We start from the raw sequence: 72,089 nt of genomic DNA, 5'->3' as shown, positions 1-72,089 counted from the left end.
ATCACAATATACTCATAGTGACCATACCTCGATGTAAAAGTTGTCTTCGGTACGTCCTCCTCCCGAATCTTCACCTGATGGTAACCCCACCTCAAATCGAACTTAGAAAAGACCGTTGCACCGTTCAACTGATCAAATAAATCATCTATCATCGGCAAAGGATACTTGTTCTTCATTGTAACTCTGTTCAACTCTCTATAATCAATGCATAACCTCAAACTCATATCTTTCTTTTTCACAAACAACACTGGTGCTCCCCACGGTGATACACTAGGTCTAATATATCCCTTCTCAATCAGATCATCCAGCTATTTCTTCAGCTCCTTCAACTCCTTAGGACCCATGCGGTACGGTGCCTTAGAGATTGGCCCCGTCCCCGGTTTCAACTCAACACTGAAATCTATCTCCCTCTTCGGTGGCAAACCTGGTATCTCATCTGGAAAGACATCGGGAAACTCTCCCACCACTGGTATCTGCTCAACTATCGGACTCTCCATACTATGGTCTCTCATATGGCATAGGACCAACGGAAACCCCTTCCTTAGATAAGACTTCAAGGTCACTGCTGCAATCAACTTAACTTTGGGTTTGACAACAAACCCACGATAAGACACACTAATCCCCTTAGGACCTCTCAAAGAAACCCTCGTTTGATCACAATCTATCTTAGCCTTGTACTTACCCAACCAGTCCATGCCAACTATCATCTCAAAACCCTCCAAAGGAAACTCTAACAAGTCCACTGGTAAGTCAACCTGCCCAACTATTATAGACACACCTCTATACAACCGCCCACAAGATACAGACTCACCCGACGGTATAAAAACTTCCTCTTTTACAGACTCATACTCACTCAAACCCAAAAGCTTAGCATGACTCGATGATACAAATGACTGTGACGCCCCCGAATCAAACAAAATAAAGGTAAAGACTTCATTAACAAGAAAAGTACCCATGATAACGTGAGCATCATCCTCAGCTGCTTTCTTCTCCATCATAAAAATGACTTACCACCGGTCTTCTCGTCCACCGCCTAGACAAGATTAGTTTGAAGTAGACGGCTTAGCAGCCGACCCCTGGTTGTTGTTGTTCTTCATCGGTCTCAAATATGAATTACCGCCATTGCGGTTAACCCCACCATTGTTGTTACTCTGACCACCCCGGTTATTCCACGACCCAGCCGGCCTATTACTAGCATAACTCTGAGATGGACTCTGAGAGAAACTCCCCTGTGCTGGTCTCTGAAAACCCCCAATCACAGCATTAGTACACTCATGCCTCTTGTGGCCCATACCGCCACAGTTGAAGCAAGACAAACCCCAACTGCTACCATCGCCTCCACGGCCACGCCCATAAGAAGATCCACCACTGAACCCCGACCCCGAAGAGTAAGCTCTCACCTGGTTATGGCCACCCCTCTTGTAACTAGACTGACCACCACCCTCACTCTCAGCCTTCCTCTTCTCAGAAGCTCTCTCTCGGTTCTCCTTAGTCATCTCAACTAACATCTCAGCTCTCCCGGAACGCTCATATATATCTCCTTAACATCTGTAAGGACCCCTACCGGCAACTTCTCCATGATCTTGGGTGTCAACCCCTTCTCAAATCTCAATGCCAAGTTCTCTTGGTTCAGCCCCATGTCCTCTGCGTACCTAGATTTCTCGTTGAACTTATGGTAGTACTCAGCAAGTGTCATGTCAGAAGTCATCTTAAAGTCATCAAACTCCTCTCTCAGCTTACTACGCACATGCTCCGGTACAAACTCTCGCCTCATAGCCCTCTTAAACTCATTCCATGGTATAGCAGGTAGCCCCAGTTCCACATATAAGTCCTTAGCACTCACCTTATCCTTATCCCACCACTCACCAGCTGCTTCCCTCAAGTAGAACGCAGCTTGTTCCACTCGAAGTTCCTCTAGGTAATGCACCAGATTAAGTATGTTCTCCATCTCTCTATGCCAATTATCCAGCAGAATTGGCGCTCCAGTCCCCATGTACTCTTTAGGATTAAACCTAGCTATATGTATACTTATTTTGGAGTGATCTGGCCCCGCCTCTTTATCTTTCCCAACTTTCTTCAAAGCCTCAGTAAGAGCATCTTGGTGCTCCAACATCTTAACAATCTCATCTATACTCATGTTCTCTGCCCTAGCATACAACCCGGTTCTCTTTGATGGCATTTTTAAACAATATAAGAAAAGGTAAACATGAACACGCATCCCATATCTCAAAACATGAAAACGACCCGTACAACACCTACTCGTTCGAGTGCCACAACCCACTCGATCGAGTCGAGGCCACTCGATCGAGTTTCCCACTTACTCGATCGAGTGCCTCGACTCCAGAACCTGACCAGAAAGCACCCAAAAACGTACTCGTTTGAGCCACCTCCTTACTCGATCGAGTTGCCCCCACTCGATCGAGTGCCCATCCTACTCGATCGAGTGACCAAAAACAGACTACTGCCCAGAAACGAAAAACTACATACTGGATCGAGTTACCCCCACTCGATAGAGTCACTCACCTACTCGATCGAGTACCCCCCACTTGATCGAGTCATGCTGACTCGTATACTACCCCCATGCTTATCTCCACACTTTCCAACCAACTATACTTTATGTAAAACGATAAACAAACATACATATATATATATATATATATACACACACACACACACGATATCTCCTTATATACACAAACAACAATAACTTCCTTTTCATGTTTCTAATAAGCCATGTTATAAATCAACTATCATGTAATTCATGTATTCAATCAACGGCATATGTAATCATATACCATCACCATCTTTCACCACACATCTCTATCCTCCACATTCATGCATCCACCAATTCACACAACACCTTACTCTATGGATACACAACACACAAGGTAAACACATAGCGATCCCGACACACCCCATAGTGACTGGTTCAAAGTTGTAGGGCGAGATCGCGACTTTAGGACGTCTCCCAAGTCTTTGCATTAGCTCCTAACAACTCCTACCCAGGTTCATTTTAAGTTGACTCTCTATGTTCATTAGGTTCATTGGTTACAGATTTCAATATCGTCGCTCTGATACAACTTTGTAACACCCACATACTACAAGTGCCTTACCAGGACCACTTAAGGTATGAGAATGCTACCATCTCGGTTACCCGAGGCAATGATAATCAAATGGACAATAATGAAACGTACTTAAATAATAGTAAAGTATAAGTGATACAAATCAAATCCAAAACTGATAAAAAGAAATACAGATGTTCTCAAAATCCAAACGACTAAAAGTAACTAGTTCATGACACAGCGGAAGACTCTACGACATGCGATGACTCCATCCCAGCTATCCCTCGCGCAAGCCATCATACCTGCTCAACAACTGCTCGCCACCCCCGAATGGATCACCATAGTTTTTAAAACAATTAAACGGGGTCAGTACAGATTACATAAAACAACAGCTGTAAGGAAACAGTATTACAAACAACTCAATCAACACAACTCAATCTCCACAACTCAAATTCATCTCCACACACCTGACTACACATTGAAGTGTGTAGCCCTGCCAGGGTACCCATTGCAACAAGTACTCCTCACCGCCAGTGGGGGACCGCAGCCGTTCCCACCAAAGCCCCCCTCATCTCATCCGAGCGATAAACCCATGTTCAATAATGTGCACATCCCTCCTGTGGCGGGTTCCATAGAAGGCGAATCAAGGGCGTGAAGTCACTTCCGCAAGTGACTCCACTCAGCCAGGGACGCACTCCGAAGATCACAGACAGATATACAACAATCACCTTACACAATCAACAATTACTAAAACCAATTCTAATACGATAAACAATCAACAACAACAACAATCACTAACAATACTATGTAACCAATACTGGGTTGGGAAACCCTACCTGAGATAGCAATCACCATGGACGATCTACCAGCTAATCAGAAAGTCTCCTCTACGAATCCTCCTCCTATAACATGCATACATACAATTACCACCACAACCATACAAATCACCCAAAACCCCCAACCATACCCAATTAGGGTTTTAAAGAAACTCAACGAAACACAACATAAATTATACAAGGGACTTACCCCTGAAACGACGATCACAACGGTGTAAAGAACAAGATGATCCGACGAACTTAGCTTAGGGATTTGCCAATAATGCGAGGGAAGCAAAGCACATAACCTCTAATCGTCTCTTGAAATGTTTAGGATGTTGAAAATATGTTTAAGAAATAATGACAAACCCTTTTATATTAATCTCGCATTATTAACAAAACTCGTCAAACTCAGCCCGTAAAACACACTTACTCGATCGAGTAAGTGACTTACTCGATCAAGTGCCCCTTACTCAATCGAGTCCCCAACTTACTCGATCAAGCACCCTACAGGTAGTCTACTGTTTTGCATCAAAAACTACTTAATCGACAGAGTAAGCCCCACTCGATAGAGTACCCATAGACACATAAAACCGTAGTATTACACCGTTAGGAATGATGATATTTTGAGCACTAACGGTTTGTTACATAGTCTTAAGCTTGTTGCTTCATCTCTTGCTGACGAGTGGAGTAGTTCGGTGGTTCTCTTTGAAGTCTCTTGTGCGCGCCTTGATAAGATATCATATTTCTTACCTTTGATCTTTCATGTATTTATCTTAATAATTTCTTACATTTGCTTTTGTATTGCTCATGCACAGGTATATAATCGACTTCTATGGGCTTTGACATGCTTTTTAAAGACCAAGGATGATCATTTTCAAGGATAACAAGAGTCTAGCAAGACTTTAAACTTGCGCTTCTTAGGAGGCAACCCGTATTTATTTATGATTTTGAGACAATTTACATTCTTGTTGGGTCAATTTATCGATTTTTGGACAATTTCATTTGGTTTTGTTGTAATAGCTAAGACAATAAGACAATTAGTTTGGTTTCGTATGTAGTAGCTTGTCTTTGGTAGGTACTTTGCTACTTGGATTGGACTTTGTCCCCATTTTCAAGCTAGCTTGGGGGAGCTTCTACACGGTTGTATGCTTTGTTTCCCTTCCTTTATTTCCGCATGTGTCATCCCCATCTCCCATGGTTGGGTGTCCTTCTTTGTTTTACACATTGAGGACAATGTGTTGTTCTAGCTTGGGGGAGGGATTTAGTTGGTCTAGTTTATTGCTTTCTCATATTTGAAAAACCCATAAAATTTGAAAATTTTGAAAATTTCATAAAAAGTTTCATGTTGTGTCCACCCATATGTCCTTTGCATTATGTCATTCCTCCTTGCATTTCCCTTATTGTAGTTTTTTAAGCTAATGAATCACGCTTTATTGACGGGTTTTGCATACTTGCGTATGTCTTGACATAGTGGGTGAGGGACGGATTTTGGACAAATTAGACTTAATCTTGACATTGGTAAGGTATATACTTAGTAAGGTAGAGCCTCCAAATGGCCGGTGCATCTATACCTGGTCTCATCTAGGTGTGTGTAGTTTCTCCTCTTGGTGTGCGTTACATCTTTATGCACAAGTATGGTCTTTTTTCCATTTTGTGTGAGCATGCTATCATGATTTGCATTTTAAGCCCTTCACCTTTCTTGCTTACACATTTTGCCCAAATCTTACCCCTTTCCTAGCTACATATAACATTGCCTACCTTTGTTGAGCAAGTGACTTCCTACTTGTGTTGGGGTGCTCTTGTGTATTTGGGATTTGCTAGATTTTGTCACAATTGTAAGCATTTTTGTTACGGGATTGTTGATTCTCGTATCTTGGTGAAGCTTGATTAGAAAGTGAAAAAAAAGATTTGAAAAAGAGAAAAAAAAGATGCAAAATGAATGAAAAAGAAAGAAGCTTGTGAAAAAAATTGATGAAAAAGAAGAAGAAATGTGAGTTGCTTCCATTTGTGAAATGAGTTGTTTTGGGGAGTAGTCTCCTTATATTGTAATGTAAAATAAGTCAATATGCTCCTTTTGGCTCTAGTTATTGTAGCTTGGGAAATGTTAAGGTTCAGAATAAGCGTCCTTGCATATGTTGGTTTGTTGTTAGCTTGACATTAGCTCCACATGACCAAATTCATTTGTCCACCTTCTTACCCATTTGTCCTAGCCTTCTTCTTTATCTTCTTGGCTTCTTTTCTTGTGCATTTGATCATGTTTAGCATTAACTTGAGGGATTGGGAATTTCTACCATACTAGATTGCGGGCGCATTCTCTTGAGTCGTAGATCGGAGAGTGTAATATTCACATAAATTTGACATGTTCATTTTATGAGTATGAGTGTTTTCCCGTGAGGAGTCCGATGTCAAGAAGATCATGCATGTAATACCCGTCCTTTTAGGGACCCGTTGACCGACCTTGGGGTCGTGTGATAGTCTTTAGGAATTCGTACAAGAGATGCCTTATGTCATTATAGACTTTGGGGATGAGTGGTACTCGATCGAATAGAGGTTACTCGATCGAGTAGCTTGGGTACTCGATCGAGTAGGGGCCACTCGATCGAGTAGGTTGGTCACTCGATCGAGTAACGTCTTTACAGCTAGGGTTTATAATCGTGTTTTGATAGAACCGCAAATCATTTCCGCCTTTTTTCTTCAAACCTAGATGTCGCCTCCCTCTTTCCTTTCACCTTAATTCCTTCCATGGGAGCCTTTGAGGATACTTGTGCCTTGGGGATAGGTTGCTTGAGTCGGGTAGCGGTCTTGACGCCGATATACGATGTGTAGGTATGTCATCATCATCATCTTTGTCGTTGTTATTCTTGGTAGGATTGTGGTAGTAGTAATAGGTGTTTATGCTGTTTGTATAGGGGTTTTGCTTGCTTGGTTGATGTCATGTGGTTGAACAAGGAATCGCTGCGATTGGCTAAAGGTAGGTTCGCATACTCAGTTTCTGTTGGTTGTTGAGGGTGTCGTTGTTGTTGTTGTTGTTGTTGTTGATGTTGTTGTTGTTGTTGTTGTTGTCGTTGTTGTTGTTGTTGTTGTTTTTGTTGTTGTTGTTGTTGTTATTGTTGTTGTCGTTGTGGTGATGCAGCTGGTTGTGACTGATTGTCTGTGGTTCTCGAGGTGCGTCCTCGGCTGAGTGAAGTCACTTGCGGGAGTGGCTTCACGCCCTAGTTTCGCCCTCTGTGGAACCCACCACGGGAGGGGATGTGCACATTAATGGGTGTGAATAGAACTGTGAAAATTTATAGTTGAGTAGTAACGGAAGTGGTGATGTGTTTGCAATGCGAGATAGTGTGCATGATGTGGTGTTGGTAATGCTTGTTCAAAATGGATGGTATTGGTAATCTACCTAGTATAAAAGACATGTTTTTCTTAGGCTTTCTATTGGTCCCTAAAATTTAGGGAGTAGAAAATATTTTATTTGATTAGGTAGCCACGTTTTTTCTCACACAATTAATTACCCTCTCTCCTCTTTTCAATATTAATTTTCCCCTTATTATTACTTCATTAACATGAGCATTATATTATATGATATCATATGATGATATCACATGATAGGATGATATAATATATCTATAAAACACGGGTGCCAAATTCCAGGAGTGTTAATTAAGAATTAACTAACCTCTCTCCTGGTTTCGTTTCATTCATGAACACGATTATAAATTTTATGATCTGAAGATCCAAAAATTATAAATTTTGAAACATACAAATATTACAGTCCACAAATTAAAAATTAAAAATTACAGTACAAATACATGAATCAAAAAATAATCTCTGGAATTAAAAATTACAAAACTATGAAAAAAAATGAAATGCTTAGATTTTCATAAAAATTTAAAACAATAATAATAATAATGACATATCTACTTTGCAAGGAAAAAAAATGATAATAATAATTAGAATAATTTTTTTTAAAAAAAAAAAATTGACGCAAGATGACCAGCTTAGATTTTCGTAATAAAATAAAAATAAAAATAATATTATTAAAAAACAAAAAAATGTTAGATCTAATTTGCATGTAAAAATGATAAGGGTTAATATTGATTACAAGTGTTAAAGGACGAGGTAGTACGAGGTTTATCACTAGAAAAATCAAAACCGGGAATAGAAATGGTGGTGGTGGTGGTTGTGGATTCCCTGTGACGTGTTGACTAAATCGACGGCTAAAAAGTTGACACATGACTATACCGTGATGAGTAATATGAATGGAGACGGTGATAAGAGTAGTGAGTTCACTCGAATGAAAGCCCAGGTTTAGAAGCGACGAGTGAAGGTAAATCAGATTTGAGGGAGGGTGATAGAGATGAGTAAAGGGTGATTTGTTCTTTTTTTTTAACGGAAAATGGAGGAATGAGAGTGGGAGACTGAGAGGTGCGGACTGCGGAGTGATACAAAAATTAATAGGGTTTGCTTTGTGGGTGGGCTGGTGAGATGGGTTTTATTTGGGTTTTTAGTTTGGTGTTGAATCATTGTTTATTGGTAGGGTGTTCATCGGTCCGGGATTGGATCGGACCGGACAAAATTTTGTGGACCGAAGACTAAACAAGGGTAAAATATTGGACCTTGGACAGGACCATACTCTTATTGGTTCGATCCGGTCAGTATCAAATAAATGTATGGATCGAACCGGACCGGACCATATAGACCAAACAATGGATTTGGCTGTTTGCTTTATTATTTCCACGATGAATTTAATATATTAGGGAGTTAGAGTTTAGTTTGTTAATCTGTATGATAGTAGAATATGTTTAAAAAATACATATCAAAATACTATTGTCATATTAAGAGAAATATTTGTTAATTATACATTTTTAATGATTTTCGTTACATAAGTTTGGTCCACGGTCCGGTCCGCGGTCCATTCGGTTTGGTCCAGAACCGGACCAAAAACCAAACTAACGTAAAAAGGTGGACCGGACCAAATAAAATATGGTTCGGTCTGGTCCAGACCAAAATACACGGTCCGATCCGGTCTTTGGTCCGGACCGTCGAATGAAAACCCCATTTTATTGGGTTGTTTTAAGACATAATTATGCAATAATTAAGTTTTCAATAATTAAGTTTTGACGAGGTTATAAAAGATGATATAATTATAGGCGAGCGTACCTTGTAATGTATAGAATGTTTTAGATTACGTATGCATTTTCTAACATGATTTGCACCGAATTATAGAGATTAAAAATAACTTCCTCCGTCCTACTCATTAGTTATAAATTGAATTCCGCACAAAGACCAGCAAGATGTCAGAGTAAGGATTTTAATAATAATATTGTATCATAAATCTATCACTTACACACGGACAATTTAAAAGACAATATTACTGTAAATGGAAATGATAGGTATTGATTGATACACCTAAAGATTAAAAATGATAACTATTGACCAGGGCCGAGTGAATATATTATATGTATGTAGAATCTATAATTCTAGACTATTTATATTGTCATGACAATGGACATTTAGTCACGTTCATTTATATGTTTATTTATCTTATTATAGCGATAATCAAATTTCTCATAGCATTTAATAGTAGATAACATATTTAAGCACTAGATACGTGCATTATTTTGCACGGGTTTAAAACTAGTTGATATGAAAGCTTACGAGCCTTGTATGTGGTAATAATGATAATTGGTAAGTTTTGAGTTGTCGTAATGCGAATCAAAATAGTATTTGAACTGGATGTGATAGGTGTATGAATTAACGCTTCCGCAATGTGACGATTGATTCGAGTGAGTATTTGTTAACTGCTAAGACAAGATTAGAATATTATGAAGCTGGGGTGATAAATAATGGTATGATGTTGGATGAATGTTTCGAGTAGTATAGTTGTTAGATCTGTTATTGAAATTATAATTGCATAATTGGAAGTGAGATAGTATGTTGCATGCATGTATGAAAAGGGGCTGATAGTATAGTTAATTAGTTGCGTAATGATTGTCATGGAATGAAGTAATATGGTTGCTAAAGTGATACGTTGTAATTGTGTAGTAGTAATACGTCGTGAATGAATATGCTAATCTGTGACGATATCCGAATTTATTTTTGGAATCGACATGAGTTGTTGTTTTGCAGGAACCATTACTTAAACCCGTAACTTCTGACCTCATTCTTAACCTTGTCCGACCGAGTAGGAGTTTTTACTCCATCGAGTAGACTCCACTCGATCTAGTTCGGAAGTTATAACGTCGAAAAAGTTGGATCTGCCAACGGAAACTCGACCGAGTAGCTTCAACTTGATCGAGTAACGGCCACTCGATCGAGTAACCTACTAACTCGATCGAGTAAGTGAACAGTAACTGGGAATTCGCGTGATTCATAACTCTTATTTTCTACTCTTCCTTCCTTATTCTTTCATTCATCAACCCTAATTCCTAAAACTCTCTCTAGTACTCTCAAACTTGTGATCTTGGGTGCTTAGATTTTGTGTTTACTTGCTTAGTTCATTCCCTTTTGGCTTGCTAATCCATCAAGGTGAGTTGGTTTATCCTTTTTCTTATGGTTTTATCGAATTAGAAGCATGTGGGAGGGTAGTAATTGCTGAAAAATCGATTTTAATGTGCCAAATCTTGTTTGTAAATGTTGTCACATGATCTAGTTGCTTCAATTTGTTGATTATTGACGTTAGTTGTGCCAAAAATCGAATCAAAAGGGGGTTTATATGACCCGAAATTTTTAGGGTTTGAGATTTTAAATTGGATTTTGGTTGTCTTTTGTATATAAAAGGGGGAAAATTGAGTAATATATGTTGTATATATCATGTATGGAGTCAATTTTTGTGATTTTCACCCCAAAAATTTGTCTTAAAACTCCGTTTTAAAAGTGCCCCAAACTGAAATTCTTCTCATATAATTGCAAATTTGGGTTGTATATGAATATGTTTTGAAGGTTTGAGTCCTAAAAGTAGTAGTGGTTAAGTGAATTCATGATAAATATGTAAAAAATTTCACAGCTGTAGAGACCGTCTGAGCTATAAGAATTGGAAATTTTACTTGTAATTCTTGGAAATTGTTGGTGATAGTGTGTACTTAGATGATTCTTTTGTGATCAAATGTGTATGCTTTGTACGTTTTGGTGTATATGTAGTGCGTGGTATATTTAAATTATATGCTGAAACAGATGCCGAGACTGAACATAGGGACCAGACAGAGTAAGAGGGGTAGGGCTTCCGCGCCCGAAATTAGGGAGGGGAATGGACCGGTTGTTCCAGCCGTACCCGAATATCTGTCTGTGGTATTCGTAGATTTCACCCAAAGGAAGAAGTTTGTGGCCTTACAAACTCGTAAGATGAGACCGACCCGCTGCATTGACACGACCCTTTTGGATGATCTGGGCATTGAGACTGATGTCCGACACATATTTGAGACCTTGGGGTTCACCGGACTTTTTTCGCTTACGAAAGCATTCGTATGCCTTTCTGACTCTCGAGTTCATGAGCTCGTTTAAATAAGAGCCGGTGGAACAAATTGTGCAGTTCTGCCTCATGAACACCAGCTTTGTCTTGACCATGGACATGTTTGCTTCCCACCTTGACTTGGCTAAGCCTGTCGAGGGAGCCCTTCGTGACATACCGACTGAGTGTGGGGTTTGCCACCTTATACCTTGTATCACCGGGAAATCAGCTCCCACTTCTAGTAACATGTTGATCAATGATGTGCAACATGTTACCTTAAGGATCTTTCTTCGAGCTGTGTCGTGTCTCCTCTACGAGAGATCTGATATGAGTAAGTTGAACTCGCATGAGTTGATGCTTCTGATGGCATACCTTAACCCCGAGCGGACTGAGAGAGTTACCTTCAGTGCTCCCGCTATGGTGTGTGCCAACCTTGACCTTATGGCCTCGTCTATCACTAGGATCCTGAGCTGTGATGCTATTGCCACCCGTTTAGCTGAGAAGCTAACTTCCTTTGAGGCTTCCTCGGAGTACACCCCTCTAGCTACCCCTGTACCTACCATGGATAGAGCTTACTTCCTTGACCTGAAATGGTTGAGAACTTTGGAGGACGGTAGTTTAGCATGGAGAGTGTGGGGTATGAGTTGGATGAAGATACCCGATCCTATGCATCTCCCACCGACGGAGCCTTTATCCGTGGCAGTGGTAGCTGCCGATTCTAATGAGGAGGAGGAGGATGAGGATGCACGTCCTGTGAGGCAGACGTACTTCATCGACCCGGAGGATCTCCGAGTCATGCCTGAGCCGAGGAAGGGGGAGAATGTGAGAGTGGAGGAGGATCGACCTAGGATAGGGAGAAGGCCACGCCGAGTGCGGGAGAGGGTGGCTGAGACACAGCCACAGCCAGCAGCACCACCACAATACCCGTTTCCTAGTTACCCTTTTCTTGATACCCCGGAGACGCGTGAGAGCTACTTGGCCGAGAGAGTGTCCTCCACCTTGACGCTCCGGAACATGCATGAAATGGCGTATACTCAGGGCATTGGGACCTCGGGACCGCATCCGGTTTGGTGGAGGGAAGTCGCGGATTACAGCGTGGTTTTTCACTCCTACGGGGTGGATATGTCCACATGGGGAGCACCTCATTCATACCCCTACGACGGCTTGACCCCTTGGTACGTGAGACTAGATGCTGGAGTCGGTGGTGATGCAGGTCTGGGTACATCAGGAGCAGGCACCTCGGGTGGTGGTGGTGGAGATGAGGATGATGTCATGGATGAGCAGCAGCAGGAGGAGTGATACTCCTTTTTCCTTTTTGTATGATTGTCGGTCGTGTTGGATATTAGATTATTTTGGTTCGTACCTGTCATGTTTGGTTTGTATTGGTGGCCATAAGGCCATACTTGCTTTTTCTAGACTTGTTTTGCAGGATTTGCGGTTGGGTTACTATCCCGACTAGTGAATATGTGATCATATATATTGTGTTAGGGAAGTTTTGAGTAGCTTTTGACCTGAAGCCACTCGATCGAGTGCCCCTAACTCGGTCGAGTAGCTGCAGGTGTGTCAATTTGGGATCATTTTGATTTCGGGCTACTCGATCGAGTAGCTAAGTTACTCGATCGAGTAGGGCCAACTTGATCGAGTGCCTAACCCACTCGATCGAGTAGCACTGTTACAGGCACTTTTCGAAAATTAAATTGTTTGAATGCTTTTATTTTCGCATATTTCTATATTTATCATGGTTATTGAAGGTGAGTAACATGTTTGGGTCGACTTATTAAATATGCTTGGGTTCGTGCTTGACTTATAAATGACCTTTTGTGAGAAATAGATGTGACGGGACAATAACACATATTGTTGCGGGAATTTGGCATGCAAGTAATGTTATAAAAGTTCATATTTTTGTATGTATACATATCTTTACCTTGCGAGTATTGGTTACGTGGCGTCAGGTGTCACAAAGTGAAAAATACTAATTGGTTCTTAATGCATTCATTTTACTTCCTCAACGTCTACAAGCAAGCCTCACTTATTTATTACCGAAAAGACTTGTTACTTACTTCATGGACTTTCCGTAATTCCATTATACACAGGTTGTTACACACTTGAAAAAAAAATACTAGTAAGGTTTGCATGTCCTTCATGGCTGTTGTTAATCATTCTCAGAAAGTAGCAGGTGTATATAAGTTAATGTTAGTCGTGGTTAGTGAATAATGTCGACAAGATTCGATAAGTGTCGGGTTAAGGAACTGGGAAATCGTTTAATGGTGAACTTCGGGGACGAAGTTCCTTTTTACAGAGGAAGAGTAATGTCACAGGAAAAAAAACAGTATGTTTGCGATGTTTATAGTATTTCTGTTAGTTATAATTGTTTTAATAGTTTTATTGTGGGAACTGTATAATTGCGTGAGAGTGAATAATTGTCGATAATTGTCGAACAAGATGACACGTCGTTATACCTTATTTTAGTAATCATTCGTCATGATATAATGAGAATGTGATGTCATAAGCAGTAGTGGGGTCGTCATCAGTGGTTTTGCGTTATGCGGCTATGAATCATACATTGTTGTGAATCTATGATAGGACCGTTGTGTTGTATGTTTTGTGTTGGTAATTCTTGGCTAGTGATAGCATAGTCTGGTAATTGCATATTCGGTATAGTTGTATAAGCGATAGTCAAATTGGTGCGTTTGGTGTGTTCGGTAATTCAATTAGTGGTTCTTCGGGACTTGAATATGTGGTGTGTGTTGGACAAGTGATGATGATGATGTTTGATGGACATACATAGTGGGATAATACTTCTAGAGAGTTGTGGACCTGTGTTGGGTAAACGGTGGTGTCGACCTTGGTTCCTTGTCGTATGGTTTGGGGGAGGATGAGTCGAACTTTGGGAACGAAGTTCTTTTTAAAGGGGGGAAGACTGTAATACCCGTTCTTTTAGGGACCCGTTGACCAACGTTGATCGACCTTGGGGGCGTGTGATAGTCTTTAGGAATTCGTACAAGAGATGCCTTATGTCATGATAGACTTTTGGGATGAGTGGTACTCGATCGAATAGAGGTTAATCAATCGAGTAGCTTGGGTACTCGATCGAGTAGGGGCCACTCGATCGAGTAGGTTGGTCACTCGATCGAGTAGCGTCTTTACAGCGAGGGTTTATAATCGTGTTTTGATAGAACCGCAAATCATTTCCGCCTCTTTTCTTCAGACCTAGATGTCGCCTTCCTCTTTCCTTTCACCTTAATTCCTTTCATGAGAGCCTTTGAGGATGCTTGTGCCTTGGGGATAGGTTTCTTGAGTCGGGTAGCGGTCTTGACGCCGATATACGATGCATAGGTATGTCAACATCATCATCATCTTTGTCGTTGTTGTTCCTGGTAGGATTGTGGTAGTAGTAATAGGTGTTTATGCTGTTTGTATAGGATTTTTGCTTGCTTTTTTGATGTCATGTGGTTGAACAAGGAATCGCTGCGATTGGCTAAAGGTAGGTTCGCCTACTCAGTTTCTGTTGGTTGTTTAAGGTGTCGTTGTTGTTGTTGTTGATGTTGTTATTGTCGTTGTTGTTGTTGTTTTTTTTGTTGTTGTTGTTGTTGTTGTTGTTGTTGTTGTTGTTGTTATTGTTGTTGTTGTTGTCGTTGTGGTGATGCAGTTGGTTGTGACTGATTGTCTGTGGTTCTCGAGGTGCGTCCTCGGCTGAGTGAAGTCACTTGCGGGAGTGGCTTCATGCCCTAGTTTCGCCCTCTGTGGAACCCGCCATGGGAGGGGATGTGCACATTAATGGGACAGGGTTTATCGCTCGATTTGATGAGCGAGGATTTGGTGGGTACGGCTGCGGTCTCCCACTGGCAGGGCTGGTCCGTTGGACAGTCGGTGACGGTGATTGATTGGAGTGTTGTGGCTTGTGTGTACATTCTGTTGTGTCTGTAGTGAGTCTGTTGTTGTTGCTATATTGTCTTCTGTACTGACTGTAATACTACGGTTTTATGAGTCTCTGGGTACTCTATCGAGTGGGCCTTACTCTGTCGAGTAAGTGTGTTTTTTCATTTTAAAATAGTTTCTGATCTGTTGGGTACTCGATCGAGTAGCCTTGGTACTCGATCGAGTAGCCGGTTTACGGGGGGGTGATTTGTCGGGTTTTGTTAATAATGCGAATTAATATATAAATACTCCAGTCACTTTCTTTAAACACTTTTACAAAGCTAATTACTTTCAAAGAGAAAACAATCTACGTTCTTCGCATCAATCGCATTATTGGCAAATCCCGGAGCTTGAAAGGTCGGATTTCACCTTTATTTATACCGTTGTAATCCTTGCGTCGAGGGTAAGATCTACGTACTGTTTTTATAAGATTTCGTTAAAGTTAGTTAAACCCTAATTTGGGGATTTGGGGGTTTTGTTGTATTTCTTGATTGGTAGTAATTGTATGATCATATGTTAGGAGGAGGATTCGTAGAAAAGGCCTTTTGGTAACATCTGTTGAGATCGTTTGACTGTATTGCATTCCAGGTTGGGTTTTTCCTACTCAGTATTAGTCCCATAATGTGTTGGTGGTGATTTGTGTTTGTTGATTGTTATCATACGAGTATTGTGACGGTTGTTGGTTTTGATTGCTTTTTAGTAGTTGTGATTGTTTGTATCTATCTGTGTTCTTCGGGGCGCATCCCTGGCCGAGTGGAGTCACTTGCGGGAGTGGCTTCACGCCCATTATTCACCTTCTGTGGAACCCGCCACCGAAGGGATGTGCACATTAAGGAATTTGGGTTTATCGCTCGACGGAGATGAGCGGGGATTAGGTGGGAACGGCTGCGGTCCCCCACTAGCGGCGTGGAGTGACCTGTTGTGATGGGCACTCTGGCAGGACTACACACTTTAGTGTGTAGTCAGTATTGTGGAGTTGGTGAGGGAGTTCGGAGTATATCTGTGACGATTGAGCTATGTTGTTTGCTGTGTTGTTGGATTATTTTAAATTGTGTTATTAGTACTGACCCCGTTTAAATGTTTTAAAAACTGTGGTGATCCATTCGGGGGTGGTGAGCAGATATTGAGCAGGTATGATTGATGCGCATGGGATAGTTGGGATAAGTCATCACGTGGCAGTTAGAAGTCTTCTGCTGTGTCAGACGATGTCTAGTAGCTTTGATAGTTTTATCAGTGGACCGTTTGAGTACTTTGTAATTCATTTAACAGTTTTGTTTGAGACATGTAATCAATTAAATTATATTTACTTTTAAAGTACGTTTCTTTATTGTCTTGTGATTATCATTGCCTCGGGTAACCGAGATGATAGCACTTCCATGCCTTAAGTGGTCCTGGTAAGGCACTTGGAGTATGGGGGTGTTACAAAATACTTGTGTGGTTGTTTTCTTGTTTGCTTTTATTGTGTCTGCCGTGATCCCTTATGGTGAGCAGTCAGTCTTAGCAGGTGATGTTTTGGATGGTAGCTGGAGTCTTTGCAGGATGAGTCTTCACGAGTCATGACAGGAGTAGTCTTCATAGTATTTGATGAGTTGTAGTATGTATATCAGTAGCTTTGTCAATCACTTGTAAAGTTATTATAAACGTTCTTTTAACGACTTTTGATAATTGCTTTCTTCGGGCAACCGAGATGATAACACCTTTATATGCTAGGGAAGGTCATGTTAAGGCTCCTTGGTATATGGGGGTGTTACAATGCAAGGGTCAAAAAGTCCATGTGAAGTCCTTTGTGCTACGCCGTCGTGTAAATCTCATCCATGTATTGCATTTTTCCTATGCCCACGTTGTTTCGGGATATGATTCATTGTGCTTTAAAGCTACTTGACGAGAATTGAATTCGGATGGGATGGTTGTTGCTCGTACCCTTGTTCATTGTCATGTTGTGTGCTTGCTTGAGGACATGCAAGGGTTTAGCTTGGGGAACTTGATAGGCCTCAAGTATATATACTTTTCACCCCATATTTAGCTTGGTTTTGTATTTAATTATCCGCTTTTTGGAGCGATTTTATGAACTAAAATCGTCTTGGATGGAATTTTTGTGCTTTTATGTCTAATGTAGGAACTGGAACGATTTTTCCTTCCATTCTTACACCATGAAGATTCCCAATTAAGACGGAGCTAAGTCACGAGTAATGGAGCGTTATTTTGGCACGTCATCCTCGTCTTGGATGGAATTTTTGTGCTTTTACGTACGTACGTAATTCGTTTCAATTATTTACATTTCCGATTCGGTTTTTATTCAAGTTTCGTTCTTCAATTCCTCCGCTTCCTTGTTCTTGTTTACTTGGTAATTTCTCATTCTCTATTTTATTTCTAGTTATTTTATTTTCTCATTTCAATCTTATAATTATAATTATGCTTTTGTTTACATCTTTATTTGTCAATAATTTACATTTCATAATGTTTGAGTAGTTTATTTAATCTAGGGGCGGGGAAGCCATGTTTGATTAGCATTTCATATATGTTGGAATAGAGAGTTTTTAATATCAATTTGTTATTTATATTACATGCTTGTTTCGTAATGTTAATCTTTGATTCTTGATCACAATTGTTGATTAATTTGTTATTCTTTTCCTAAGAGCGAAAATCGGGAATAGAATTAGGCTACGCATGTTTTAATAGTCAAATCTAATTTGTGCAAGAGTTCGTTAGTAATCGTTCTATGGTTGGTAAGAGGCCGAGAGAAAATTGCTAATAACCTAAACAACAATTGATTTTATGTTCTTCTAATTTGACATTGGTATTTGCTAATCTACATGTGTGACCCCATTCCCCCTAGATCTTTTATCATTATTATTTACATCTTATTTTCATCATTATTGCTTTCATCTTAATAAACCAAATTAAACATCATTCATATCGACCTTGATAAAATTCACCCATGACAACTTTTATAGCAACTCCCGTCTCCTTGTGTTCGACCCCAACTACACTAGCTTAGGTTAGACTCGTTGGGTAATTATCTTTGATTTGGGTACACGACAACCCTATCACCCAGAGCAACCCCCAAGGCCACAATAACTATGCCGATGCCACTACGGTCACCCCGAGGCAACTACAACCATGCTGAGGCCACCACGGTGCCCCACGCATTCCCCCTTTGTCCCCTCAGTCGCTACATGATAACTAAAGTTAGTATTATACCGTCTTATTAATAACAACAATTGAAATCCCCAATTTATACACTAATATCAAATTTAGTTTTGGTTAAAATCACAAAATCACTACTAAAAGTTGTCAAAACGAAGTAGATAAAGTTATGGAATTAAACTTACGATCAAAAGGTTGAAAATTTAGCGAAACCGCCTTAAATCTGACACACACAAACCCGCTGTTGTTCGTGCTCTACTCCTCTCGGTCCCTTCTCCTCTCCTCTCTAGGTTTTTCTCTCTTGTTTTGTGTTTAAAATGATAAAAAGGGTTTGTGGTAACTAATTAGGACATTTATATACTCCGAGTCTAAATAAGCAACTTAAATGAAACCAAAGCTACTCGAGTACACAGTCAGCTTACTCGGCCTACACGAGTGATTTACTCGGCCCATACACACGACTCACGTGTATTTACCCATTTTCCGACTCGTAAGCATAACTTAAATATTTTATATAAATATAATTTACGATATAAATATACAAATAATATAATCACCGTATATAAATATACGGGGATTGAGAGAGGAAAGGCATAGAGCAGAGGAGATTAATGATGCAACAATGGCGGTCCGAACGACCAATCGAGAAGGCAGAGGATGCGGCATTTAGGGAGGTCAACGGGTCGGTTTCGGATCGGGTTGAGGCTCACCTGAATCCATCACTCGACATCATACCCTTCACCCGATCCACCCATCACCCGAATCCGATCCACCCGTCATCCACGGGTAAATCGGGTGGTTCGGGTGATTAATAGATGACTACTTTAAATGTTTCATGGGCACTAGTTGCTCATCAGAATTTCACCTTTTTGCCTGTTTTGTTCGCCACAATTGAAATCTGCAGTACAATTGTTTGTTTTGTTCATTGCAATATAAAATCAACAATACGGTTAACCATTTAAATCTACAATCAATTTAAATCTTGAAATTAAGACACCGTAGAGAGTAATTGATTCTCCATTATTAGTTCATTTCGTGAACTTGAAGATGTTTGAAGAAGCTACTACAATCGCCACCTCACAAAACGCATGCGATATTATCTCACCATCTTGACCACAAGACACCCGGTGACCTGGAGAATATTGACGTTGGTAGGAAGACCGAGAGAAGGTGATAGGAGCTCTATGATTGGAAGAGGTCTAAGGAATAAGGACGTTTGAAATTGGTGGTGGTCAAAGGAGGTCGGAGTAGAACGTGATGTTTAAGGTGGTGGTTGGAATTTTTTAGAGTTGTTAATATTAGAGATAGAGAGAGGAGGGGTGAAGATGAGACAGGGAGACAAAATCGGGTTAGGGTTTTTTTGTGGCTTGGCAATAAATATACTCCCTCCATTCAACTCCACTCTACAAATTTCTTTTATCACATTTGCCAACGCAGCTTTTACACGATAAATATCATTAGCTGCGTATTTACAAAAATTATAAAAGTTAGATATTTTTAATGTACTCTTAAAGACGAATCATATAAGATCCCACATGAATATATTTTCACTTATGTATCAAGATAAAATTAAAGTTGAATGTCCGCTTGTGAATAGTGCGCAAAATAGAAAGTTGCAAAGTGGAGTTGAATGGAGGGAGTATATATATATATATATATATATATATATATATATATATATATATATATATATATATATATATATATATATATATATATATATATATATATATATATATAGGGTCGAGATCCGGTGAGAACCACCCATATAATGAGAACCATGAGAACCACATAACAACCCTTGGATCTAATAATACACACGCTGAGATTAACTCAACCAAACCCCAAATTTTTTCGCGCGTCCCTCCCAAACCCACCTAATCTTAGTCATTTTTAAATTTTGCTTTCTCTCTCATCTTTATTTCTCTCTCTTCAACTCATCTGTCGACTATTAAAACCTTCCGCCATCGCCTCTTCGATAATCAAACCTTAACTTTCTCTACAATCGAACGATAAATTCTTCGACAATCAACCTTTCGTATTTGCTTCAATCAATGACGCCTTTAAATTCGAGGTAAAATTTCGATCTTTATGATTATTTGTTGTGAAATTAGTTGATTTAGTCGATTAAATTAGATTGTTCGTGAAATTAGGGATTGATTAACCGAATAGAATTCTGAATTGAACAATTATGCTTCTGAATTTAGGATTTCCTCAATTAAATTGGGTAAACTGAGAAATTAGGGTTAGGGGATTTGAGAAATTTGTTGAAACCATGAAATTAGGGTTTGATTCGTCTCTTAAGTTTCTGGATTGATAAATCATGCTTCTGAATTTAGGGTTTCATGAATTAAATTGGGGAAACTGGGAAATTAGGGTTGGAGACCATTTATGTGCATTAAAATCTTGTTTATGTGCATCCAAATTCCTGTTTATGTGCATCAAATTCCTGTTTAAGTGCATCAAAATGTGATTTTGTGAATCAAATTGGCTTAATTGAGAAATTAGGATTTCATGAATTAAATTGGGTAAACTAAGAAATTAGGGTTGGAGACCGTTTATGTGCATCAAAATCTTGTTTATGTGCATCCAAATTCCTGTTTATATGCATCAAATTCCTGTTTAGGTGCATCAAAATGTGATTTTGTGAATCAAATTGGCCTAATTGAGAAATTAGGGTTTCATGAATTAAATCGGGGAAACTGAGAAATTAGGGTGGGAGACCGTTTATGTGCATCAAAATCTTGTTTATGTGCATCCAAATTCCTGTTTATATGCATCAAATTCCTGTTTAGGTGCATCAAAATGTGATTTTGTGAATCAAATTGGCTTAATTGAGAAATTAGGGTTGGAGAAATTGTGAAATTGCCTACATTTGTTAAAATCAGGGACTCAATTTCATGAATTATACTGTTGTATTGTTGCTTATTTAATTTTTGACATTTCTTGTTGCAGCAATAATGACAAAGACAACTCCTCAATACTATCACAAACTTCTTCAAATGTCATTACAAACGATGGAGCGAATGTTGAAGCTAATGCATGTCAGCCTATATTAGAAATATCTGCAATAGCAGTTGAACATGATGTTCCTGAAGTTGTGACTTTCGAATTTGTTGAAGGTACAATTCTATTCATCCTGGTAGTTACTTGATGTTTTCAGCTTTTTAAAGGTACATTTCATATGCTTTTGTATCCCTCACCTTTCTTACTTTAATTGCACCACATATGCAGATATCATAGTAGAGGAGGCAGAGGACGAGGAGGCAGCAGAAGGTTCTTCAAGCAACACGAATCGGGTTTTTGAGTGTCTCAACCATCTTAAGCCTGATATTGGTATGCTATTCGATAAGCTTGAACTAGGTGTTGAGTTTTATGAAGTATATGCAAAAGAATGTGGGTTTGTGACTAGATTAAGCTCACAAAAGTCTAAAAATGGTGTCGTTACGCATAAAAAAGTTGTGTGTAATAAACCTGGCGTATGTGAAGCGAAAGGGAAAAATCACAGGAGGCAAAGGACTAGGATAGAATGTCCTTCTTGTATTAAATTCAAGTGAATTTTGGAGGAAGGTCCTGATATGGGTAAATACCAAATATATGATTTTCATGAAGGTCATAATCATATGCCACAAACACCATCAACAATGGTACATTTGACACAAATGAGAGAGTTGAATGTAGTTCACAAAAAAATGATAATTGACAACTCCAAAAATAACATAGGTCCAGTTAAGTCGTATAGGTTGTTCAAGGAGTATGTTAGAGGTTATAGGAATGTGAGTGCGTCATTGGAAGACTTTAAGAACTTTTCTAGAGATATCAAAAATTATTTATCAGAGGGGGATGCTCAAATGCTTATTGAGCATTTTATGAAGATAAAACACATGTGTCTATCTTTTTATTTTGATTTTGAAGTAGACAAGATAGGTCGATTGTCACATGTGTTTTGAGCTGACCCTATTAGTATTAAAAACTATTTGCTATTCGGGGATATGACCTCTTTTGATACGACCTTTAGAAAAAACAAGTATAGGATGATATTTGGCCCTTTTACAGGGGTGGATAATCATAAGAGATGTGTGACCTTTGGGGTTGGACTTATTATTAATGAGAGTAAGGAGTCCTTTGCTTGGCTATTTACGAAATTCGTAGAGGCTATGGGGGGTCGTCATCCAGTATGTATGATAATTGATGAAGATGCGGGGATAGAAGAAGGAATGAAATTAGCCTGAAAAGACAAGAAGCAACACAGATATTGCATGTGGCACATGCTAAAAAAGTTGCCTGAGAAAGTAGGGCCTGTAATATGTAAAGATACTGAGTTCCTAAAGAAGATAAACCGATGTGTTTGGAGCGAAGATGTGGAGCCGCCTGAATTTGAGAAAAGGTGGACAACAGTAGTTGAATCTCATGGGTTGTCGGATAACGATTGGCTTAAGGAAAAGTACAACATTAGAAATATGTGGGTTCCAGCTTACTTTTGTGATCTGGTTTTAGGAGGTTTGATGAGAAAGACCTCCAGGTCAGAGTCAGAAAACCACTTTTTCAGCAACTTCACTAATCCTAATTTAACCCTAGTTGAGTTTTGGATGAGATTTGAGAGTGCAATGGATGCTCAAAGATGGACTCATTCGAAACTCGTTGCACAATCAAAAAACTCCTTCCCCCAGTTGTCGACTCCATTAGCCCTAGAAAAGCATGCATCAGAAATCTACACTCCAACAATTTTCGGCGAGTTTCAAAAGGAAGTCGAAGCAGCTTGCTATTCATGTGGTGTTGGGGATAAAGAAAAAGATAAAACCTATCCAATTCTATACACAGATATCATAGATCAAGTTCGAAACTAAACGTATAAGGTTCGTTTTAAGAAGGATGATGTTTCAGTGGTATGCACTTGCAAGAAGTTTGAAAGACATGGAATACTCTGTCGACATGCTCTGTGTGTCTTTAAAGATCGGGGAATTCAGAAAGTTCCAAGTGACTACCTGCTTAGTCGGTGGAGCAAACTAGCAACCTGCCAGCCAATCGTCGGCCCTAATGGCCAGTTGCTTGCTGATTGTACATCAATGGATGTACAGAAAAACAAAGTTGGCGAGTTTTGGTCAGAGTTGTTTACTTGTGTGGCACTCGTTGAACAGAGTCCTGGGCATTGTGATGAGTTGCTTGGGATTTTGCGTGAGTTCAAGGAAAGGGTAAAAATTACCCCTGATGAAAGTGGAAATACTGGTATTGCAAAGGTAAAGGACAAGAATGCTGAAATTACGATGCTTTTAGGAACAAACATTCCTAGTGAGATTAAGGTTTTGCCTCCAAGGCAGTGCAAAAACAAAGGCTCGGGAAAAAGGCTGATCTCACAAAGAGAACGAGCTGGGGAAGTGAACAAGAAAGCGCTAAGAAAATGCAGGGCCTGTTGGGAGATGGCGAACCACGACAGTAGGAATTGTGACCGAAGGACAACCGATAATGAGTAGAGTAATTTTTTATTTTACCTTATTGAAAAATTCGGAATTTTTATTTTATTTGATAGATATTGGACATTTGCCTTATTGAATAATTCGGGACTTTTTATTTTATTTGATAGATGTTGGACTTTTTTTCTTAAAACGAATGAATGTAACACTTATAGAATGTAAAACTTGAGTGTTCCTGTCACCATTATTTCGTGCACATACAACGGTATTTCATGCACATACAAATGTATTTCATACACAAAGAACTTTATTTCATGCACACATTATGCGAGTATTAAGAAACCTTACGGCGATTAATTTATTCACTGTTTCACCAGATTTGGTAATCCAAAATGAGAATATCCCAACACTAAAATGTGATCAATTGAAATGAATCTTCCTGTACGACAAGTCTTTAAAATTCAAAGTGACGATCCGAGCGAAAATATTAAGAAATCGGAGAAATGTACATGGTTTAATTATGAACATCATGGTTATTTCATGCATGTAGAACGTTTTCTAACACAAGATTAAGAGAAGTATTAAGAAACCGGAGAAATGTGATCTACCACTACATCCTTCTTTGCTACCACATCCCCAACCGTCAAAGTTAATAATAAAATTCCAAAATCTAAATTAAAATGCAACATTTTAAAAGTTCACTTGAGATTACTTTAAGATTTGACCTTGGACACATGAGTTACATATTTCATGCATGCACACTGTTATTTCATGCATGTGGAACAGTTTTTAATGTATTTACGATGTTTTCAGATTTCATTACAGCCTTTTCGTTATCCAATTTTGAAAATTGTCTCTCGTTTTCGTTGCCTCGTGACATGTTCGTTTTCCAATTTCGAAAATTGTCTCTCGTTTTCGTTGCCTCGTGACATGTTCGTTATCCAATTTTGAAAATTGTCTCTCGTTTTTGTTGCCTCGTGACATGTTCGTTATCAAATTTTGAAAATTGTTTCTCGTTTTCGTTGCCTCGTGACATGTTTCTAGAATTAGTCCAGAAACATGACTTCATGTCTTACACGCCTTACATATTCCAAAATCTAATATGTACTCTCAAGACTTAGTGTACTACATATTCCAGAATAAACTCCACAAGAATCTAATATTCCAGGGTCTACTCCCTTTGTACATCCCTCGACTCAAGGAATCAGATCAAAAAATGGCAGTGTTTCAAATTTTGGATTAGGTCATCTGCCACTCCCTTTGCACATCCCTCGACTCAAGTGTTTAGAAAATATCACCTAGTGATAATCCTACAAAAAAACGGGGTGGGGGGGGGATATACTGTTACGTAAAAGTCACTCTGAGACAGAATCTAATGAAAAGAAGATTAAAATTAGGTAAAATTTAAATTAGGCATTCAAGGTTCTTTATATTTACCTTTCTCTTGTTTCGCTTCCATTTGATGAGACGTGCAATCATACTCGTACCATATTCATCCAAATCCTACATAAAAATTTTATTTGACAACAAATATTGAAATGCTTGAAATAAAATATACTGAATAATGTTTAAAAAAGTTTGTTGAAAAATTTATACCTCGTAAGAACGCTCATCACTCCATGATGCTTGATCACACAAATTTTCTAGCCACTTTAACAAATAAACTCCACAAGAATACCCATTCTTTTGTCGAGGCACTTGCACAACCTCCCACTGAAAAGTCTTGATCTCCAACAACCTTGTGTATCTTGGAGAGTCTCTTGTGATGATCTCCAAAGCAGGCAGGAGCTATACAAAAACAAGACAGTGAGTGATTGTGATTGTGGTATAAGGCTATTTAATGCACATGCAAGGGTATGTCATGCACATACAAGGGTATTTCATGCACATAAAGATCACCAACAGTATTTTCATTCGACAATGCATTTTGGGTAGTCAAAAACTGTTGAGCAGCCTTCCGGTTAAAATAAGTGAGGGGTAACATGTTTTTGTGCAAAAACTAATAAATCATACCTGTTCAACTTAAAATTTTTGCCTGACTTCACGGCGCCTGGGCAGGTTGGAGTCGAGTATAAAGTTCATCCTTTTCCCAAAGTCAACAACGCATGCAAACCAATGTGATCTCTCCACACAATAAGGAAAGAAAGCCTGAAATATTACAAACTAGTCAAGTAGGATTTATCGACTTCAATTGAAAAAAAAAATGCATTGGAAAAAAATTGCATGGAAAAAAAAAAGTAAGAGAATATTTATTTACCAGTTGGGTTGTGTTTAGATTGAGGGGCAAGTAGTCAAGTAGGACGTATTGACTTCGAAACCCCTTTTTATCGACAACTCCCTGAAATTTGAGAACATTTGTCAAAATTCTTTGTCATTTCAAAAACCAAAAACAAGCATTTGACACAATAAGGAATATGAATACCTTTATGATTGTCCGAAAATACACAACACTTGGGTTTTCGATTGTAGTACGAATACCAACAGCATCAATAACCATATCCATTACCCAATTTCTTGGCAGCAAGGTCTGCAGCGCGTCTAGGGTAAGTTGCAACCAATCGGTTTCTACAACGACCTCACTAATGATGCACATGTTGCAATTAGATTAGAAAACACGGAACAGCAGAGAGTGGACAAAAACTGAAGTTTTTAAAAAGCTGTGTGGTCAGTTAGAACTTACTCCTTGTTCTTCTTATTATTCCGAATATAATTGATCAAGTGTGCATCTGTATATGATAAATCATCATGTGGCGCTTAATTACTGAGAAAAGGGGAAAATAAAAGCTCCTTTATTAACATGGAAAAACGGAAAAACGGAAAACAAAGCTACTTAAGATTTCGCATTACCGAATCTGAACGCCATTCTTGTAAGCCTTTGCTGCAGCCGTCACTTGAAGTTTATAAGAGTTGTATAGCCAAGTTAGAACTTCATTGCAAACCCTCACAACATAACGTTTAACATCAACTCTCTGAATAATAACAACAAAAGAAATCAACATCAGTGACTTCATATTTAATGCACATACAAGGAAAAGTTGAATTAAATAATACAGACTTACTCTTTTTACGACCCACCTTTGAACCTAAGCGTCCCTTAGCCCCGTTGTACATCTCCATATGACGCATGAGGTAGATTCCAGTATCATGCTCGACATCAACGGCAACGTGCGGAATATACAACTTAGGAATCAAAAGCCATGAAGACACCAAGTTTGGAATCTTACTTGAAAGCGTACTCAACAAGTTCTTCTGATAAAGGTAAAACAATGACAAGTAAATAATCTCTCACAAAAATTAGACGAAAATCAGGCACTTTATTGCAAAAAAATCTGAAGATATACCACAGGTCTAACATGGCGAGAATAGTCAGTTGACGGAGGCATCAAGTGCATCACTTCTAACAGCTTCTTACTAACATGGTAACAGAAGACAAATGGCAAGGGTGTAATAATAGGAATGAAAACCTGTACGACATTGAAAACAAAGACAATAATGAAAAGAAAGACACTTAGTTGAGAACAGCCATGGAAATGTGAAAATCTTGAAGGACTTACCAACTCCACGTCTGCAAATTTGACATCCAATGAGTCAATCTGTTCATTAAATTAGGTGACCCATATTAGAGAATAAAAACTTGTAATAATTGGACACTTATTTGATGCATGTTCAGTGTTGTTTAATGCACCTAGATTGGTATTTCGTGCATCTACAAGATTATTTCATGCATTCGAAAGTCTAATGCAGCCCAAGGTTGAGAACAGCCATGGAACACTTACGTCAGTTGTCTATGTGATAAATAGACGGCAAGGGCATTTACGATTTCTGAATTTGTTGCCCTCATTCAAATAATCACACCACACAGAAATGACATCTGTATGAACTCGACGATCAAGAAGCAAACTCTTCATATGACTTCGTGTGAGAGTCTTGCCCGCACAGCTAAATAAAACCTCCCTATACAGTTATGATAACATGAAACTTAGTGTTATACAAAGAAAATGTAATACATATATGCCGAATGAGATTAAAATATAGGAGAGTGATACATACTCTTCATCTAAGTCCTCTGAAAAAGCATAGTCTCCTACCAGTTTTTCCGATCGAATCAAGTGACGAACCATGTCCACGTTTCTGATAAAGTAAGGTGACCGGTAAACATTCGCTACCTCAACACACCTCTTAGGGAGCACCCTTCTACCACCCACCTGCCTCTCAATGGCATAATCTGAGGGGGCAGTTGGAGAAGAGGGCTCAATTGGCGATTCATCCAACGATACTTGAGAGGAGATAACTACAGGCGATGGTTTGGATGGTTGGGATCAGATCAGAATTGGCGATATTGGCGATAAAGGACGAACTAATGGAACAGACGTCGTAGTTATTGTGCTTGAATGAGGAACACTTGAAGCAGCCTGCAACCTAGACTCAAGTAACTCTTGAGAGTTATATGGTGCATCATCACCACTAAAAAGGCTGAAAGACGGTCCTTCCAGAAGCGCCTTATCCCTCTTTCCTTTTCCTTTTTTTTGTTCCACAAATTTTCATGATGTGAATCAAACACCTTGCCAACATGAGTGTATGTATTATTAAGGATCCCTTCTAATTCAGCCATGATAGTGGGATTGTCTAGAAATGCATCATCTGCACAACTCATGTCAACCTCCTCCTTCTTCAACTCCTCCTCCTCCACTTTACCCTCATCCTTCTTCAACTTCTTCTCCACTGCCACCTCCTTCTTTCTCTCCTTCAATTCATTCTCATCTTTCTCATTGTCCTTTTCCACTTCATCCTCCTCCATCTTCTCCATGGTAGCACCCTCCCTTTCACAATCAGCACCTTCCCTTTCACCTTCTTTTGTACTCTGCTGTGAAAGGGAAAATCCTTCAAATAAACAATCTGCCAACTTTGACATTTGCGTGACAGCCGGGAAAGCGGGAGCCTTACACTTAGCATTTCTAACTGCTTTGGTAAAGTCACCATAAATTTCTGCAAGTCGAATGGCTGTGCTTGCCAAAACCTTGATGGATTCTTTTTTCTCATCAACCGGTTCAGCTTCAAGTTCAGGTTTAGGTTCAGGTTTAGGTAAACGTACAGGTACAGGTTCACATTCATGTTGAGGGGCAACATAAGCAAATATGGGTTCAACAGAGCCCTTGCCAAAGCCACCCCCCTTCTGCTTCTCCAACTTAACCATTTCTCTAATTTTCTCATCCGTCCAATTCGCTAATAAGGGAAATGATCGACACACCGTTCTCTTCATGAAAACACATCTATCCAAGTAGATAATCTGGAAAATCAGAATCGGTCCCTTAAAATAAGTTTTAGGGGAATTAGCTATAGCCGCCTTCCACGACATGACGTTGTTGATCATATGGGACCGTGCAAATTTGCACCAATTCATGTTATGGACATCGGCGAGATTTGAAAGGGAGCTTAATATCCGAGGGCTAGGATGATCACCTACTACCCTCATCAACAGAACATTGACGATATAGATGAGGAAATTCCTCTTGAAATCGTCTCCACCATCCCGTTGCTCCAGAATCTTATCTAAGAGAACCTTTTTCGTAATATATGAGGTGGTAAACTGAGCCTTATACCTCTTGACAGCCTCTGTGTACTCCTTTTCCTTACAGAACATTCCAGCTGCAACAATGTCAATCGGTCCCATAGGAAGTCCAGTTGCAATGTGGACATCCTCATCAGAGATAACAAGATCGCGGTTCATCAATGAAGAATTGAACGGATTAAATGTCTCGACAATCCATCTGGCCAAATGGCCATTGATTTCTTCTGACTTAAGTTGTAACAACCCTCCGAACCCCATACTGTGTATGGCTTCAATTTGCTTTTCGGATGGCCCCAAATTGATGAAATTGGTGATCAAGGAAGGACTCATCCGAGTGAGGAGAGGCTTATACTTGTCAGAACGCTTTCTTCTTTTTATAGTTTGCGTTGGCTCTTTGCTTGTTGCTGCTGCCTTCCTCTTGTTCTTGTTAGGAGGCAACTCTGGTGCAACTTCCGCGTGAACTTCGGCTTTAACACGCGGACTCCGTTGCCGCGGTGAAATTTGTTCTGCCTCTGCTGCTGTAGTGTTTGGTTTGAGAGAATTATCTGTCACAGTAGTCAGCATTAGTAAGGTAGCTTATTTCATGTATATACAATATTGTTTAATACACATAGATAGTTATTTGATGCATATACAAGGTTGGTCCATGAATTCATAAGACTATTGTACGCCAAACCAAACAGTGATTAGTTTCAGGAAGACAGCTTATTTCATGCATATACAAAGTTGTTTAATGCACATAAACAGTTATTTATTGCATATACAAGGTTAGTCCATTAATTCATAAGACTCGTGTACACCAAACCAAACACCGATTAGCTTCAGGAAGACAGCTTATTTCATGCATATACAAGCTTATTTCAGGAAAACGGGATTTTAGAAAGGGGCCCGGGTGTCCTATAACGGGACGGGAAAGGGTTTAGGGTTGGATTAGGCGGACCGCGGGTCCGCCTAATCCAACCCTAAACCCTTTCCCTTGCTATTGTCATTCGAACAGGAAAACCTAAAGACACCCTAGAAGGGGACGAGTGAACCCTTTTTTGGGGACGGGATTTTAAAAAGGGGCCCGGGTGTCCTAAAACGGGACGGGAAAGGGTTTAGGGTAGGATTAGGCAGACCGCTGCCTCGGGTCCGCCTAATCCAACCCTAAACCCTTTCCCTTGCTATTGTCATTCGAACAGGAAAACCTAAAGACACCCTAGAAGGGGATGAGTGAACCCTTTTTTGGGGACGGGATTTTAAAAAGGGGCCAGGGTGTCCTAAAACGGGACGGGAAAGGGTTTAGGGTTAAATTAGGCGGACCGCTACCGCGGGTCCGCCTAATCCAACCCTAAACCCTTTCCCTTGCTATTGTCATTCGAACAGGAAAACCTAAAGACACCCTAGAAGGGAACGAGTGAACCCTTTTTTGGGGACGGGATTTTAAAAAGGGGCCCGGGTGTCCTAAAACGGGACGGGAAAGGGTTTAGGGTTGGATTAGGCGGACCGCTACCGTGGGTCCGCCTAATCCAACCCTAAACCCTTTCCCTTGCTATTGTCATTCGAACAAGAAAACCTAAAGACACCCTAGAAGGGGACGAGTGAACCCTTTTTTGGGGACGGGATTTTAAAAAGGGGCCCAGGTGTCCTAAAACGGGACGGGAAAGTGTTTAGGGTTGGATTAGGTGGACCGCTACCGCGGGTCCGCCTAATCCAACTCTAAACCCTTTGCCTTGCTATTGTCATTCGAACAAGAAAACCTAAAGACACCCTAGAAGGGGACGAGTGAACCCTTTTTTGGGGACGGGATTTTAAAAAGGGGCCCGGGTGTCCTAAAACGGGACGGGAAAGTGTTTAGGGTTGGATTAGGTGGACCGCTACCCCGGGTCCGCCTAATCCAACCTTAAACCCTTTCCCTTGCTATTGTCATTCGAACAAGAAAACCTAAAGACACCCTAGAAGGGGACGAGTGAACCCTTTTTTGGGGACGGGATTTTAAAAAGGGGCCCGGGTGTCCTAAAACGGGACGGGAAAGGGTTTAGGGTTGGATTAGGTGGACCGCTACCACGGGTCCGCCTAATCCAACCCTAAACCCTTTCCCTTGCTATTGTCATTCGAACAAGAAGAAAACCACAAGGCATGGTTGGTTAATGCATATGGATTGCTTTTTGATGCATCTACAAGGCTACTTGATGCATTCATAAGGGTATTGCACCTTAAACCATCACCATTAATATTCGAACGAACGACATGTACTGGAAATCTTTAAAAGGGACAAGAAAAGGTAAACCGTCACCATTGTTGTTACCAGAAAGCATATCTGGTGTTACTTGCTCAGTAACTTTTGGTTGGATACGTGGACTTTGTCGACGTGGTGGAGGAATTTGTTCTGGCTTTGCAGCTGTAGTACTTGGGTTGGGAGGATTATCTGTCAAAGTAAGTAGGTTAAGAAGGCAGCTTATTTCATGCATATACAGGGGTATTTTAATGCACTGAGATTGTTTTTTGATGCATCTACAAGGCTGTTCCATTGATCCAGAAACTTCATGTAATTATGAAACAATAAAAGCTCAATGATTAACAAAATAAGGAAAAGAAACTTCATTAATAAAACATGTCATCCATACATGACAAAGTTTTACAACATCCAAAATGAATAAACCCGACTACATAATTATACTAAGGTGGCTTAATACATGGAATTATACAAGAGTACCACAAAAGACTGAAAATAGGGCAACTTTAACACCTGAACCGTTAAAGGCCTAAATACACAGACATCAAAATGCCAAAAACTGGTACAAACTTGAGCAGTTGAGTTATATATAGAGGAAAAAACCCAAAAAAGGTAAAGTTTCCCGAGTTGCTAACTCTGTTGAAATGGCAACTGCTATGTCACGTGCAGGAGATGGTGTGGCTAAAGCATGAAGCAACTCATTCACATGTGCGCGTTCAGCATCATCAAGAGCGTTAAGATGTTCTCTTTGAAAAGTATTTTTCTCTTGTTGATGATGCGGGAGCAATTTAGCTGCCAAATCTTCAGTCCTAAAGCATTTGCATCTTTTATAAATTATTTTAGGACCCCTACGAACAATTCTTACACCATTGATATCATTGATCCGTAGAGAAATGTCATATGCATGTTCAATGCGAGGTGCACTTGGGTGTATGAGGAAAAGCTGAGACCAATTTCTACAGACCAACGCCATATTTGCCTTATCGTCGTAACAATCTAGTTGGTTAAATATGTTAGTCACTAGATCTTGATTATTGAAAACATCATCAAGTTGGGCTTGATAACAGTTGTCGGTAAGCTGAACTTTGACTAAGGGAACAAATGACAAACTTATAGCCTCTTTTTTTTCTCTTACGTAATTCACGGCAAAAAGTGCTTTATCTTCTGCAACAATATTGATTACCCACCCCTTGCACCAATTGACCATACTTGGCTATGTATAAGTAATTGACCAGTAAGAGAATGACCTACAAGCATCACAAATTGAACTCTTGAATGAAAAAACTAGAAATAGGAACTAGTAAGGAAAAGAGTACAAGCAGTCCGTCATTTGAAATATCACATTAAGCATGCAGAAAAACACTAAGATAAATTCAGGAAATATCACATTAAGCAAGCAATACAAGTATTGCATCCAAGTATAGAGAGAGCATTAAAATGTAGTCTATCATTATTTTGGGGTAAGGAAGGGATGAAACATAAAAACAGACAAAGCTATGCAGATTTTCTTACAACATACTTTGGTCAACAACATCATTTATAGTTGAATTTGTTGGGTTTGGTGGGAAATAATCTTTCACTGATCTACCTCCTTTTATTTGTGTAATTTTTACTGGTGTGTTTTTCTTCCTTGCAACAGTCTTTCGCCTCATATCTGTGAATGTATTGACTGATGTTAACACAAGTGAAAATAGAAATTTCGGCCAATGCACAACCGAGAGCATTTAGATTTTGGAAAATATGCAGATTTTCCGAGTCAAGGGCCCTCTTCTAATTAAGCATTGGCACCTTATCGACATTGAACCAACTGTTAATTTTAAAGTGACGCCTTGTTTGATGCGGACAGAACCTTATTTGATGCACATTGAACCCTATTTTATGCACCCTGGACCTTATTTCATGCACGGACAGAGGACGGGTATCCTAAAACCTAAGCTTACTTGGCTAAAAAATACTGAAAACAACAACCAACTACCAGCTCGACTATTCTTTCAGATCCGAACAATATAGATCAATTAAAACCAAAAGACCCTCACAAATACGCAAATTCAATTATTAAAAAGTATTTGAACATGCAATCAGAATAAAAACTCACAAATCCGCAAATTCAATTATTAAAAAATACTTGAACATGCAATCAGAACAAAAATGCAGAACTCGCTAAACTATAAGCAATGTATAAACTCTGATTTTCTATGCAAATGTGTTCAATACATTAAAACTCTGAATTTCTATCCCGAATCTAAGAATTCATTATAGAATAACAATAAAAAGACCTTAATTAGGGAAATTACTGCAAATTAGGGTTAATAGTTGAATATGAATTGATGAATGTCGGGGGAATTGATGAATGTCGAAGGAAAAAATACATGCATGATAAAATTACTGTACAATCGCCATTATCCGAAGCATAGTACCTGAATTTGTAGGAATGAGATTGAAAAATCTCGCGAAAATGCTGCTGATGAATGGATTGAACCGTAATATGAGAAGCAGATGATCGGATACGATGAAGGTAGGATAGAGATGAGCAGCGATGATGAGGGTCGAAGAGAGAGAAGAAGATGAGTGAGAAAGGGAAAATTGGGAAATGAATGAAGTTGAAGGGTTTGGGGAGTTGAGCGCGTCAAATTGTAATATTATTAGTATTATTAATTAGTAATGTTAATATTAGTAGTATTATGAGTGGTTCTCATGGTTCTCATCATCCTAGTGGTTCTCATATGATCCCGAATCTATATATATATATATATATATATATATATATATATATATATATATATATATATATATATAAGAGATTGGATTTGGTGATTTTGGTTCTTATGGTGAGTTGTGAGTTGGGGGAATCTCAGCTACTAGATTATATTAGAGATGAGTGGCCAAGATCAAATCTTACATATCATGTAAAACCATTGTCATTTACTTATTTTCTTTTTTTTCTAACGTTACTTTTTTTTACTTTAATTTTTTTCTCTTTTTTTAACTCGTGTTATTATGCTTTTTTTTTTACCACTTTGATTTTTGTTTTCTCTTATGTTTTTCTTTAATTTACTCATTATGTTACCTTTTTTTCTTTTTCTTTTTGTACCGGATTTTTTTTTACTTGAAAGTTTTTTTACTCTTATTTTTTTTTACCTCGTGTTATTATGCTATTATTGTACTTTTTTTACTTTGATTTTTTTTCTCTTTTTTTACCACATGTTATTGTTATTCCGATGTTATTGTGATGTTATTCTACTGTTACTTTGATTTTTTTTACGACTTTGATTTTTTTTTTTTACTACGTGCTATTGTGCTGTTATTCTGCTGTTATTGTGATGCTATTCCGGTGTCACTTTGATTTTTTACTTTGATTTTTTACTACTTTGATTTTTTTTCTCTTTTTTTTACGCATGTTATTGTGCTGTTATTCTGGTGTTATTGTGATATTATTCCGGTGGCACTTTGATTTTTTTAACGACTTTGATTTTTTTTCTCTTTTTTTTTTTACTACATGTTATTGTTATTCCGCTGTTATTGTGATGTTATTCTGCTGTTACTTTGATTTTTTTTATGACTTTAATTTTTTTTTTTTTTACCACGTGTTATGGTGCTGTTATTCTACTGTTATTGTGATATTATTCTGCTGTTACTTTAATTTTTTTTACGACGTTGATTTTTTTTCCTTTTTTTTACCACATGTTATTGTGCTGTTATTCTACTGTTATTCTGCTGTTATTGTGATGTTATTCCGGTGTCACTTTGATTTTTTTACTACTTTGATTTTTTTACTCTTTTTTACCGCATGTTATTGTGCTGTTATTCTGGTGTTATTGTGATGTTATTCCGATGTCACTTTGATTTTTTTACTACTTTGATTTTTACTCTTTTTTACCTGTGTTATTGTGCTGTTATTGTGATGTTATTTCGGTTTTATTTTAATTTTTTTTACTACTTTGATTTTCTTTTACTCTTTTTTTTCCCCCGTGTTATTGTGTTGTTATTGTGGTGTTATTGTAGTGTTGTCCGTGTGTTATTGGAGTATTATTCCGGTGTTATTCTGATGTTATTTAAGTGTTATTATACTGTTACTCTTAATTACAGACACATCATTTTATTCCGGTGTCACTTTTGATTTTTTTTACTACTTTGATTTTTTTACTCTTTTTTTTTATCACGTATTATTGTGTTGTTATTCTGGTGTTATTGTGATGTTATTCCGGTGTCACTTTAATTTTTTTTACTACTTTGATTTTTTTTTCTCTTTTTTTTCCCGTGTTGTTATTGTGTTGTTATTCTTGTATTATTGTGTTGTTATTCTGATTATAATCAGTAAATCAACACATTGTACATGATAACATATAAACAACAAAGCCTATACTAAATGAGACAAAAGTAAGGAAAAAAAACAAATCAAACAAATTATTTGAAGTCCATAACCCTTTGCACCTTGGCCCATTTTTATATATGACTACTTCTCAAGACAAACCATATCCCAATATCAATTGATCAATTCATTTCATAAAACACATAACAAATTAACTCAAGTCCAATTTGAGCACCATCAATTTACAAATTACAATCAGCAATAATAATACTAAACAATCATCCTCCTTTCCTGCTCAATCACCACGCTCAACCCGAAATCGAAGTCGCACCTGGACAACAATAGACCACCATCAAGCCGATTTTGAGCAGCTCCGTCGACGGCATCACCATCAGGACAACAATGGATTCATGCACGACCTTATACCAATAACCATACCTGCTGTGAGTATGATGCATGATTTTGCCATCACAAAGAACTATGCATAAGCATGCCCACAGGTAGAGGTAGGTAGGAGAATCCCAATTAAAACTCGCTGGCAGTATCATCTACTAGCATTAGAAAGGAAATTAATGACTGCACACGGTTCTTCATTCGCTGCAGCTCCGAACTGTCCTCTGGCAATATGGCATACTGTCCACGAAATTGAATCCGGCATTGGGGAAATTCTCTTGACCGTAAATTCAAAGCCATACAAAACCATTTGAATGATCATACATGTTATTTTGTCTAGAATTCCCCTTGGACAAGCAGGACATTCCTTGTTGCTGTTTATTGATTTTAAAGATATTGTTAACTCTATAGCATGCTACTTATCTTGTCACAAAAGGAACAGCATTCATCAGACAAGATCTGAAGGCCAAACTAAGTTCTAAGGCTTAAAGTGGCCAGAGCCTGTGAGGATGACGTGAAGAAAATAGCCTCATGCACTGTTTTTGCAAACAAACTTGTACTTTTTGAAATAAATTGTGCGCAAAAATATCCTCCCTACAATTTGCACCTAGGCGCGTCTGAAGCGCTCTTTTAAGAAACATTCGTACTGTTAAGAGTAATTTTTAAAAATAGAAGTGTGTATAGAAGGGAAATAAATTTCTCAATACCCCATTCATATGGACTTGTCGATGCATTCTCTGCAGAAGCGATGAAGACATTCCATAACTGTTCTTGTCTTTCGGATGATCCCTGCCACATGTACCAGAGAAACTTAAAAACAGGGTATAAAACAAAAAAAGGCTCTAATTCCTAGCAGATCAACTGCAGTAACTTATAGTTTCTGATGTAAGTTTCAGGGAAAGGACAGCCTAAATGTGAGAACAAATAAAATGAAAATAAGCCATAAAATGGATCAGATATTATGCAAATAAGACGTTAAAACAAACTAGCATCGCCTTTTATATAGAAAAATGCAAATAAGACGTTAAAACAAAATAATAAATTATTCCGCATGAATCCGGCTAATAAACTTGACAGATCAAAAATGAAATATACCTGTACCACCATCGCCAACAAGAACAAGTTTGAAACTAGGGTATTCAACTGTCTGCTGATTTGGGAACGCCTATTAAATCAAATCAAACAACAAAATCAAAATCGAATGATATAAATCGAGAAGAGATTAACAGAATCAAATTAATGTAATCTCGTACCAAACTGTAATAGATAAATAATTTAGAACACAATCAAAAGACAGTAGCAACAAAAATTAACAATAGAACAAATTCAGCGATATAATCTCAAATGAATTGGAAAACAGATCGAAATCATTAATGTAATCCCCATACTAAATCAAAAAAATGATTGAACAATTAAGAACAGAACAGAGAAATTAAACCTGAAATTCTCATCTTCATTAACTCGAAAATTAAAGACTAAAACAAAAATTTGTATGGTATGGGCACCAGTGGAGGTGAAGAGGACTGGAAGGAAGCCACCAACAAAGAGGGGGATGCCGACAAGAGGGAGGAAGTAAGGCGATAGTTGAATTGGAACTGGAACTGGAAGTAATTGAATTGAGTTGAATTCTAGGGTTTGTAGTTGATGATGAATTGATTAATGGTAAGAAGCCGGCGGAAAAAGCGGCGGTGGTGGGAAGCAATCGCCGCCGTCGACGGCGGAGAAATCCAACGGAAAAGCGAATGCCACTACGATGTCGTTGAAGGATGATATTTCGATGATGATTGATGGAGAAGGAGATGCGAACAATGTGTGGGATTTCAGGGAATATAATAGAAGAGAGAGAAAGAAAAAGTAAAGTGTGAGTTAATATAAAAGTCGCGCGTCATTGATGTATATGCTTGGTTAATCTCAGCCGTAAGATCTTATTATTCAATGGTTTAGATTTTTCAAACTCACAACTCACCGTAAGAACCAAACTCACGAGATCCCGCCTCTATATATATATATATATATATATATATATATATATATAGAGAGAGAGAGAGAGAGAGAGAGATAGGTTCTTGTGAATTTTGTTTCTTACGGTGAGTCGTGAGTTTGTGCTTGGAAATCTTAGCCACTAAATTATACTAGAGATGAATGGTCAAGATCTAATCTTACCTGTCATATAAAATCACTGTGATTTACTTATTTTCTCTTTTTTCTAGTGCTACTCTTTTTTTTTACTTTAATTTTTTTTATCTCCTTTTTTTTACCTCGTGTTATTATGCTTTTTTTTTACAACTTTGTTTTTTTTTCTCTTATGTTTTTCTCTAATTTTCTCATTATGTTACCTTTTTTTCTTTTTCTTTTTGTACCAAATTTTTTTTAACTTGAATTTTTTTTTACTCTTATTTTTTTACCTCGTGTTATTATGCTTTTTTTTTTACTTTAATTCTTTTCTCTTTTTTTTAACCACATGTTATTCTGATGTTATTGTGCTGTTATTGTTATTCCGCTGTTATTGTGATGTTATTCTGCTGTTGATACCGTCGTTATAGTATCAAAAATAAATACCTAAGTACAACTAACAGAAGTAAGCGGTAAGTAGGGTCGATCTCCACAGGGAGGCGGTCACTGTCTACTTGACAACTCGGTCTGCCTAAGGTCACCAGTCGGGTCATCAATGAATATCGGTTAATTGCAGCTAAGGTCGCAGATCGGTTGCATGTGTCAGTCTAAGGGGCAACGAATATCTCCTTCCGGTCTCAATTCGCCCTAAAATACTAATAGCTTAGCTTCCGCCGTCACTAAAGCATCATATTGTTCACTGCGGGTCTCACACCTTCTAACCTTCCGGTCTAGGTCAAGGCTTACCAAGGTTAAATAGGCTAAGTGCATCGATTCAAATAGTTGATTACGGTTAAAAGCAGTGATGAACAACATAGACATTACGACAGCGAAAGATCCGTAACCTAATTAGCAATTAACAACAATACATTGACTCCCCTAAACCCTAGCAGGACATTTAGCTAGACATAAATAAGAAAAGAGCAAGAACAAGGGATAGAAGAATAATAAGCATTATATAAAGAGAATAAGGGAAAGAGAAAGTTACAGAATAAGATCCGGAAAATAGAGAGAAAAACAATGTTCCATTAAGAAAGGGAGAAAAGTAACGTATGTTGTGATGTAAAGTGATCCCCTAAGTCGTCTGTCGTCTTTCCTATTTATAGGAAAGACAATAATTTGACCTCAAAACGAAATAAAACTGAAAAAGCCCGAGCCCAATAGATAACTACTCGATCGAGCCATTTTAAACTGCTCGATCGAACAGAATCATAGCAACACCTCTTGATCGAGTAGAAAACCTACTCGATCGAGGAACTCCAATTATGTGCAATTCGATCGAACATGGATGTTACTCGATCGAACTCTTCTGCTATCAAAAACTACTCGATCGACCATAAAAACCTTCGATCGAGTGACTTTGACTCAGCCGGCTACTTGTTTCGTTAATTTCAGCATTGACTTGATGATTTAGCTTCCGAAATCACTTCACGCATCCCGTAACAGCAGTATTTCCCGCTCCAAATCCAATCATCCTCCAAATGCATGCAAAACAGACGATAAAAGGCTTGATTCCACCACTTTCCGGTCCATTCCTGCAAATAAAGCACAACAAACCAAAGTAGAATATTCGGGGCATTTCGTAGCATAAAACTACGAGGATAGCATAGAAATACGTGCATAAAGAGGCTTAAAAAGACTATATAAAATGCACGTATCAAATCTCCCCAAACCAAACCTTTACTCGTCCTTGAGTAAACTAAATGCAAACTAAGGAACGGATAAAAAAACTCAGAGCTAGCTATAAATACCCACTTTAACCAATTTAATGCAGCAAACTAACACTTATAGCAAAAACTGTCAAATGCAAACGAGTTGTAAGATGTTTATAATAAAGCTGAACCGTCGAACTTGCAAGACCTTTAATGATGGACTCTCACGGGTCACTCTTCTCTCATGAAGCAAAGGGTAACAATTAAATGTAAGAGAGGAAGAATAAGAAGTCGCTCACCTAGACTACGACCCACATAACATCCATGCAACCAATATGATAGACAATTCTACCTACCATACATACATTCCAACCAAACAAGGTCTGTCACAGCCGAGGGCTTACAAAAATATGGTAAAGTGAGGCAATGGGTAAGAAAAGGCAAAATATTTTTGGAAATGTGATGGTATATGCGGCCAAGCTAGTACCTGAACATAACCAAATAACAACATCCGTTTCTAATCCATCAAAATTAAGCACAATGCCCTTAATTTAGCATTCAACTCTCACCAAACCGAACCAAACATACTCCTCAATAGATATAAATAAAGCATAGGAGTGAAACGTCAACCAACATTTTTCCATTTTTTTCAAATTTTTTCTTCCTTCTTTTTTTTCGGTTTCTTTTTTTTTTTCCTTTTTTTGTGTTTTTTTCATTTTTCAATTCTTTTTTTTCATCTCATCCTCCTTCTTTCCTTTCTACCAACTCCAATTCAATATAATACAAACCGAATTCAGACCGATAAAATATATACCGCAAAAACATACACTAAACTAGCTTGACAAGGCAGGCTAAATTTGGATGTAGTTAAGGGTCAAAAGGCAAATTTGGCTAAATTTGGAGTTTAATGGGTAAAATGAAAGAAAAGGGGAATGTAAGCACCTCCTTGCATGTGACACCAACCACTAACCGAATGTATGCAGGTAAAAAGCAATTGAATTTCATATACGTGCAAATTAACGAACATGTTATGCAAGGAGTAACTACTCACAATCCTACATGAAACTGGTCATAAATGACACCAGTTTATAAGGCTCTAAATCTTAAAAATTATAAGTAGTTTGACAAAATTTCAGGTCAAGTCTATTGTTCAGCTAAATTTTAACATAAACTCGTAGATATGCCATAAGACAAAGCTAATAAGATATCAATTTTATTGCAAGGTTTAAGCAAAAGGACAAATTATAGTGCAATTTAATCATTGAAATTCACCGTTCCGACTCAACCTATATGCTAAAGTAAACGTGAAATTTTTTGAATTTATAGATTTTTTTAATTTTTATGGGATTTTTGAATTTTTATAGAAATAAACAACAATGCATACAGAAATTAAACGTGATAACAGAAATGCATTAAAAACATAAATGCAAACACAGATATGGATGCATAACCTCCCCAAACCAAACCGTACAATGCCCTCATTGTACTTAAAAATAAGGAAAGGTAATGCAAACTAAAAAGGACAGAGAAACTGTGGAAAACTCACATGAACACGTGAAGAAAGGACCTCCCCGAACCAGCCAGCAACATAGGAGGTCACTAAATAGATCCATAACAGCATCATTAGAAGAAAATCAAGCCAACGTACTTGATAGTACTCGATCGAGAGGATTTAGTACTCGCTCGAGCATATTAGGCTGCAAAACTGTTCGATCGAAGAGAAAGGTTACTCGATCGAAAGGCTCTCATTTGTAGGTACTCGATCGAAAGTAGCAGATGCTCGATCGAGTGAAATCAGAAGCAAAATAGTTTGATCGAGTATATAAAGTACTCGATCGAGCTATTAACGATAAATTCCTGCAGAGATGCAACAAACAGTCCGCGAAACTAACAAAACAAGCTTAACTAGCTTAACTGTTCCAGTTTATGGTTTAAAAACCAATTATTACACACAACTAAAATGTTTGAAAAGCAACTAAAAATTAAAAACTTCGGGTTGCCTCCCGGTAGCGCTAGTTTCATACAGGTCCTAGCTCGACCTTCTTTTCTTTCTTTAGCCATTGTAATTGAGCCCAGACAAAATAGCTCAAAGCACGCAGCAATCGATCAAAAAGCTTTGCATGTGCTACACAAAAATGTAAGTAGCACCATAATATAAAAATAAAATAGGAAATTAAAACATGTAACCATTTTAGCCTAACGAATTTCCTATGACAGCTCCCAAATTTATCTATAAAGTAATCCTGCCCCCCAGCTACGGGCATAATATAAAAGCTCAAATTATCCGTCAGTCGAAAATTTAAGAGCTTGGGAGCATTTAAAAATAAGTTAAGGCACCGTTTCAGTTTAACAAATTTCTGATGACAAGTATGGTGAAAAATTGTTAAATTATTTGTCCATCTGGGAGGGGGTAGAGCATCAAAAAAGAAAACATGAGTCAAATGAGATAGCGTACTATTAATACTAACAATAATGAAATTATCGTTAACTACCTCAGGTTGGTCGCTCTCAATTTCGGAATCATTGACAAAAGAATATATTACCTCTTCCGTGCTAGGAGCAATCACTGACTCAGCTTTCTTCTCGTTACCCTCCTCTGTGGGTTTTGTCCCATATATGGCAGCCTCTAGCGCGTCCAGCTCGGCTTAGAAAAGGGGAGATTCACCGTAACCATTGTCTTCATCAAAATCGTTGTCCAAAACAGACCCAAGTGACAAATCAATGCTCTCCATGGCCAAAGTAGTCAATCGAGTAAAGACAGAACCTGATCGAAAGCTTTCCTCTTAATTTGTACTCGATTGAACATAAGAACATGCTCGATCGAGATCTTCCGTATAGTTGCTGTTCGATCGAGTGAAATTTTATGTTCGATCGAACACTTCCTCAGATATTTCACTCGATCGAACACTATTACTAGCTCGATCGAGTGATTGTTCTAGTGCAGCGCAGAAATCTTCGTAGCTTGCTTCACTTTCAGATAGATAATCGCGTTCCGAGTCATACAAATCAGCAATTGCGCTAGGCAACTCGGGTCCTTCATGGGAAAGACCACTCTCGGTGTAGGTAACGCATACCTTCTCTGGTTACTTAATGTTTGACTCAGCAGCTAGCTGAGCTATTTGAGACTCTAGCGTAATGAGTTGAGCTTATTTATGTCTATCGTCTTCTTGCAGTCGGAGTGCAAGTGTCTTAATCAAAGATTTCAACTCAGCAACGGCTTCTTTCTGTTTATCAAGAGGAGGAACTTGTTGTTGCGGTGGCCAAATAAAAGAAGGCTTTTGATAGCCTTGTTGATAAAGCAGATGTGGCGGCACAATACTAATAGCTTAGCTTCCGCCGTCACTAAAGCATCATATTGTTCACTGCGGGTCTCACACCTTCTAACCTTCCGGTCTAGGTCAAGGCTTACCAAGGTTAAATAGGCTAAGTGCATCGATTCAAATAGCTGATTACAGTTAAAAGCAGTAATTAACAACGCAGACATTACGACAGCGAAAGATCCGTAACCTAATTAGCAATTAACAATAATCCATTGACTCCCCTAAACCCTAGCAGGACATTTAGCTAGACATAAATAAGAAAAGAGCAAGAACAAGGGATAGAAGAATAATAAGCATTAAATAAAGAGAATAAGGGAAAGAGAAAGTTATAGAATAAGATCCGGAAAATAGAGAGGAAAACAATGTTCCATTAAGAAAGAAGAGAAGTAACGTATGTTGTGATGTAAAGTGATCCCCTAAGTCGTCTGTCGTCTTTCCTATTTATAGGAAAGACAATAATTTGACCTAAAAACGAAATAAAACTGAAAAAGCCTGAGCCCAACAGATAACTACTTGATCGAGCCATTTTAAACTGCTCGTTCGAACAGAATCATAGCAACACCTCTCGATCGAGTAGAAAACCTACTCGATCGAGGAACTCCAATTATGCGCAATTCGATCGAACATGGATGTTACTCGATCGAACTCTTCTGCTATCAAAAACTACTCGATCGACCATAAAAACCTTCGATCGAGTGACTTTGACTCAGCCGGCTACTTGTTTCGTTAATTTCAGCATTGACTTGATGATTTAGCTTCCGAAATCACTTCACGCATCCCGTAACAGCAGTATTTCCCGCTCCAAATCCAATCATCCTCCAAATGCATGCAAAACAGACGATAAAAGGCTTGATTCCACCACTTTCCGGTCCATTCCTGCAAATAAAGCAAAATAAACCAAAGTAGAATATTCGGGGCATTTCGTAGCATAAAACTACGAGGATAGCATAGAAATACGTGCATAAAGAGGCTTAAAAAGACTATATAAAATGCACGTATCAGCTGTTACTTTGATTTTTTTACGACTTTGATTTTTTTTTTCTTTTTTTTTACCACGTGTTATTGTGCTGTTATTGTGATGTTATTCCGGTGTCACTTTGATTTTTTTACTACTTTGATTTTTTTTACCACTTTGATTTTTTTACCTTTTTTTTACCGCGTGTTATTGTGCTATTATTCTGGTGTTATTTTGATGTTATTCCGGTGCCACTTAGATTTTTTTTACGACTTTGATTTTTTTTCTTTTTTTTTTGCCACGTGTTATTGTGCTGTTATTCTACTGTTATTGTGATGTTATTCCGGTGTGACTTTGATTTTTTTTACTACTTTGATTTTTTTACTCTTTTTTTTACCGCATATTATTGTGCTGTTATTCTGGTGTTATCAATTATCATCACCCTCACGCCTTCAAAAAACTAGCTTGCAACAACGGAGAGTTTTGAAAGGAAAATGACATCACTCCATTTGCCTCCCCTTCACTCGTCTTTTATATCCAAACAAAAGGCAAAGGTTATCACTAGAGCTTGAGTGACCAAGCACGCTAAAGGCCCAAATGAACCGCTCCCATCCCTAAGAAGTAGGTATCTTTGTTTTTTGTTCAAAGTTATTAATCTCATCTAACTAAGCTATTAAGAATTGAGCCATAATACTGGAATTTTTTTGCATCCAAAAATAAGATAAAACAGTAGTATGCTTTTGAATTCCGGGAGGCCAACATGAACTGTCAAACGAAACCCTGACAGAGAGCATATTACGTTCTACACATATGAGGAATGAATTGAATCCCATCATTCATGCGGAATTTAAACAATCTGAAGTGTGAAATTACAAAACAGAAAACAAAAAGGAAATATGTATGAAATTAAAAGAGTCAATAAAAATAACATCGAATTCCCAACAGAAACTCACATAAATCAATTTTACCAAAACTCAAACTGGCTTACCAACATTGAACTAGTCACTAAGCATTAGTTCCTAATACCACACAAGAATAAATTTGCTAATTGAACTAATAAAGGAAGAAAGGGGAGAGAAATTTGAGAGAGAAAATAGAGGAAATGTCGATGAAAGATCGTCTGGCCTATGAACTGAATACATCTTCACCGTACTTCAAATAGAAGAACGAGACCAGGGCCATTACTACCTAGGCCAAGCTTTGATTTTATTTATCTAAAATGACCGCTTTGGCAATTAGTTTTATACAAGAAAATTAAGGTTTTCAGCAAACATCTATCTGGTCATACAACTTGAAGTAATCAAGTTGAATATTTTGAAAAAGATAAGTGAGTATATGATGATGATGAAGTGATTGGACGTGTTGAATGCTTAAAGTAAAAAAAAAATCTGATTTGAGAATCGGAGAAGAGCAATAGGGATGAAAGGAGGGAGAAGATAAATTTTTTTTTTTTTTGGCAGCTGAAGATAAAATATTAATGGTGATAGATGAGATAATATAACAGTCTATTTTGAAGATACTCGCTGTGTTTGGACGCCGCGTGTTTTTTCAACTATTTCTGGGTTCAATATCAACAGTCTATTTATCCTCATCTAATGGCTGAGATTTGTGAACACACAAACTCACAATTCACCGTAAGAACCAAACTCACGAGATCCCGCCTATATATATATATATATATATATATAGAGAGAGAGAGAGAGAGAGAGAGAGAGAGAGAGAGAGAGAGAGAGTGAGAGAGAGAAGGGTTCTTATAAGGCCTTCATACCATATAAGGCCCTAAGTCCTTATAAGAGCCCTTGGATGGAAGGGATGGAGGGATGAGATTCCATCTCAATGAATGGCTAGAAATGATTGTCCCTAATCTCCCTTCATAATCATTCCTAATTTCCTTTTCATTCTAATCTCCCTCTCCTCCTTCATTCATTCACTCCCCTCTCATATTATTCAGAACAAAAAAATTCTCATCCTCTCATCTCTCATCTCTCATCAACAAACCCAAAACAAAACCCAAAACAAATCAAAACAAAAATTCCAAAACAACAAAAACCGAAACAAACGACCCTTACCCACCACCACACCCGACCCACCACACGACCACCACCACACCCACCGCATGCCGCCGTCATCAACACCACCACCAGACCCACCACACGACCACCCCCGACACCCCAACTGCCACTCACGCACGCACTAACACTACCACCACCCCACACGCCTTCCTCCTGCCGCCCCGACAACATTCCCACCACCACCGACATCAGCAACCATTCCCACCACCACCACCGACAATGACAACCACACTCACGACCTCACCACTGCCTTCCTCCCTCCCTGTTGTCGCCTGCCGCGCCCGCCACCACCAACACTGCACACAACCACACACCACCGCAACAACCTTCACTCACAAAACCCACCACCACCGACGACAACCACGCTCACGACCTCACCACTGCCTTTCTCCCTCCATGCATTGTGATTTATCATTTCAAGATCTGCTCTTATTTACTCTCTGATTGTTTTATTTGTTTTTTTTTTGTGCGGTGATTTTTTTTATTTGTCATGGTGTGTTTTCTTATTGTTTTTATTTGTTCTGTACATGCACATTTCAGATCTTGACCATTTTACTAATTATATTCAATACCCATTTTGCATAATCACAATGCAGATAGTTTCATGTTTGGTTTATGTATTTCTTTTGATGATGTTTGGATTGACTTTGATTTTAGATCTAGTTTTTATATTTTGGTTTTGTTATTATTATTATTGTTTTTGGTTTTTGGTTTTTGATTTTGTTATTTGTTATTTGGTTTTTGGTTTTTCCCTGCTATTCCTTTCTCCTTTTTTTCGTTCTTTTTTTTCGTCCATTTTTTTTTTTAGAACTAGATGGTTTTTATTTTTTATATCTATTTGGTTTTTATGTTTTCAGTTTTGTTGATTTTTTATTTTTGGACTAAAGTTATACAATTTTGGACTAAAGTTATACATTTTATGACTAAAGTTATACATTTTATGACTAAAGTTATACCCTTGAAACATTAAAGTTACAATTTTTATGACTAAAGTTATACATATTGTCCATTAAAGTTATACACTGTTAATGTCTAAAGTTATACATTGTATAAATTGAAGTTACACAAATTTTGGACTAAAGTTATACATCTTGTCTACTAAAGTTATACACTGCGTGCATTAAAATTATACACACGATATATAAATTTCAATTATTGTTATTGTATTGTATTTCATTGTTATTTGGTTTTTTTTAGTTATTTGGTTTTTTTCTTACACGGGTTTTTTTTGTTAGATTGGCGGGTTTTTGTTATTATGGGTTAAAGTTATTATTTTTGTATAACTTTGGTTCATTTTTGTATAACTTTAGTCCTTTCTCCTTTTTCCTTTCTCCCTCCTGCTCTTCCTTTCTCCTTTTTTTGTTCTTTTTTTTTCAATTTTTTTTTTTAATTTTCGTTTGGTTTTATGTTATTTTTCTGTGGGTGTTGTTTTTTTTTTGTTATTTGGTTTTTTGTTTTGTTATTGTTATTATTGTTATTGTTATTTGGTTTTTAAATTTTTGTTGGTTTTTAATTTTTTGTTGGTTTTTTGTTTGGTTGGGTTATACAAATTTGGACTAAAGTTATACAAAAAACGACTGAAGTTATACTCTTATGGAATAAAGTTATACAATTTTGGACTAAAATTACACAAATTTGGATTGAAGTTATACAAATAAGGACTAAAGTTATACAAATAAGGACTAAAGTTATACAATTTTGGACTAAAGTTATACAAATTTGGACTACAATTATACAAAAAATGATTGAAGTTATTCAAATAAGGACTAAAGTTATACAAAAATGGACTAAAGTTATACAAAAAAGGACTGAAGTTATACAAAAATAGACCAAAGTTATACAAAAAAAGACTAAAGTTATACAAAAATTGGACTAAAGTCATACAACAATGGGCTAAAGTTATACAAAAATGAACCAAAGTTATACAAAAATGAACCAAAGTTATACAAAAATGGACTAAAGTTATACAAAAAATTGGACGAAAGTTATACAAAAATGAACCAAAGTTATACAAAAATGAACCAAAGTTATACAAAAATGGACTAAAGTTAGTCCATATTTGTATAACTTTAATCCATATTTGTATAACTTTAGTCCATTTTTGTATAACTTTGGTAAATTTTTGTATAACTTTGGTTCATTTTTGTATAACTTTGGTTCATTTTTGTATAACTTTAGTCCAATTTTTTGTATAACTTTAGTCCAATTTTTGTATAACTTTAGTCTTTTTTTGTATAACTTTGGTTCATTTTTGTATAACTTTGGTTCATTTTTGTAAAACTTTAGTCCTTATTTGTATAACTTTGGTTCATTTTTGTATAACTTTGGTTCATTTTTGTATAACTTTGGTTCATTTTTGTATAACTTTGGTTCATTTTTGTATAACTTTAGTCCAATTTTTTGTATAACTTTAGTCCAATTTTTGTATAACTTTAGTCTTTTTTTGTATAACTTTGGTCTATTTTTGTATAACTTTGGTTCATTTTTGTATAACTTTAGTCCATTTTTGTCTTAGATGAAAAAAAAGTATCTCACAAAAAAAAACGAGATTTAAAACACGAAATCTTAAAAAAAACGTATAACAAGAAGAGATTTAAGAAAATGAATAAAAAATGAGAACTAACAAAATAAAAGACAACTCAAATAAAATAAAAGACAAAAAAAATAATGAATGGAAAAAAACTCAAAACATACAAATTAACACAAAACGAAAAAAAAAAAAAAAAAACCGAGTTGAAAAAAAAAAAAAAAAAAAAAAGTCAGCGGCGGTGGGGCGGCGGCAGGGGGTGGCGGCGGCGGGGGTGGTGGGTGGTTAGTTGGTGTCGGGTGGGGTGGTGGTGGGTGGTGGTGAATGAGGAAGAGAGGAATGAATGATTTATTTGAGTTTCTTGATTTATTTGGATTTTTTAGGTTTTTTATTTATTTGGATTTTTGGGTTTTTTTATTTATTTTGGTTTTTTTTTAGAGTTTGAGAGAAGAGAGAAATGAAATGTGTAAGATGAAAGAGAAATGAATGAGTGGAAAACAAATATATAGTAAATTAGTGATTAATTAGAGTGGATTAGTGAAGGAGGAGAGAGATGGTGAGATTAGCTTATAAACAAACTTTTTTGGGGTTGATCTCATCCCTCCATCTCCCTCCATCCAATGGTTCATAATAGAACTTATGGACTCAATATATATGTTGGCCTTAGTTGATCTCTTCTCTCTCTCTCTCTCTCTCTCTCTATATATATATATATATATATATATATATATATATAGGGTCAGGATCCGGTGAGAACCACTAACATAATGAGAACCCTTACTAAATCATCATCAAATCTTGTTCCGAAAGTTTTGATGGATCATTTACCCTTAGTTTATTTTATTCTAACACATTTTTAGTATAGCTAAATAAATTTTTTTGATTTTATTAACAAAATATAAACTTAATGTACAAAAATACAATTAGGTATACTAAAATGCTTATAGATGCATGAAAACCAATACTAGGTGCATGAAAAATTGTTACATGCATGGAAATGATTACTAGGTGCATGAAAATATCAGGTTCTATGTGCACGAAAACGAGTTCCAGGTGCGTGAAAATTGTTAGATACATGAAAAATGAGTACTAGGTGCATCAAAATTAATAAAATATTTCTCAACTCGATTCCGGTCAATAATTTATACTTTTTGGACCAATAAATATGTTATCTAGACATAAAATTCTATGGTGAATCCAAATATGTCGTTATTTTTAGAAAAAAAAAAAATCATTAAGGCGGAGTTCTCAAGGTTCTCACTATGTAGGTGGTTCTCACCGGATCCCAAATCTATATATATATATATATATATATATATATATATATATATATATATATATATATATATATAAAAGGAGATTCTTGCAGTATTTTTTTTTTTAAGAGACGGGTGAAATTTTCCCACCCGAATCCGACCCGATCCGTCACCCGCTTTTCTTCCGTTTAGTTCCGGTTTCATCCGTTTAAATAGGTCGGGTGGATCGGGTTTAGACGGATTCGGGTGAAATTGACATCCCTAGCGGCATTGGCCCAAGCAAGGAGACAGGGGGAAGCTGATCCAATCTGGTGTACGTATTGCACCAAGTACTATCACACGGAGGATAATTGTAGGGAGAAATATCCCTAAAAATATTCTGGTAGAGGACGAAGCCGCGGACGTCGAGGGGGTCGTGGATACGAACGTGTTAGTGGTAGAGGCAAAAAACGAATGAGAGGGCATAAGGGGGAGAGTTTCTCCTCCCTTCTAACCTAATTCACTTTTGCTAAAATTTTAGGGTTTTGGGAATTGTGCCTCTCAGAACTCGGATCTCACATCCAACACAACTCACAAAACTATCCTCTCAATATTGCAAAGGCAATTAGAGGAATTGATCTAGCACAAGGGCATTACTCGGACTATCTTGGGTGCATCGTTTAGGAGGAGATTTGCTTTAATCTCTCATTGCCTTTTGCACTAGGACCGAAGGTTATTTCTATATCTTTGTCGTTTCCTTGTTGTTTTCGTTTTATGACTATAAACTACATATAAATTTTACGTTATAATCCTTAATTCGAAGGGTAGTATACGGATATTAACCTACAGACAGGGGGAGTAACGATGAGGTTGATGAGGCACGAATTGAGGATGTAAATAATGGTGAGATTGATGGAGAGGCAGGAGTAGCAAATGAGCAGACCGTAGAGGAAGCACGAAAAGGCAAAGGAGCTCGTGAGAAATTCGAACCTTTTTGGCAAAAAGACTATGTTTGGAAATCAACGAGAATAATAAATCCTACCAAGCATGCTCACTCGGATCAATCAACCATCCCTAAGAAAGGTACTCGTTATCCGATAAATAATTATGTCGCAACCAATTGTTTTTCTTCTGCTCACAAGTGTTTCTTAGCTGCCATTGATACAATTAAGGAGCTGAGACACTATAATGAAGCAGCAGAGCATTCCGAATGGAGACGAGCAATGGGAAAAGAAATCGAGGCCCTCAAAAAAATGAGACTTGGAAAGTTGTTGACCTGCCAATCGGAAAGCGACCCATTGGATGCAAAAGGTGAAATATATGGCTCATGGCACAATAGAGCGATACAAAGCGCGATTGGTGGCACAAGGCTTTACACAAGTAGAAGGGGTCGATTATCATGAGACATTTGCAGCTGTTGCAAAGATGACGAGTGTACGGTGTCTTCTTGCAGTAGTCATACACAAAGGGTGGTCTATAGCGCAATTGGATGTAAACAATGTGTTTCTTCATGGAGATTTAAACGAAGAAGTGTATATGCGCTTACCATCGGATTTTGAAGCAAAAGGGTCTAACAAGGTTTGCAAGTTATTGAAGTCGTTATCTGGTTTGAAGCAAGCTTCCCAAAATTGGTATGCGAAGTTGACCGACTACTTGAAACAATACGGGTTTGAACAGTCACTTGCAAATTATTCACTATTTACGTATAACAATGTTGACATTTTTCTTGGAGTTATGGTCTATGTTGAGTCCACATGATTATCGTTGATAATAATGATGCGACCTACACACGACTTAAGCTATTTCTTGAGTAACAATTCAGAATTAAGGACCTTGGACGACTCAAGTACTTCTTGGGTATTGAAGTAGCATCGAGTCCTAAAGGATTGTTCCTCAGTCAGCGAAAATATGCGATAAAAATTGTCAAAGAAGCGGGAATGGAAGGAGCACGACCCTTGAGCACACCTATCCAACCGAATCACCAATTGGCTATGGCAGATGGATACCTTCAAAAAGATCCCATCAAATATCGTAAATGTATACCACGGTTTTCTAGTTCTTGTTACTCGGCCGAATAGGGCTAACTCGGCCAAGTAAAGTGTCGTGTGTTTTCTGGTCAGGCTACTGTCCAGGAACACTCGGCCGAGTAATGTAATACTCAGCCGAGTAGAGGGTACTCGGCCGAGTACTCTCAGTACTCGACCGAGTACCGGTCTGATAGGATTTATTTCCGCGGTTTGATTAAGGATGATTAAAGGTTATATAAATCGTGTTTTTACAGTTTCTATTCATTTTACCAAAACCTAATTACATTTTACGCTCCTCTAATCATCCTTAATCACTCTCAAGGGGATTGATCGTTGTGAGTCTTTTGTTCATCTCTTTCGCGTCAGTTCGTCGATAAGTCACTAGTTTCACATCATTGGTTTAGTATTGTCTTTTAGGGTTTTACCCTAGTGTTGGAAATTGGGAAAAGGGTGATTGCATGTTGGTGATTAGATTGTTGTGGTTATTGTTAGGTGAAGGATTTGTAGAAGAGTGTCTATCTTCCGTTGTAGACTCGTATTCGGATTAGTGTCAAGGTAGGGTTTCCCTACTCAGTTGTCTGTTTAATTGATTTAAGATGAATTATTGTGTTGATGGCATGATTGATATCGTAATTGGAATTGTCTTTCTTTGTTGTTGGAATTGTTGTTGTTTGTCTATGTTGACGAGGTGCGTCCTCGGCTGAGTGGAGTCATTTTCGGGAATGGCTTCACGCCCTTGATTCGCCTCTTGTGTTTTCCGTCACAAAGGGGGGTGTGCACATTAATAGACATGGGTTGTTGCTCGTTGCAATGAGCGGGGCTTAGGTGGGCATGGCTGCGGCCCCCCACTAGCGGTGAAGATTACTTGTCGCGGTGGGTAATCTGGCAGGGCTACACACTTAAGTGTGTAGCCGGATATGTGATATGGTTGGAGTTGGAGAATGGTTGTTCAGTTGTTTGCTTTGGTTGTTTCTTTGCGATTAACTTATCTTGATTATTCAGTTGACTGACCCCGTTGTGTTTTGTAAAACTTTGGTGATCCATTCGGGGATGGCGAGCAGATTGTGACAGGTGATGATTACTTTTAGCTGCGGGGACAAGAATGGGGATGCCATCACTTTGAATCTAGCTTCCGCTGTTACGAGTTTAGATACTTTAGTTTTTATGTATTGAAAGTTATATACTTTACTTTGGTTTTTCTTGAGACAATGTAATCGCTAAACATTATACTTTAATAATTGTTCTTGAATGGTTACTTTTGATATACTTACCTCGGGCAACCGAGATGGTAGCAGCTTCATATGCGAGGGTGGTCCTTGGTAAGGCACCTTGGTATCTGGGGGTGTTACAAAGTGGTATCAGAGCGACGATTTTGGAACCTAAAACTAATGAACCAAATGAACATAGGGAGTCTAATTAAAATGAACTCGGATAGGAGTTTTTTGGAGCTACCACAAAGGCTTGGGAGACGTCCCGGAATCGCATTTAGGCCCTTATAACTTTGAGCCGGTCACCATGGGAGTGTATTGGGAATCGTTATATGTTGAACCAATGTGTGTTAAATATACATACATGTGTTTTTTGTGAAGTTGTTGGATGGAAAAAGAGAATGATTACATATATTGAGCATTGTGGTGTTTGACATGGTTATATATGTCATTACTTGGCTTTTAGAGGGTAGTAACATGTTTAGAAGTAATATGAACGTTTTACGTTGAAGTATAGCTCGTTTTTGGCATGATTCGGCCGAGCAGGGCGGGTACTCGGCCGAGTAGGGGATACTCGGCCGAGTAACCAAGCACTCGACCGAGTGTTAGTTTGTGAGTTTAAAACAGTATCTTCTGGTTGTGATCACTCGGTCGAGTAAGAGGGGCACTCGACCGAGTGAGACATACTCGACCGAGTACCCTATGTACTCGACCGAGTATGTTTTATGTGTTTTGGAGGCCAGCTACAGGAGTAGGATACTCGGCCAAGTAGTCTCAGTACTCGACCGAGTAGTCCTTATTCGACCGAGTATCTCACAGTACTCGGCCGAGTACTTCTTTGGCGGGTGATTTGTTTATTTTGAGCCGTAGGCTATGTGCTTACGTTTTATTGGTTATATCAGCTCAAAATGTCGCCAAAGAGGTCAGCCGCATACATCTAAGCTACTGAGATGAGTCTTGATGAGGTTGCCAGAATGATTGAGCAGCAAGATGCGCTCATAGAAGCACTCAAGAACGTGGGTAAGGGAGGTGAGAAACCGATGGATGCATCTTAGCTGAGCACCATTATTTCTCGCTTCCACCCCTCTACTTATGAGGTAACCAGTGAGTCAAAGCTGCTTGATAATTGACACCGTGAGATGGAGAGTCTGCTAGAGGTTGTGAAGTGTCCGGCTGATATGATGGTGGAACAAGTTGTGTTCTACCTAAGGGATGAGGCTTGAGTATGGTGGCAGAATGTGAGGGAGGATGCTCGGGCATACTATAGGGACCAAGGACAGGATGTTATTCCATGGACAGGCTTCAAAAGCGCTTTGAGAGAACACTTTGTGCCGGAGCACATCCGCCATAAGCTGAGAGCTGAGTTCGATTCCTTCTCCATAGTTGATAATATGACCGTCACGCAGTATTATCATCGGTTTATAGAGTTGTCACGGTATGCGCATGATATGCAGATGAGTCAATGGAGTTTGGCTCTTTGCTTTGAAAAGGGGTTGGGACCGAAGATCATGGATAGACTACCAGTCGGGGTTCTCACAGATCTGAAAGAGGTATATGAAAGAGCAGGGCACGCTGAGAGGCTAGTGGACTTAGCCAAGGAGGCTAAGGAAAGGAATGCTGAGAAAAGGAAGGCGGAGAGTGAAAGTGGCAATCAAACGGGTCACAAGAGGGGAAATCACAACCAGGCTAGGGCCTTTTCTTGAGGATCTAGTTATGCTGGGGGATCTCGAGCTTGGGGAAGAGGAGGCGGCCGGAGTACTAGTGATAACTCCAATCTTACCTGCTTCAACTGTGGCAGAGTGGGTCATAAGAGGCATGAGTGTACTAGTGCTAGAGGAGGAGGGGGTTTTCCAGGGACATATCAAGGGAACTTTTCACATGCTCCAAGCCAGAGCTTTGCTAGCAACAGGCCATCTGGGTCGTGGGGCAATCGTGGAGGGCAGAACAACAATAATGGCGGTTACAACTGCAATAATGGAGGATCCTATCAGCGTCCAAACAACAGTGTGACGCAGAACTCAGCAGCCAAGCCGACTACTTCGGCTACCACGGCTCAGAGTGTAGGTCAGAAAAGCAGTGGGAAGCTCTTTATGATGGCAAAGCAGGAAGCGGAGAATGATGCTCACGTTGTTACCGGTACCTTTCTTGTTCATAATATGCCATCTTTTGTTCTGTTTGATTCGGGGGCAACCCACTCTTTTATGCCTAGGAGTCACGCCATAACTATGGGTTTGGGAGAATATGAACTGGTGAAAGATAATGTATTTATACCTTCGGGAGAGTCACTGTCATGTTCTAAGCTGTATAGGGATGTGTCCATGGTGGTGGGGGGAAGTAGACTTACCGGTCAACTTGTTAGAGTTTCCTATGGATGGGTTTGAGGTTATCGTTGGGATGGACTGGTTGGGCAAGTATGATGCTAAGATAGATTGTCGACAAAAGAGGGTGTCTTTAAAGGGGCCTAAGGGAGTCAAGGTATCATATATGGGCTTCATAGTAAAGCCTAAGGTGAAGTTGATCGCGGTAATGACCTTAAAGTCATGTTTGAGGAAGAAGTGCCCCTTAATCCTCTGCCATATGAGGGATATGCGTGTGGAGGAGCCGTCACCACCTGACATACCAGTGGTTGGGGAATTTGATGATGTTTTTCCAGATGAGATATTGGGGTTACCTTCTAAGAGGGACATCGACTTTAGTGTTGAGCTCAAACCGGGGACGAGACCTATATCTAAAGCACCGTACCGGATGGGGCCTAAAGAGTTGGAAGAGTTGAAGAAGCAGTTGGATGAGTTGTTAGACAAGAGGTACATTCGACCTAGTGTATCACCTTGGGGTGCACCGGTTTTGTTTGTGAAAAATAAAGACGGGAGTATGAGGCTATGCATCGACTACAGAGAGTTGAATCATGTCACGGTGAAGAACAAGTATCCTTTGCCAAGCATTGATGATCTTTTTCACCAGCTGAGTGGTGCAGGAGTGTTTTCTAAGATCGATTTGAGGTCGGGTTATCACCAGCTGAGGATAGCAGATGAGGATATTCCTAAGACAGCTTTTCGTTCACGATATGGTCACTATGAGTACATGGTGATGCCTTTTAGGTTGACTAATGCACCGGCAGTTTTCATGGATCTTATGAACCGAATTTTTAGCCCATTCTTGGATAGGTTTGTGGTCGTCTTTATTGCTGACATCTTGGTCTACTCTAAGACTAAGGAGGAGCACGAGGAGCATCTGAGGTTAGTACTACAGACTTTGCGAGATAACCAGTTGTATGCCAAGTTGTTTAAGTGCGAGTTTTGGTTAGAGAAAGTGGCTTTTCTAGGCCATGTGATATCAAAAGAGGGTGTGTCGGTGGATCCTAGTAAGATTGAGGCAGTGAATAAATGGGAAGCACCGAAGAATGTATGTAAGATTCGGAGTTTCTTGGTGTATCTGGTTACTACAGGAGGTTCGTGAAAGACTTTTCTAACATCTCCAGACCTATGACGGCCTTGATGAGGAAAGAGACCAAAATTCGTTGGGATGAGAGTTGTGAAACGGCGTTCCAAACTTTGAAGGAGCGTTTGACCACAACTCTTGTCCTAGCTTTGCCTGAGGGAAGTGAGAACTTTGAAGTATACACCGATGCTTCAAAGAATGGTTTGGTTTGTGTGTTGATGCAGAATGGGAAGGTTATCGCGTATGCATCGAGGCAGCTGAAACCGTATGAGGAGAACTATCCTACTCACGATTTGGAACTGGGCGCAGTTGTTTTTACTTTAAATATTTGAAGGCACTACCTTTATGGAGCAACATTTAAGGTGTTTTCAAACCATAAGAGCTTAAAGTATATCTACACACAGAAAGAGTTGAATATGAGACAGAGACGGTGGATGGAGTTGATTGGGGACTATGACATGGAGATCATCTATCACGAGCGTAAAGCCAATATGGTGGAAGATGCTTTGAGCAGGAAGAGTGTGCATTCGTTGTGTACAGCTATGTCTTTGATGAAGCTGAGGGATGAGATGTCTAAGATGGGGATCCATATGAATCGAAAGGGGGATGTCATCGGAGACTTGACTATCGAACCGTACTTGTATGATGACATAAAGAGAAAACAGGAACTTGATCCCAAGATTCAAGAAGGGAAGTCATGGGTAGAGAGTGACACAGTTTCAAGGTTTTCTATCCACACAGATGGGAGTGTTCGTTTTTATGGGAGATGGTGTATACCTAGTGACGTGGACTTGAAGAAGTTGATCATGACGAAGTCTCATTGCACTCCTTATTTAGTTCATCAGGGTTGTGACAAGCTCTACAAGGACTTAAAGAAAACGTTTTGGTGGCCTAACATGAAGAAAGATGTGGCGGAGTTTGTGGCTAAGTGTTTGACTTGTCAAACAGTAAAGGGTGAGCAACGAAGACCACATGGTAAAATTCAGTCTCTTGAGGTACCGGAGTGGAAATAGGAGAAGATCTCTATAGACTTTGTCGTGGGGTTACCGAGGACATAGCAAGGTAACAATATGATTTGGGTGATCTTCGACCGTTTAACAAAGTCAGCTCATTTCATTCCGATGAAGGATACTTGGACTAAGATGCAGCTAGCTTTAGGATATAGGAAGCATGTGGTTCGATTACATGGGGAACCAAAGGATATAGTGTCAAATCGAGATGCGAGGTTCATTTCACGGTTTTGGCAAGAGTTATAGGACTTGATGGAAACTACCTTGAAGATGAATACAGCTTTTCATCTTGCGACAGATGGCAGACTGAGAGGACTATCAAGACTTTAGAGGATATGTTGAGGGCTTGTGTCATGGAGTTTGGTGGGAGTTCGGGAGGATAGGCTGGATTTAATCGAGTTTTCATATAACAACAGCTATCACACCAGCATTGGGATGGCACCTTTTGAGGCTTTGTATGGCAGGAAGTGTAGGAGTCCAGTATGTTGGGACGATAGTGCTGAAGCTGTCGTTTAAGGGCCACAGATGGTGCAGGACATGATTGAGCAAGTTCGCATGATTCGTCAAAAGATGAAAGCATCTCAAGATCGCCAAAAGAGTTACGCGGATTTGCACCGCAGGGACATTGAATTCGCGATAGGTGACAAGGTCCTTTTGAAAGTGTCACCTATGCGAGGGGTGATAAGATTCGGCAAGAAAGAGAAGTTGAGTCAGAAGTTCATCGGTCCTTATGAGATTCTAAGCCGCGTAGCTGAAGTAGCTTATAGGCTAGCTTTACCACCACCGCTTGATCGGGTTCACAACGTGTTTCATGTTTCGCAGCTCGGGAAGTATGTGAGTGATCCATCACATGTGCTTGAGGTGGAGAACATAGAGTTAGATGAGTCTCTAACTTATGCCGAAGTTCCTAAGGAGATCTTAGACCGTAAAGTGCGCAAGACAAGGAATGGTGAGACCGTCTTACTAAAGGTACTTTGGTCTAATCACAATGTGGAAGAGGCCACATGGGAACCAGAGGAGTCTATGAGAGACCGTTTTCCCTACCTTTTTTATCAGGTATGTTTGGTTACGGGGACGTAACCGTTGTCTTTTAAGGGGGGTAGGAGATGGTCGCATGCATGTTTTTGGTTAGTTTGAGTTCAACATGGTTGTGTTGTTGGTATCTTTGAGCTTTGCAAGAGTTGCCTTGTTATGTATATTTGGTGTTGTTGGTACCTTCGAGTCATTGTGGTTGTTGTCGGTGAGTAGCTAGTGTTGTGTTGTGTTGTTTTGTTTTGGGTATGGTATGGTATGAACTTCGAGGACGAAGTTCTTTTTAAGGAGGGGAGATTATAATACCATGGTTTTCTGGATCTTATTACTCGGCCGATTAAAGTGTCGTGTCTTTTCTGGTCAAGCTACTGTCCAGGAACACTCGGCCGAGTAGGGGGTACTCGGTCGAGTACTCTCAGTACTCGACCGAGTAACCGGTCTGACGGGATTTATTTCCGCGGTTTGGTTAAGGATGATTAAAGGTTATAAATCGTGTTTTACAATTTCACTTTTCATTTTTACCAAAACCTAATTACATTCTACGTTCTCTAATCATCCTTCATCACTCCCAAGGTCTTTGATCGTTCGTGAGTCTTTGTTCATCTCTCTCTCGCGTCAGTTTCATCGGTAAGTCTCTAGTTCCGTATCATTGGTTTAGTATTGTCTTTTAGGGTTTTACCCTAGTGTTGGAAATTGGGAAAAGGGTGATTGCATGTTTGTGATTAGATTGTTGTGGTTATTGTTAGGTGAAGGATTTGTAGAAGAGCATTTCTAGCTTCCGTTGTAGACTCGTATTCGGATCAGTGCTAAGGTAGGGTTTTCCTACTCAGTTGGCTGTTTAATTGATTTAAGATGAATTATTGTGTTGATGGCATGATTGATATCGTAATTGGAATTGTCTTTCTTGGTTGTTGGAATTGTTGTTGTTTGTCTATGTTGGTGAGGTGCGTCCTCAGCTGAGTGGAGTCATTTTCGAGAATGGCTTCACGCCCTTGATTCGCCTCTTTTGGTTCCCGTCACAAAGGGGGATGTGCACATTAATGAACATGGGTTGTTGCTCGTTGCAATGAGCGGGGCTTAGGTAGGCATGGCTGCAGTCCCCCACTGGCAATGAGGATTACCTGTTGCGGCGGGTAATCTGGCAGGACTTCACACTTAAGTGTGTAGTCGGATATGTGATATGGTTGGAGTTGGAGAATGGTTGTTCAGTTGTATGCTTTGGTTGTTTCTTTGCGATTAACTTATCTTTATTATTCAGTTGACTGACCCCGTTGTGTTTTGTAAAACTGTGGTGATCCATTCGGGGATGGTGAGCAGATTGTGACAGGTGATTATTACTTTTAGCTGCGGGGACAAGGATGGGGATGTCATGAATTCGAGTCTATCTTTCACTGTTACGATTTTAGATACTTTAGTTTTGATGTATAGAGAGTTATATACTTTACTTTGGTTTTTCTTGAGACGATGTAATCGCTAAACTTTATACTTTAATAATTGTTCTTGAATGGTTACTTTTGATATACTTACCTCGGGCAACCGAGATGGTAGCAGCTTCATATGCGAGGGTGGTCCTTGGTAAGGCACCTTGGTATGTGGGGGGTGTTACAGTAGGTTGGTTGGTCGACTCATATATTTGTCAATCACGCATCCTGACTTAGTCTATGCCGTGCATATTTTGTCGCAATTTGTTCATTCCCCAAGAAAAGAGCATTTAGATGCTGTCTTAAGGGTTATTCGATACATTAAAGGAACTCCTAGCAAGGGCATTATCATGGAAAAGCATTCAGATTTAAAATTGTATGGATACTCCGATTCTGATTGGGCTACTTGCCCTCTGTTTAGGAGGTCGTTGACAGGGTATTTCGTGTCACTGAGAAATACACCTATTTCATGCAAAGTGAAAAAGCAAGTAACAGTGGCGCGATCAACGGCGGAGGCAGAATATCGTGCAATGGCGGCCGTGACAAACGAGTTAATTTGGTTAAAGTCGTTTCTTCGTTCACTTGGTCTTGATCACCCCGAGCCCATGAAATTTTTTTGTGACAATCAAGCTGCATTGCACATTGCGAAAAATCCCGTCTTTCATGACCAAACCTAGCATATCGAGATCGATTGTCATTTTATTCGTCACCATTTGCTTGCTCGGACGGTCTCGACGTCTTAGGTGCGGAGTAAAGAACAGATCGCGGACTTATTTACCAAAGCTCTTAGCGGAGAAGTGTATGAATTTCTACCAGGCAAGTTGTGCATTGGTTTAGCCACGGCCCACCGCTCCAACTTGAGGGGGAGTATAGGACGATATTATGCAATATTGTACTCCCTCCTATTCTCTACGATCTTCCACAATTCCTAAAACAGCAAATTCACAAAGATCTTCCACTTTCCTTATTAGTATATTATTTGTGGTTATCATAACTTATGACCTCACATTCTCTCCTTTACCTTCATTTACATCCACATATCACCATACGGCCATACCACTAAATTCTACCCAAAAAGCAATGTGGAAGAACTTAGTGAATAGGAGGGAGTATAATATTGTAACAATTATATTGTATTGTATCTTTGATATTATTGTGTATATCTTTTAATTACCAAATATTGTATATTGTAATTAGGAAGGTTTCTTAGGGTATGTGTTGTATATATACCTTGTAATTGTATTACTCCCAAAATCATTCAATAACACGCAAAATTTCCCAAATCGTTTTTCTGCCTTTCCAATTCTTTATTTTACTTACAAATGATGAAATATAACGTAAACAAATTGTTGAGATTACGGCTTATCATTGATAACAGTGTAATTGCTTAATAATCTAGGTTATTAATAAAGGTGGCAATTGGGTCAGTGACGGATTCGGGTTGGTTATAGTTCATGTCCGGTCGTTGTGGGGTCGGGTCATCAGTGGATGGCGGGTCAGGTCATTATTAGGTTAGTATCGGATCAGGTTATCAGCATAAATTTTATCTTATGTATTTAGTTTTTTATGATAATTTTATGTTTAAACGGGTAGGTGTATTAATCGTCGTTTTAAGTGTGAACAATTAAGATGAATGTCAATTTGGTCTTATTTACACCATTATTAAGCTAGCTCATTATCAGGTCATCCATCGGGTTGAGCCAAAACCGGGTCACGGGTCGGGTCAGGTCGGGTCAGGGTTGGGTTGAAAAAGTTAAGGCTGTTATCCGGTTATCAGTCCGGTTCGGTTTTGGTTCACCCAATTTTCGGGTTCAATCAAATTGGGTCTCGGGTTGGGTTCCTCGGGTCGGCTTTTGCCAGCTCTCTAGAATGATTGCAAAATGCATGTGAATTGGGAAGCACCATACTCTAAAAACACTCAAAATAAGTTTTACTAACATACGCTTTTCTTAAAAATAAAAATGATCCAAAGAAAAATGATTGAAAAAAATGTAGTATACGTTGTTTACCGCTGTTTACCTAAGTACTACCATAGGTGTGAGTTAAAACTCCCCAGTTTCGCTGTTCATCTTTCTAGAGCTGAACATAGTTCCAAATTACTAAATGGGAACAAATAATTTCAGCATTACAGAAAATCTATCAACTTTAGCATCTTACAATCTTACATACAGTCTTATGGTTCTCTTTACAGATGATTCATATTCCGAGAAATTGCTTTTTTCCCCTTTTTCTTCCAATAGATACATAAGCACAAAAGAAAAGAAGCATAACAATATATGCCATCATATTATCTAAGGGACAACAAGAGAAATAAAGCATCCACACTGCACAGAAAACCTTGATTATATAATGCTAAGGAAGCATCTTCAACCCAGAATTTCAACCGCTGTTAAAACCCAAGGGTACATAACTTCGGTGAGTTTCAGTTTCTCAAACTCCATACACCAAACATGAGCTTATTATAGTTACATTTGCCCAAGCATATTTGGATAAGTCCCCACCTCCAACCAGAGATGATTTCTAAATAGCTTGATCTGCTTCTTTTTCTGCAATCTGGCTATTGAGGAACTTCAGCACTGACTGACGCTGTAATGCAAATTTTGTGTAAGCCTTATTTGATATCTTTATGTATTTCTACTTGTATGGTAACATATAACTAGAAAAGGGTCAAAGTTAATGAGGTGGTACGAATAGCCATGATAAATGGGTCACTCGGGTCAGTCATTTAACGCATTAGGAGTTGGTTTGTTACGAGTGTGATGTTCAATTATAAGGTAATTTTGTGTTCCAGATGTTCCAGGTTCGATATTTTCATATCAAATTATAAAGGTTTTTGTTTCAAAATTTTCAAGCTAGGTTGTTTCAGACCAGGTCCATCCTGATCCAGGTCTACTTCATATTATACTTTTCTGGTTAAGTTTATAAACTAAAACCACGTCAAATATCCATGTTCCTCGAGGTCGGGTGAGATAATGCATGTTTTTTTCACAGGTAGCAAGGTTATGGAGATTAGAACGGTAAAACTGGTGGTTAAGCATCTGGCAAGTTCAGAAATGGATTAGTATGAAGGGCAGTACATGGTAAGGGGTCTTCATAATGCAATGAATTATTATTGACATGGTATCTACGATCTATTATTCAAAAAGATGGGGAGTTAGACGGAGATGTGGCTCATAGAATTAAAGCGGGATGGTTGAAATGGATAAGTGCTACATGGTTTTTATGCGATAAAGATATGCCCCAAGGATTAAAGGGAAAATTTTATCGCACGGCGATTAGGCCCGCCTTACTTTACGGCTCCGAGTGTTGGGCCGTCAAACATTGCCACATTCAAAAGATGAGTGGGGCGGAGATGCGTATGTTGAGGTGGATGTGCGGCCATACAAGGAAAGATCGATTAAGGAATGAGGTGATTAGGGAAAAGGTGAAAGTGGCGCCAATAGAGGACAAGATGATGGAAAACCGACTAAGATGGTTTGGCCATGTGAGAAGGAGACCTATGGACGCACCAGTTAGGAGTTAGGAGTTAGGTCTGAGTTAGGAGACCTGGGCAACAAAAAAGGTTGCTAGGGGTAGAGGCGGACCAAAAAGAGACATGGTCGCACGATATGAGATTTTAAATTTGGATGAGGGAATGGTGACGGAGAGGGCACAATGGAGGGCAATGATACATGTGGATTTTTAGTATTTGACGTTATTTGAGATATTTAATGTTTTTATTTAATTTTTAAAAAAATTATTTTTTTCCGGATTTATTACACCTTTTTACCAATAACTTTCTTATATATTAATACTTGGTTCACTTTTAAGGTATTCCGGACCCAAGTTTTACTTCAGTTTTCTAAATCGTTTTAATCTTTATTCTCGATTTAAATTCTAAATTTTTATAAAAGAAATCGGGACTTCGATTTTAAAACCTACAAGTTTACCTCGCTTTTGTATTATGTTTCACTCCCCTTTTGTTTTTCACTTTTTCTTTTCTATTTTTTCGCATTGAGGTGCGTGTTCACCCATGGACGGTCCCAAAGGATGATTCATGTCAGCTGACCCCAAATCATTTTGGGATTAAGGCTCTGATGTTGTTGTTGTTGTTGTATGGTCAGAACAAATGTTTAAAAACCTTCAGTTATAAATGGTGACAACAGAAAATCCGGAGTACTCCGGACAATATAGTTCTTAGTGACAAGAAGATATTTTTAAACAATAACAAGATGTTAGATACAATTTCGAACAATGGACATACAAACTCTTACTTCTTTATAATTACATTCTACGTTCTCTAATCATCCTTCATCACTCCCAAGGTCTTTGATCGTTCGTGAGTCTTTGTTCATCTCTCTCTCGCGTCAGTTTCATCGGTAAGTCTCTAGTTCCGTATCATTGGTTTAGTATTGTCTTTTAGGGTTTTACCCTAGTGTTGGAAATTGGGAAAAGGGTGATTGCATGTTTGTGATTAGATTGTTGTGGTTATTGTTAGGTGAAGGATTTGTAGAAGAGCATTTCTAGCTTCCGTTGTAGACTCGTATTCGGATCAGTGCTAAGGTAGGGTTTTCCTACTCAGTTGGCTGTTTAATTGATTTAAGATGAATTATTGTGTTGATGGCATGATTGATATCGTAATTGGAATTGTCTTTCTTGGTTGTTGGAATTGTTGTTGTTTGTCTATGTTGGTGAGGTGCGTCCTCAGCTGAGTGGAGTCATTTTCGAGAATGGCTTCACGCCCTTGATTCGCCTCTTTTGGTTCCCGTCACAAAGGGGGATGTGCACATTAATGAACATGGGTTGTTGCTCGTTGCAATGAGCGGGGCTTAGGTAGGCATGGCTGCAGTCCCCATCGGCAATGAGGATTACCTGTTGCGGCGGGTAATCTGGCAGGACTTCACACTTAAGTGTGTAGTCGGATATGTGATATGGTTGGAGTTGGAGAATGGTTGTTCAGTTGTATGCTTTGGTTGTTTCTTTGCGATTAACTTATCTTTATTATTCAGTTGACTGACCCCGTTGTGTTTTGTAAAACTGTGGTGATCCATTCGGGGATGGTGAGCAGATTGTGACAGGTGATTATTACTTTTAGCTGCGGGGACAAGGATGGGGATGTCATGAATTCGAGTCTATCTTTCACTGTTACGATTTTAGATACTTTAGTTTTGATGTATAGAGAGTTATATACTTTACTTTGGTTTTTCTTGAGACGATGTAATCGCTAAACTTTATACTTTAATAATTGTTCTTGAATGGTTACTTTTGATATACTTACCTCGGGCAACCGAGATGGTAGCAGCTTCATATGCGAGGGTGGTCCTTGGTAAGGCACCTTGGTATGTGGGGGTGTTACAGTAGGTTGGTTGGTCGACTCATATATTTGTCAATCACGCATCCTGACTTAGTCTATGCCGTGCATATTTTGTCGCAATTTGTTCATTCCCCAAGAAAAGAGCATTTAGATGCTGTCTTAAGGGTTATTCGATACATTAAAGGAACTCCTAGCAAGGGCATTATCATGGAAAAGCATTCAGATTTAAAATTGTATGGATACTCCGATTCTGATTGGGCTACTTGCCCTCTGTTTAGGAGGTCGTTGACAGGGTATTTCGTGTCACTGAGAAATACACCTATTTCATGCAAAGTGAAAAAGCAAGTAACAGTGGCGCGATCAACGGCGGAGGCAGAATATCGTGCAATGGCGGCCGTGACAAACGAGTTAATTTGGTTAAAGTCGTTTCTTCGTTCACTTGGTCTTGATCACCCCGAGCCCATGAAATTTTTTTGTGACAATCAAGCTGCATTGCACATTGCGAAAAATCCCGTCTTTCATGACCAAACCTAGCATATCGAGATCGATTGTCATTTTATTCGTCACCATTTGCTTGCTCGGACGGTCTCGACGTCTTAGGTGCGGAGTAAAGAACAGATCGCGGACTTATTTACCAAAGCTCTTAGCGGAGAAGTGTATGAATTTCTACCAGGCAAGTTGTGCATTGGTTTAGCCACGGCCCACCGCTCCAACTTGAGGGGGAGTATAGGACGATATTATGCAATATTGTACTCCCTCCTATTCTCTACGATCTTCCACAATTCCTAAAACAGCAAATTCACAAAGATCTTCCACTTTCCTTATTAGTATATTATTTGTGGTTATCATAACTTATGACCTCACATTCTCTCCTTTACCTTCATTTACATCCACATATCACCATACGGCCATACCACTAAATTCTACCCAAAAAGCAATGTGGAAGAACTTAGTGAATAGGAGGGAGTATAATATTGTAACAATTATATTGTATTGTATCTTTGATATTATTGTGTATATCTTTTAATTACCAAATATTGTATATTGTAATTAGGAAGGTTTCTTAGGGTATGTGTTGTATATATACCTTGTAATTGTATTACTCCCAAAATCATTCAATAACACGCAAAATTTCCCAAATCGTTTTTCTGCCTTTCCAATTCTTTATTTTACTTACAAATGATGAAATATAACGTAAACAAATTGTTGAGATTACGGCTTATCATTGATAACAGTGTAATTGCTTAATAATCTAGGTTATTAATAAAGGTGGCAATTGGGTCAGTGACGGATTCGGGTTGGTTATAGTTCATGTCCGGTCGTTGTGGGGTCGGGTCATCAGTGGATGGCGGGTCAGGTCATTATTAGGTTAGTATCGGATCAGGTTATCAGCATAAATTTTATCTTATGTATTTAGTTTTTTATGATAATTTTATGTTTAAACGGGTAGGTGTATTAATCGTCGTTTTAAGTGTGAACAATTAAGATGAATGTCAATTTGGTCTTATTTACACCATTATTAAGCTAGCTCATTATCAGGTCATCCATCGGGTTGAGCCAAAACCGGGTCACGGGTCGGGTCGTCGGGTCGGGTTGGGTTGAAAAAGTTAAGGTCATTATCCGGTTATCAGTCCGGTTCGGTTTTGGTTCACCCAATTTTCGGGTTCAATCAAATTGGGTCTCGGGTTGGGTTCCTCGGGTCGGCTTTTGCCAGCTCTCTAGAATGATTGCAAAATGCATGTGAATTGGGAAGCACCATACTCTAAAAACACTCAAAATAAGTTTTACTAACATACGCTTTTCTTAAAAATAAAAATGATCCAAAGAAAAATGATTGAAAAAAATGTAGTATACGTTGTTTACCGCTGTTTACCTAAGTACTACCATAGGTGTGAGTTAAAACTCCCCAGTTTCGCTGTTCATCTTTCTAGAGCTGAACATAGTTCCAAATTACTAAATGGGAACAAATAATTTCAGCATTACAGAAAATCTATCAACTTTAGCATCTTACAATCTTACATACAGTCTTATGGTTCTCTTTACAGATGATTCATATTCCGAGAAATTGCTTTTTTCCCCTTTTTCTTCCAATAGATACATAAGCACAAAAGAAAAGAAGCATAACAATATATGCCATCATATTATCTAAGGGACAACAAGAGAAATAAAGCATCCACACTGCACAGAAAACCTTGATTATATAATGCTAAGGAAGCATCTTCAACCCAGAATTTCAACCGCTGTTAAAACCCAAGGGTACATAACTTCGGTGAGTTTCAGTTTCTCAAACTCCATACACCAAACATGAGCTTATTATAGTTACATTTGCCCAAGCATATTTGGATAAGTCCCCACCTCCAACCAGAGATGATTTCTAAATAGCTTGATCTGCTTCTTTTTCTGCAATCTGGCTATTGAGGAACTTCAGCACTGACTGACGCTGTAATGCAAATTTTGTGTAAGCCTTATTTGATATCTTTATGTATTTCTACTTGTATGGTAACATATAACTAGAAAAGGGTCAAAGTTAATGAGGTGGTACGAATAGCCATGATAAATGGGTCACTCGGGTCAGTCATTTAACGCATTAGGAGTTGGTTTGTTACGAGTGTGATGTTCAATTATAAGGTAATTTTGTGTTCCAGATGTTCCAGGTTCGATATTTTCATATCAAATTATAAAGGTTTTTGTTTCAAAATTTTCAAGCTAGGTTGTTTCAGACCAGGTCCATCCTGATCCAGGTCTACTTCATATTATACTTTTCTGGTTAAGTTTATAAACTAAAACCACGTCAAATATCCATGTTCCTCGAGGTCGGGTGAGATAATGCATGTTTTTTTCACAGGTAGCAAGGTTATGGAGATTAGAACGGTAAAACTGGTGGTTAAGCATCTGGCAAGTTCAGAAATGGATTAGTATGAAGGGCAGTACATGGTAAGGGGTCTTCATAATGCAATGAATTATTATTGACATGGTATCTACGATCTATTATTCAAAAAGATGGGGAGTTAGACGGAGATGTGGCTCATAGAATTAAAGCGGGATGGTTGAAATGGATAAGTGCTACATGGTTTTTATGCGATAAAGATATGCCCCAAGGATTAAAGGGAAAATTTTATCGCACGGCGATTAGGCCCGCCTTACTTTACGGCTCCGAGTGTTGGGCCGTCAAACATTGCCACATTCAAAAGATGAGTGGGGCGGAGATGCGTATGTTGAGGTGGATGTGCGGCCATACAAGGAAAGATCGATTAAGGAATGAGGTGATTAGGGAAAAGGTGAAAGTGGCGCCAATAGAGGACAAGATGATGGAAAACCGACTAAGATGGTTTGGCCATGTGAGAAGGAGACCTATGGACGCACCAGTTAGGAGTTAGGAGTTAGGAGTTAGGTCTGAGTTAGGAGACCTGGGCAACAAAAAAGGTTGCTAGGGGTAGAGGCGGACCAAAACAGACATGGCTGCACGATATGAGATTTCTCGGGCTGGATGAGGGAATGGTGACGGAGAGGGCACAATGGAGGGCAATGATACATGTGGATTTTTAGTATTTGACGTTATTTGAGATATTTAATGTTTTTATTTAATTTTTAAAAAAATTATTTTTTTCCGGATTTATTACACCTTTTTACCAATAACTTTCTTATATATTAATACTTGGTTCACTTTTAAGGTATTCCGGACCCAAGTTTTACTTCAGTTTTCTAAATCGTTTTAATCTTTATTCTCGATTTAAATTCTAAATTTTTATAAAAGAAATCGGGACTTCGATTTTAAAACCTACAAGTTTACCTCGCTTTTGTATTATGTTTCACTCCCCTTTTGTTTTTCACTTTTTCTTTTCTATTTTTTCGCATTGAGGTGCGTGTTCACCCATGGACGGTCCCAAAGGATGATTCATGTCAGCTGACCCCAAATCATTTTGGGATTAAGGCTCTGATGTTGTTGTTGTTGTTGTATGGTCAGAACAAATGTTTAAAAACCTTCAGTTATAAATGGTGACAACAGAAAATCCGGAGTACTCCGGACAATATAGTTCTTAGTGACAAGAAGATATTTTTAAACAATAACAAGATGTTAGATACAATTTCGAACAATGGACATACAAACTCTTACTTCTTTATAAATGAGTTTTCTTCTCATCTATTGGTGTGTTTCATCTATGTGAGAGATTCAAGAACTATATGGAAGACCAATGCTCCTCAGACTCTTCATATTGTGTTGATGTAATTAATGTCGGATTATCGAATAAAATTCGCCCTTTTCAAACCTATGCCAGGCGTATAGACACAGACCAAATCACAGAAGACTACAGTGCATTCACAGAAGACTACATGAATAGACAAGCATATTAGAGTATATGCATGGAAAAGCGTATATACTAATAGTGAGCTTTGTTTTAGAGAAAAGTTTTTTTTTTTAGATCGATTTTTACAACTGTATAGTTGTCGTAATAGCTTATTATGATTGATAAATAAACTTTCACTAAAAAAGTTTGAAAGAACCGAAGAATATGGCAAGGAAGCCTTACCCGCTGCTCAAGTGCTACATCATCAGCGTTAATTTTCAAAGATTCCAGTAGAGTTACCGCTTCACGGAAGCCAGCAATAGCCCCCTCCTCATCTCCGAGCCCTTTATCGACATCAGCAACTTTTGCTAAAGAAACGGCTACATCTAAGGTCTGTGATGACAGAAAGCAACCAAATCAACAAGAAAAAAACCACAAATCTAACAATCCCAGTAGTGCTTTTAAGTATTAACACTCTGGGTTTTATTATACCTATAGTTTATGACAATGCCTTAATATGTTTTTTTCAAAAGAAGAATAGAAAACTATTACTCTGTCCCGGTTAATTTTGAAAGATGAGTCACTTTTTATTGAAATAAATCACAGCAATATGATACCACATAAACTGGCGTACTATAACTGTGCCATAATGTGCACAAAGTGCTGCATAACATGTTTTTCACAATCATCATCAAAATGAGCCGTAGCACAATTAAATGCCATGGTAGTAAACACAAAAGCATTGGAAGACACATGGTCCTATCTAAAAAAATTACAAATAACTCCAACTTCTTCCAAACCAAGGTGATTGCAACCTCAGGCTCCAGCTTCCTTGTCAAATAACGACGCTATAAAGCCCACATTCCCAAATTTCAAGGGAAGTAAATATATGAGAGTTCTGCTAAATCATAAGTTACAAACTAAGAAATATCAGCACTCCACATTTCCACTGAAACCTCATTTTCTTCGTTTCAACTCATCTTAAACGGAGTAAAATGAGACCCAACTTCACTGCTTTTCAAGCACACAGACCAGCGGCACATTTACGTAGAGTGCAGGGTAAGGAGGACTTTATTTAAGGAATAAATATTTTTTAGACCTAAGCGAATCAGTTAGAAGACGGTCGTTAGTGGGTCGGCAGGTAAATTGGAGGTAGGAAATGCCCCTGTTAGTCCCCAGGTTTGATTCCAGCACTTGACTCTTTTTTTCAACACCTTCCCCTACATAGCTTTGACTTCTTCCCTTCAAATAAAGACTTCCTTACTTCTCAGCTTCCTTTGCATACCTTCCTTAGCGTATCTACCATTCAACTAAAACACCATTCAGTAATACGTAAAGCAGAGTATTAAGATTCTTTAATCATGTTGTATGCCTTCATTCACACCCCCATGCCCGAAAAACTAGATCTGCCACTGCATCCGGCACACTTCAAGTAAAACGAACATTAGGTCTACAACTTTGAAGCATATAATGAGTATTGTTTCTCTCTAAATTACAACAAAAATATCACAACTTAGAGGTCTTCCATGTTCCATTCATACTTGTAACTTGCAAGAGAGCCCATCCGTTTATTTAGTGCCCGCATAATAGAGAGGGGGGGCAACAATGATACATCATCAGGAACGAAGTGGAAGTAAACACTAACCAGAGATGGAGAGTCAGAATGACTTTTCATGGCATTATGACGATATTCCAAAGATCGAGAATAGTAAGATTTAGAAGCTTGCAGATCTCCATCATAGTATTTCAGGTCACCGATTTTGTTTAGAGAAACACAAAGGGTGTGTATTATCTGTAAAGGATACATTTAAAATTATCAGTTAACAAACTCAAATTTACAATCTACGGAGTAACATCCAGTACACCACAAGTCTCTACATCACCTCCATATCCTGAGTAGGCAATCTTGACAAAGCTTCAACACTTTCTTGAAAGTAGGTTATGGCAGATCCACCATCTCCCATTGCACGACTGCAATAAAATTGATCAGTCAAGGAATATGTTAATTATTTTTCTTGAAACCTGACAAATAAATCTAGCTCATATTTAGAACACAAATGATACTGAATATAACATTAAATGTGCAATTTGTTAATTTAAATGAAGAAGACAGTAAGAAAAATGTAACGACGGAAGTAATAAATTAGTTACGTAGTACAATTTTATGAGCAACTCTGTATAATAATTTTAAATGCGAAACCCGCCAAGATTGAATAAG

At 38.6% G+C, this 72,089-nt stretch overlaps 2 protein-coding genes and 1 long non-coding RNA gene across 4 annotated transcripts in view; 1 reads left to right on the top strand and 2 right to left on the bottom strand.

Moving 5' to 3' along the window:
• The first annotated feature begins 22,654 nt into the window (after positions 1-22,654).
• LOC141628321 (uncharacterized) lies at positions 22,655-23,857 on the top strand. The gene is made up of 2 exons (XM_074441480.1): positions 22,655-22,886; positions 23,340-23,857. The coding sequence occupies exons 1-2, from the start codon at positions 22,655-22,657 to the stop codon at positions 23,855-23,857; spliced, it is 750 nt and encodes a 249-aa protein (XP_074297581.1).
• Positions 23,858-36,004: 12,147 nt separating this feature from the next.
• LOC141626316 (uncharacterized) lies at positions 36,005-37,944 on the bottom strand. Its single transcript, XR_012535914.1, has 3 exons — positions 37,722-37,944; positions 37,379-37,448; positions 36,005-37,072 (listed from the first exon to the last, which is right to left on the bottom strand). It is a non-coding gene; the product is annotated as an uncharacterized LOC141626316 (long non-coding RNA).
• A 29,565-nt stretch (positions 37,945-67,509) lies between these two features.
• LOC141633336 (protein NCA1-like) overlaps positions 67,510-72,089 on the bottom strand; it is an 18,250-nt gene continuing 13,670 nt past the window's right edge. For both annotated transcript variants that reach the window (XM_074445816.1, XM_074445817.1), the window contains exons 5-8: positions 71,755-71,842; positions 71,517-71,663; positions 70,115-70,264; positions 67,510-68,025 (exon numbers count right to left, since the gene is read on the bottom strand). In XM_074445816.1, the coding sequence (XP_074301917.1) occupies positions 67,960-68,025; positions 70,115-70,264; positions 71,517-71,663; positions 71,755-71,842 (451 nt within the window). In that variant the 3' untranslated portion in view covers positions 67,510-67,959. The remainder of the gene's footprint in view (positions 68,026-70,114; positions 70,265-71,516; positions 71,664-71,754; positions 71,843-72,089) is intronic.

The sequence above is a fragment of the Silene latifolia genome, chromosome Y (assembly GCF_048544455.1).
Source record: "Silene latifolia isolate original U9 population chromosome Y, ASM4854445v1, whole genome shotgun sequence".
In the NCBI taxonomy this organism is placed as follows: domain Eukaryota; kingdom Viridiplantae; phylum Streptophyta; class Magnoliopsida; order Caryophyllales; family Caryophyllaceae; genus Silene; species Silene latifolia.
This window is presented reverse-complemented; position numbering and strand designations above follow the sequence as displayed.

What these genes read in the sequence shown, in the direction of transcription:
- LOC141628321 (XM_074441480.1), top strand. Translation starts at nt 22,655, where the DNA reads ATGCTAAAAAAGTTGCCTGAGAAAGTAGGGCCTGTAATATGTAAAGAT. An exon ending in TTGTGATCTGGTTTTAGGAG is followed by an intron (nt 22,887 to 23,339) that starts GTTTGATGAGAA and finishes GTGTCTTTAAAG; the next exon opens with ATCGGGGAATTCAGAAAGTT.